This window comes from Kogia breviceps, chromosome 5, assembly GCF_026419965.1.
Source record: "Kogia breviceps isolate mKogBre1 chromosome 5, mKogBre1 haplotype 1, whole genome shotgun sequence".
NCBI classification, from domain to species: domain Eukaryota; kingdom Metazoa; phylum Chordata; class Mammalia; order Artiodactyla; family Physeteridae; genus Kogia; species Kogia breviceps.
The window spans coordinates 139,449,072-139,520,740 of record NC_081314.1 but is presented as its reverse complement, the minus strand read 5'-3'; the positions used below and the strand labels follow the sequence as shown (position 1 = coordinate 139,520,740).

The 71,669-nt window shown below is 47.2% G+C and overlaps 1 protein-coding gene across 3 annotated transcripts; it reads right to left on the bottom strand.

Annotated features, from left to right (window-relative positions):
• Positions 1-20,435: 20,435 nt before the first annotated feature.
• Positions 20,436-64,747, bottom strand: CLIC6 (chloride intracellular channel 6). Of its 3 annotated transcripts, none has more exons than XM_067035377.1 (6): positions 63,597-64,747; positions 29,732-29,841; positions 28,793-28,918; positions 28,083-28,189; positions 27,342-27,523; positions 20,436-22,597 (listed from the first exon to the last, which is right to left on the bottom strand). In XM_067035377.1, exons 1-6 carry the CDS (start codon positions 64,716-64,718, stop codon positions 22,436-22,438), a joined length of 1,809 nt encoding a protein of 602 aa, XP_066891478.1. In that variant the 5' UTR covers positions 64,719-64,747; the 3' UTR covers positions 20,436-22,435. The 3 variants fall into 3 exon arrangements, with proteins under 3 accessions (XP_066891478.1, XP_066891480.1, XP_066891479.1); XM_067035379.1 differs by lacking the exon at positions 63,597-64,747 and adding an exon at positions 38,328-38,361; XM_067035378.1 differs by lacking the exon at positions 63,597-64,747 and adding an exon at positions 30,215-30,412.
• Positions 64,748-71,669: the final 6,922 nt, after the last annotated feature.

The window sequence follows — 71,669 nt, the reverse complement described above, 5'->3', positions numbered from 1 at the left end:
ATGTACACTACCAAATGTAAAACAGAGAACTAGTGGGAAGCAGCCGCATAGCACAGGGAGGTCAGCTCGGTGCTTTGTGTCCACCTAGAGGGGTGGGATAGGGAGGGAGGGAGGGAGACGCAAGAGGGAGGAGATATGGGGATATATGTATATGTATAGCTGATTCAATTTGTTGTAAAGCAGAAACGAACACACCATTGTAAAACAATTATACTCCAATAAAGATGTTAAGAAAAATAATAAAGTGATTACAAAATAATGGCTATATTTCCCTGTCCTGTACAATTTATCATTGTTGCTTTTTTCTTTTACACATAGTAGTTTGTATCTCTTAATACCATACCCTTATCTTGCCCTTCCTCTCTTCCCTTTCCCCACTGGTAAGTGCTACTTTGTTCTCTATATCTGTGAATCTGCTTATGTTTTGTCATCTACATTCATTTCATTTTTTTAGATTCCACATATAAGGCATAACAGAGTATTTGTCTTTCCCTGTCTGACTTATTTCACTAAGCATAATACTAGGTCCATCCACTTTGTTGCAAATGGCAGAATTTCATTCTTTTTTATGGCTGAGTAATATTCCATTATATATATATACACACACATATGTACATATATATTCCATTGTGTATATATATATTGTTATATATATATGTATATATGTATGTGTATATATATATCACATCTTTTTTTATCCATTCATCTGTTGATGGATATTTGGGTTGCTTCTATATCTTGGCTCTTATAAATAGTGCTGCCACGAACATCGGGGTGCATGTATCTTTTCTAATTAGTGTTTCCACTTTCTTTGGATATATAGTCCGCAGTGGAATTGCTAGATTGTATGGTAGTTCTACTTTTAGTTTTTTGAGGAATAAAACCTATTTCTTATACATATGAATAGACACTCAAATGAAAATTTGACTGAGAATGAGAGCATATAGAGGTCCGGTGACATTCAGTGGTGGGGGCTGTGGAGCTCTCCTGTGGTGCCAGGGAGAGTGAAATGGCAGAACCTTGCAGAGGGCAGCTAGATGACGGTGAACGGAAGTCTAAGCGCACTTGCCCTTTCACCCAGCCTCACATCCTCTGAGAATGTGAGCTGCAGAGACACTTTAGAGAAGACATGTGTCCAAGACGATTCACTGCAGCTTCATGGGTGATGACGCGCGACCAGCAACAAATCCAGAAGAGCCACCAAGAAAGGAGTAGTTAAATGATTGTTGTCCTGGGACCTCAGGACAACAAACCCATGCCGCTATGAAAAGGAACAAGGAAGCTCTCTGTGGACTGATATGGACAAAGTTCCAGGACGTTTTGTTAAGTGACTAAAAAGCAAGGTACAGAATGTTGTGTATAGAATGTTACCTTTCGTGTGATAAAGCGTGGGGATAAAATAGTGGCTTGTATAGGGATACACATATTCTAGAAGAATAGATAAGAACCTACAAAGACGTAGAAGAGGGGCTGGGAGAGACGAGGGCTCCTGGGGGATGAGACACAAAAAAGGAAGATACTTTAGACTTTTATATTTTCAGTGCGAACGTATAGCACGTTAAGAATTTTTAATTAACAAACTCATCAGTCTTATATGAAAATATCCGAAATGGACAGATCCCTAGACATAGAAAGCAGGTTAGTGGTTTCCAGGCACTGGGGGAGGGAGAAATGGATATGTCTGTTTAATGGGAACTGCGTCTCCTTTTGGGGTGATGAAAATGTTCTGGAATAAATAGAGGTGATGGTTGCACAACATTATGCATGTATTTAATGCCGTGGTAAATTTTATGTGATGTCTATTTTACCACAATTAAAAAAAAAACAAACCCTATCTATCATAACGGCTACCTTTCCAATTTCACAGGCCTTCATTTGGAGATCATTTTTTTACTTCAAGAAATATTTCCAAAGTACCACTCATTCTAGAAAGCTGGAATGCTAATATTTGTTTCTGTTCCAGGCATAAAGCTTCTTCATGAGCGCTTGAGAGACACGAGCTCACAAGAACACGTGTTTCACTAATTCATCAAAAGCTAAAATCTAGCGAGTGAAGAGCAGCAATAGGTGAGAGGGAGGTCTGGGGTGGGGTGTGGGGAAGGTTCCTGAGGTACCGGGCAAGGGATAAAGTAGGGATGTAAAGGTCTATGTGTCACCGGGGGCCCCAAATCACCAGCCGCAGGGGCTGCTGGGTAAAGCAAAGGAAAATGTGACTTCCCCAGAGTGGAAGAGTGCCTAGGCAACCGAACACACAGACCCACAGACAAGACATCTTTATTTTTAGGGATGCCACCATCCATGCTATCCATCTGTCAGAGCACCGAGCAGGTCCAAGTCTGCGTCAGCATCCCTGGCTCGCCAAAAAGCTCCGTGTTCAACCGGTGGTTAGTTGACTCCTGAACAGGTCACCTGGCCAGACAGATGATTATGATGAACGAAACTGACTGACAGGTCAGGAACAGAATGAGCCCATTTGAGTTGAGATAAGGGAGTTGGATCAGGGCCCCCTAAGGCTGCATCTACATCCATGACCTACCAGAGAAACCTCATCTGTGGACATGGTTGGCAAGGGAAAGGGGGAGGTAGTTTATAGAGCAGAACTTTTCCACGCATTTTCTCATTTTTTCCTCTCAGCCAACCTGTGAGGAAGGCATTCTTTCTGTGTTATTGAATAGACAGCCAACACTCTTACCAGTTTACAAGTGGCTTCTCCAAGGTTCTCCGCCTGTCAAAACTCAATTACCAGACCTTAGCTTGAAATCCTTACTTCTTTCCAAAAGGCAATACCCTCTCCCACCAGGATTTGAATGGTGTGGGGCAGGGTTGTGTGTGATGCAGATTTCACAACTTGCTGCAGGATGCTAAAGATATCACACCCTCTCTGTGACTTACTTTGCCCGCTTGTAAGATGGAGACGGTAATGAGGCTTACTTCATAGGATAATTGTGTGTATGAGACAAAATAATGAATTTAAAGCAGCAGTCCAATGCCTGAGTCTGCTAAATTAATGTTAGCTAGCGTTATTTTCAAAAATATCAGTAGTTTTAACTGCAATAAATAAATTTGGTTGATAACGACGTTTTCTGATTAATAAATTCTGATAACTAGATTTATCATTTCGATGACAAATGGAAGATTATGTTTCAAAAATTAAAGCACAGGGAATTCCCTGGCGGTCCAGTGGTTTGGACTCTGCGCTTCCACTGCAGGGGGCACAGGTTCAATCCCTGGTTGGGGAACTAAGTTTCCACATGCTGCACGGTGCGGCCAAAACAAATTAAAAATTGAAGCACAATAAAATTCCCTGAAGCTGGATACGCAAGTAGATATTTTTCTTGGACAATCTAGCAGGTCTTTGGGAATCTAGTGGCACCTCATTATGAATACCAATTTTCTTTTCATGCAGATATGCAGATATACAGGTATATAGAGTGATCCAGGTAAGAGAAATCGCTCACAGAGAATTTACATGTACAATTTGAAAATGCAAATGATGGAAGAAGCCAATCCCACTTCCATCCCACTTCATGCTCAGAAGAAAAGACGGGCCTTGATGAAGCATGAACTCATGACTCACCCTTTTGTGTCCACTTGCTGTTTGCTGGACTCTTTTCCAAGTTCAGATTCAGCCAAAGGCTCTTTCTCTAAAAAATAAAAAAAAAGCAGCTCAGCCCAAGGAGGCTGCTCAAGAGACATGTGAGGCTACGCAGTTGTTTCCCAATCACCTGAGTGATGCCAAATTGCTTAAGGCTTGTACTGTAGTGAAGTCTGAAAATATTTCTTCTTATCCTCCCAGACAGAAGGTTGCAGAGTCTGTCACTGAGCCATGGACCTAAGGCCAGCCACCCACTGCCCTCTGTTGTGGAGGCCAGCATCTCTAGGGTCCTCAAAGGAATGGAGAAATTCAATCTTGAAACTTCCCAGAACAAGCAGTCTCCCCTAGCCTGACTGGTCACAGGTTACCCTTGCTGTTTCTAGAACTCTCCAGGCCCAGTTCCACCATCTGACTGCTAATTCTCTCTCCCCATTGACATTCCCAACCTTACCTCTGTAGCCCGAAGTGTTCCCAAACTTGTACTACCCTTGATGTCTGTATCATTCAAGGATTTAATCATATTCTGCCTTACATATCAATATAAAAGTTCCCTCTGTCTATGCCATGTTCCCAGCAGCTAACTGAAGAAAGAATCTTTGTACAATGTCTTTCCAATCCCCGCGGTGCTTAATATGAGAATGGGTGCTCACGAATGATTGTACAAATGAATAAAAGAAAGTGTGAGAGAAATCTCTGCTCATCACTCAACCTGTGTACAAGTAATGAAAAATATTGAATTGACCCCCAAAAGGTTTGACATGCATACCATAGAATAGTGCTTCTGCAACTTTAGCAGCAAGCATCAGAATCCCCTACAGGGCTTCTTCTTCTTCTTTTAAAATATTTATTTATTCGGCCGCGCCAGGTCTTAGCTGCGGCACACGGGATCTTCGTTGCTGCATGCAGGACCTTTAGTTGCGGCATACGGGATCTAGTTCCCTGACCAGGGATCGAACCCAGGCCGCCTGAATTGGGAGCATGGAATCTTAACCGCTGGGCCACCAGGGAAGTCACAGGGCTTCTTAGAATACGGACTCCAGAGCTTCTGGTTTAGTAGGTTCGGGGTAGGACCCAAGAGTGCGCGTTCCTGACAAGTTCACAGTGATGCTGCTCTTGTTGAGCTGAGGACCACACTTGAGAAGCATCTTCTTGGTTCATGGTCCTCAGCTATGAATCAAGAGATTTCGATACCAGCCCCAGCTCTACCATAGGTGGCTGAGGGACCTGGGGCAATAATTTAAGTTCTCTGGGATTCCTCAAAGGACATTTTCCCTGTATGATTGCTAATGTTACTTCTAGCTCTAATATTATCTGAGAACAAAAGGTATAAATTACCGTTCCTTGTGTCATCTACAATGCTATAATCTTCACAAAATTTTAGGCAATGAAGGCACTAGTCAAAACAACGATTGCTTATCAAAACTTGGACCCATGAGAGTTCAACCCCAAATGATGCTGCATTCCATTGAAAACCTAAAAGAGGTGGAAACTAAGACCAGGCATCATGGAGACTTATGAATTTGACAGGGGTGGAGAAAGCCCCAAAGAAGCCAGACCAGACTCTCTTAAGGAATTAGAGCCTGGTCTGAGTTTCGTTGGTCTCCATGGGCTCCAGCCCCCAAAGGATGCTGGCTTTTCTTAGGAAGCTGGTGTGGCAGGCTCCCCAGAGCCCAAAGTTGGCTCAATGGCCAGTGCCCTGAGAGAGGGTAACCAGCTGTCCTAGTCAGCTGGTTCTTCCCTGCTTTTAGGATGGATCAAAACTTTCCCAGATACGGGGTATCTATTTCAGTTTTTGGCATCACTAATTAGGGGGTCTCTCTCAGAAATGGGATTTCTACCCGTGACTGAGTATGTGAAGAGGTATCAGTCCTTGAGTGTCTTCAAAGGGAGAGGATTACCCAGACTGGTTTCATATCCTCAAAGGGAAGGGTAAGTATAAAACATTCACTTCATGAGAGAGTGACATGGACGTATATACACTACCAAATGCAAAATAGCTAGCTAGTGGGAAGCAGCCGCATAGCACAGGGAGATCAGCTCGGTGCTCTGTGACCACCTAGAGGGGTGGGATAGGGAGGGCGGGAGAGAGGGTGATGCAAGAGGGAAGAGATATGGGAACATATGTATATGTATAACTGATTCACTTTCACAGCAGAAACTAACACACCACTGTAAAGCAATTATACTCCAATAAAGATGTTAAAAAGAAAAAGATTCACTTCACTTTTGTGTTGAGTCAGAATTTCCAGCATTTCAGCCACTTCCTGCCTTCCGGCCCTGCCAGCCTCCGACACTGAATCTCTGCTGTTCTTGGGACATTGGCCATTGAGGAGCTGACTACTCTTGCTTCATAAGTAAAGTCAACATCCTTCAGGCCTGGAGCTCCTGATGCACGCTTTTTGAAAAGCACATCTTTGCAAAAAACCATCCCTGGGAGGTGACTGCTCTGAAACATCAGTGAGCAAGTTCAAAGTGGGGTGCTTGATGTTTGGTCTCCAGCGTTTTCTCTTAGACACCGTTCATCTCACCTCTGGCTCTTTTTTTTTTTTTTTTTTTTGTACTCAGTTTACCTTTATTTGAATTATTTGTTTGAACTATTTCAGAGAAACTTTTTCAAGTGCTATGCATTTATTTTAAACAGTATATAAGAAGGCAAATGTCTGGCCTCACAGTGGATGAAAAATGGAGACCTGTTGTGTTTGGTTTTTTTTTTTCACCTCTGACTCTTTAAAATGTTTCTCAGTTACAGTGATTTAAAAATCAGTGGCTAACCAGAAAACTATCAACGTAATGAACATTTGCGTTGTACCTTGCAGTTTTCAAATGCTTTTCTATCAGTTATCTCATGGAATCCTAGCTTCTCTGTGGTGATTGATTTCTCTAAAGATCTGGGGTCATGTTGAATGGTGGCTCACAATCTTGATGACAAAATGGGAGCGTCTAAGAGTGGGAAGGCAGAAATGTGACTGATACTTTGCAAGGCCTTTCACATGCCTCTCTGACTACAGGAAGTGACCAGACTTGATGTGGAGGCCCTGGGCTTGGTTATGGCTTCACAGGTGACCTGGACCCAGAGGGGACTTTCTTCCAGGATCCCAGGTCAAGAGGTCTTTTGGAGGAGTTTCTGCAGGGACAAAAGGCAGCTGGAACAGAGCTAAGCAGTTCACATTGAAAATGTTTTGGAGTGATATAGCTCCCCTTGACACTGTCTTTTAGACGAAATCAAAACGATTTCATTTCCACTTTTTCCCGTAACCTCGAGAGGACAAGTATGATCCTTGTTGGTCTTGGGGAGAACAAGTGGCTTGTTCAGGACCTCCCAACCAGCGGAGTGATGTGATACCCATCCCCGCTCCCTGCCTATGAGGCTGTCCTGCCTTGTGAGGCGCAGTCCATTTAACCAGGAAAAAAGCGTATTAACCTTTGCTTTTACCTAACCTTTCATGTGTTTGTGCCTTTTTCCTATACTTTCTCATAACAGTTCCAGGAGCTGGGTAGGAAAAGTCTTTCCCAGATGAGCAAACTGTGACTCAGCAAAATTAAATGACTTGCCTAAGGCCAGATAGCTCTCTGCCCAGTTATCTTAAGGCCAGTTAAAGAAGGTGGAGGGGCCAGCATAGAAAGACGCTGCAGACTGAGGGTATGCTGATGCGGGATGAAAAAGGCAGGTGTGAGACTGGTCTGCAAGAAACATCTGCCAGGGGTCGGGAGTCTCAGTACCCAAACTGGACACATTTATGCTCCTCACCCAAGTAAACTGAGTCCTTTCTGAAAGCATTTTTTTTTTCTTTTTTGTGGTATGCGGGCCTCTCACTGTTGTGGCCTCTCCCGTGGCGGAGCACAGGCTCCGGACGCGCAGGCTCAGCGGCCATGGCTCACGGGCTCAGCCGCTCCGCGGCACGTGGGATCCTCCCGGACCGGGGCACGAACCCGCGACCCCTGCATCGGCAGGCGGACTCTCAACCACTGCGCCACCAGGGAAGCCCTGAAAGCATTTTTAAAAGGGAGAACGCTATGTCCCTGCACAATCCTTCTATTATCTTAAAAGTTCATCAAATTCATTAAATACCGGGGCCTACTGCTTGTGAAAACCAGTGTCCAAATCAACCCGAAGCTTCTTGCATTCACTACTGGGGCAGCTTAAGACCATGCCAGAGGAGACCGACATTGACCATGACACCAAAATTCACCTCTGCAGGGTTAAAGCAGTCACCGAGACAAGGCTCCCCTGAAAGGGCCCCACTGATCGGTCTGTTTACTCAATCTCTGCTGGCTTCTGTTTTGCATTTGTATTTTCTGCCCAACAAAGGATATGTTGTTCTTTCCTAAAATACCTTGATTAAAAATCCAAGTGTTGGGTAATCTTGTGGCCCCCGCCCGTTCTAAACCCTCTCCTTGGTCCTTGATTCTCATCCACTCCAACGTCCCCCTCCATGCCCCTTATGAAGATGGGGGTCTGAGACCCACGTCCGCGTGACCTTGCCATGCGCACATGTATCTGCACCAACGGTAGCCCAGAAGTCCTCAGACGGAAGAGAGGGGAGGAGAATGCAGGGTAGTTAAGAGTTGCCTTTCTCCTGATATTTCTCGGTTCCACAAAAATGAGCTTCAGGGCTTCCCCGGTGGCGCAGTGGTTGAGAGTCTGCCTGCCGATACAGGGGACACGGGTTCGTGCCCCGGTCCGGGAGGATCCCACATGCCGCGGAGCAACTAAGTCCGTGAGCCACGGCATCTGAGCCTGAGCGTCCGGAGCCTGTGCTCCGCAACGGGAGAGGCCACAACAGTGAGAGGCCCACGTACCGCAAATTAAAAAAAAAAAAAAAAAAAAAAAAAAAAAGAGCTTTAGGCATTAACCCTTAACCAGGCTTTGGGTTCTAGATCCAAACTTCCTTTATTAGGAGGTTACACAGTGTGCAAGAAGGCCAGGACCAGCCAGCCTCCATGGAGCAAACTGGGAGGGTTTCCTGTGATCACGGTAGGTCAAGATTGAATTTCCTGGGGTGTCAAATCAATACAGTGCCACCCAGCTGCAAACCACCAGGCAAACACCACAGGGTTCTCGTGGCGGTCTCTCGGGTGCTAAAAACCCCTACACTGGTGTTATTAAGGTCGTGGTCCCTGCAAAGTAGCACTTCAAATTTTACCTGTAAGTGTCATCATACTTTAAAAACGGAAATGGATCTTCAGACTTCTCAGAAACACCAAGTAGAACCTCTTTTATAGAACAGTACCATCATTGACATTTGGGGTAACTTTGATAGGAGATCTAACCATTCTCTGCTGCCAGACAGGACCACCTAAGATGTCTCTCTGAGAGATGAGATGTTTCCTTTGTCAAGATCTCCTGGGGGAGGGGCTTCCCTGGTGGCGCAGCGGCTGCGACTCCGCCTACTAATGCAGGGGACACGGGTTCGAGCCCTGGTCTAGGAGGATCCCACATGCCGCGGAGCAACTAGGCCCATGAGCCACAACTACTGAGCCTGCGCGTCCGGAGCCCGTGCTCCGCAACAAGAGAGGCCGCGACAGTGAGAGGCCCGCGCACCACGATGAAGAGTGGCCCCCGCTTGCCACAACTAGAGAAAGCCCTCGCGCAGAAACGAAGACCCAACACAGCAAAAATAAATAAATAAATTGATAAACTCCTACCCCCGACATCTTAAAAAAAAAAAAAAAAAGATCTCCTGGGGGAGCTGTCATACCCCCTCCATCACAGCCACTTCCATTTCTAGAGATTATTACCCCCCGGAAGCACTTTACAGACTGAAGGCAAATCCCTCCTGTGCTTATGGAGAGCATTTCTGGGATCTGGTCCTGAGGACACGGCAGGAACACGCGTCTCCCTAAAGATCACATTCTCAGGGAAGCCCAGAGCCCTCAGACAATGCGCTTATTAATAGAGATAGAAATCATTTTGTCTGTGAAGATACATTGCGGTTGAAACTGTATATTCATTTCTTACCAGGGAAACTGCTTTTATCTCATTCAACCTGACTGAATCAGATAGCTGTTGAGAACAAAATCAGCATGCTTTGATTGTTTGTATTTAATCTTTCTCAAAAGAAAAAAAAAATCCCTTTGTTCCCAGAACATGAAAACGCAAGAATAAGAATAGTAAATATATATACATATTTTTTTTTAATTTATTTTTAAAAATTGTGACACTGTGTTATTCGACATCTCTCACGAGGAGGTGATCCCCCAGGGCAAACAAACAACTAACCCAAACTTGAGAGCTGTCGCCTTCCAGCTCTTCCCAGGGTGAGATAGACATGATTTATTTGGAGGTGGCTTCTTAGGAAAGTTGGACAGTCGTGTCATAGCTACACAGACTAAATGAAGATTGTGTGCTGTACACAATCAGAGCATTTTACTGCTAAAAGCACCTGGAGATGACGGAGGCCAAATTCCTCCCTAGGCAGTAAGCCTGAAGCCTGAGGACGGGGGTTCCAGGCACACGAGCTGTGGTCCGTGACCTTCCATCGGCCGGGGAGGTCTCCTTTGATTCTTGGGTGCCCTCCAGCACAAGGTTACACTTTTGCCTCCACTGCCCAACTCAGCGTTCCTATTTTGACAGAGATTTCACTTTCCCGTGGTTTAAAGCCCATGGGCCTATGCCTCCCTGGTGTCTTACGACACAAGTAAGAGAAAGCAAATCCATTTCCCAGACAACTCTTTTCACTGGAAAGCCTGCCTGTCTTGGAAGGGATAAACCAGGAGAATCCCTGAGACAAACAGACAATAAAACCTGCACCAAGACGTGAAACCATCCAGCAGGCAATGACAAATGACACAGAATGAAACTCAAAGAGAAGAGAGAAGAATTTGGGATCTTTTGTTTAGGTTTTTCAAACTCCGTGTAACTTCTCAGGCTCTTTACTTCTGTCTAAACTATAGCTTTTCCTACCACAGGAGAAACAGGGGCCTTTTTTCCCTCCTTATTTTTAATCTTCACAAGTGGTTTTTGGGCTGAATGCAGGGAAGGCCGGGGTGGAGCTGGGGAGGAGACCCATCTACCTGGTACGTGGGACACTTGGTCAGCCGTACACCATGGAACAAACTCATAACAAAGCCCCGCATTGACCAACTGCAAAAGAATCCTTCCTTCTGCTACACCCTGTCTCCCCACCCTTTGGCGAGAGCCTCAGTAAATAGGTACATTTGGTGCCAGGATTGAAGGTCAACAAGCTCCTGCTTTGTCAGAGGAAGCTGGGACTCAAGTCAGAGGACTTCACGGAAATGCCACCCCGCCTTGCTCCCCAGGTGTTGGAGCCTAACGATTAGAAGTAAAAGAGTCTCAGGGCAGCTTGCCAAGAACACAGGCAGCAGACGCTTAATGCTACGGTGTGGCAAACATACCAGGCATCTCAGCTGACCTCAACCCGTGGGTTTTGTACGGCGAGGCAGACTTCCTTTGGAACGGCCATTACAGACCCTCAAACTCATCTGGGACAGGAGAATCCAAAGACGGCCCCCAAGATCCCCAGACCTTGGTGTACACCCCGTTTATAACCCCCCTGCCCTCTAGGGCGGGGCAGAACCCATGCTGTGATGAAATATGCCCTCTGGGATTGGGTTACTTTAGAAGGCAGAGATGAAGGGATCTTACATATTTCATTAGAGCCCTTGGTCAGCTGACTTCAACTAGGGATTTTATCCTATGTGGGCCTGAGTTCATCAGTTGACTTTAATTCCAAAGGAGAGTATTCTGGGTGGGTCTGACCTAATCAGTTGAGCCACTTGAAAGAGGGACTGGAGGTCAGGGATGGGAGACAATGTCCGAGAAATCTGAAGCAGCAGAGACATTCTTCTGTTGGCCTTGAAGAAGCACATTGGCGCTTTAAGGAGAGGGCTGTGTGGCTGGAGGCCTCAGTCTTACAACTGGAAGGAACCAAGCTCTGCCATCAGCCAGTGAGCTTAGAGGTGGGCCCTGAGCCTTAGAGGAGAATCACAGCCCCAGCTGACACCTCGATTTCGGCCCGTGAGACCCTGAGCCAAGAACCCAGCTACGCCATGCCTGGACCCCTGACCTATGGAACCGACGAAATGATAAATGTATGTTGTGTTAAGCCCCTAAGATTGTGCAAATTTGTTAGGCAGCAGAGAAGAGGAATACAGCTGGCCCTCCATATCTGTGGGTTCAGTCCACGGTTGGCTGAATCCACAGATGCAGGACCTTCAGATACGGAGGAACAACTCTACAACGCCTTTTTCTATAAGGAACTTGAACATCCAGGATTTTGGTATCTGTGGACGTCCTGGAACCAATCCCTACCAAGGGATGGCTGTACATCATCCCAGGAACTACAGAGAGAACATGTGCCCACGTTCTCGCCATCATTTCTCCATATCCATGTTTCCCGTTCCCACTTTTTCCCGTCAAGGTGAATGTTCAAAGTCAGGGCTTATTTTATATGAGGGCAAAGCAGACTGCTGCATGACGGGGGCGGGGTGAAGACTGGTGCAGGCTTCTAAGATCTCTACGCCTGGCTGTTTGGGTTACTGAAGGCCTGGTTGACCATGTAGAACGTGTTCTGAGAAAAGGTAGCTTCTTACACCCATAGTGGGGGTTAATCTTTCCTTCATATTACAGGAGCCTATGACTAGATATTGCTAATTCAGTCAGACTGCATTGCTATCCTAAATTGGGGGAGTGGTTCCATCAGAAAGCAAAACATCCACCAGAAATCCCTAAAGCAAATAGCTAAACAGATCTGGACTTGAAGCGCAGACCTGGGTCAAGGGCTCTGGGGAGTATCATGCTGGTGTGTGCCAGGGGGCCTGTTCCCAATCATTAAGACTGGCACTTAATTGCCTCACTGGCTCCGTGTTTACAACTTAATAGCTGGGAAGGACGTGGAAGATTATATCCTCCAATCCCTGCATTTGACAGACAAGGAAACGGAGGCCCTGGGAGGTTAAATGTCTTTCCCAAAGCTCTCCATCCAGACACAGCTGGGGCAGGACCAAAACTCAGGGCTTTCAACCATCTCCCATCTTGTCACCCTTCCTCTAGTGAAAAATGAGCCCGGCGTTGCCTGCTGGTGAAATCGCCAACTCTCTCAAACAGACCCGGCTCAGCCTGGCCGGCATGACACCAGCTCCCCTGACGAGCCGACTTGCCTCTCTCCTTAGCTGTGCCATCAGCTTGAGTCACTTAGAGCCGAGCAATGACAAAGTGACTCAGCCATTCTGAGATCCAAACTTCCCCGGGTACATAAGTTTCCTGCGGCTGCAGTCACAGAGAGGATGGCTCAAAAGAACAGACAGAAAGTTACTCTCTTGCTGCTCTGGAGGCCAGAAGTCCAAAGTCAAGGGGTTGGCAGAACCAAGCTTCCTCTGAAGGTTCTAGGGGAGATCGCCCCTCGCCTCTTCTCGCTCCTGGTGTTGCCGGCAATCCTTGGCACCTCGTGGCTTGGTGCTGCAGTCTCTCCCTCCATCTGCACATGGCCTCTTCCCTCTGGGTGTGACTCTGCGTCCTCTCGTCTTATAAAAACATTAGTCACGTTGGATTGAGGGCCCTTCCTAATCCAATATGACCTCATCTTAATTTAACTAATTACATCTGCAAAGAACCTATTTCCAAGTAAGGTCAAATTCTGAGACCCCAAGTGGACTAGAGTTTCGGGGTGGGGGGCGGTCACTAGTCAACCACTGGTTGACTAGTACACTGGTTTTGTGTGGCTAGCTCAGCCAGCTGCCCTGCGAGCAGAGGTAATGTGTACGGGCAACCCCTCCATCACTCTTCTCCCTCTCCCACCCCCACCAGGACTGTGTAACCCAGGACCCAGAAATGAGAGAGTTAATGCTGGAAATAACGTCAGAGAGCGTCCAGCCAGTGGCTGTTAATCCCAGCGGCACAAGAGAATCTCCTGGGGAGATTTTAAAAACACCAATGTCCAAGCCCAAACCCAGAGACTGTGATTCAAGTTGACCTAAGGTGTGCTGCCGCCAGCCAGCCGCGGCGGGTCCTCAAAGTGCAGCAACAATCGACGAGAGGGGGTAGGGAACTGAACGCACCAAGGTATGGGATCAGAAGGGCACAGACAACTGATGGTTGCAAGGCAAGCTTAATAACAAAGCATAGCCGTATATATACCCCTAAAGCAGGGACTTTGCATAGTCAATGTAAAGTAGAAACTTTGCATAACCTTTGTTCTGTGGAACTAAGCAGGTTTACCATCTCTCTCTCTCGGCTTAATCGCCACCTTATCTGCATTACCTGCATCAGCAAATCTATGGAATCTATCGCTTGTTCCACAAAGGCACCAAGTTCCCCTCCAGGATTGCATTTCCTAGCTTTAGGGAACAACCAGGGACTCCCATTAACTGAGCAGGTCCCTGGGGCGATCTGGCCAAAGACCATCTCCTTTTTTACGTTCATACCATAAAGTCCAGGATGCAGACCAAGGAGAGTACAGTCGGGCCCTGAGGCTTATGAGGGTCTTAATGGCGCCTTCCTCAGAGGGCAAGGCTCGCCACAGTGTGCCTTGGGCATTGGTAGCTATTAAGGCTACTCAGATGATTCTGATACACAGTCAAGGTTGAAACCCACCAATCTAGCCCATCCCTTAGTTTTCAGATGAAAGACGAGACAAACAAACCTTTAGCCAATATTCCACCCACTCCTCCATTTATTCCCACCTCCAAGCCTGTAAGCTGCCGATTCTCTGACTGGAATGTCTCGCCCCCTCTAGATGGTACAAGGCCCCAGAGTTGACAGAACCCAGTAAGCCAGTAAGGCCGCTCCAGGACCAGGAGGCAAGATGGCGGCCACCTCGCTGCAGTCACAATGTCCTCCTCAACTTCCGACACACACCCATGACCTATGGAACCGCATACTTGTTACAGGCTCTGTAAAGTGCTACCCAAATGCGCTTGGTCACTCTGTTACATCATTTGGGGTAGCATCACCTCAGCTACAGGGTAAAAATGTGCACTTTGGCCACTCACCCATTTGGTTTCCATTATACCAAATGTTCTTGGGCATCTTTCTGGCTGCTGTTCTATTTTGTCATTATCACCACACAGTCTTTAAAAGCAAGACACATTTTTTTTTTTACTTCTTTTTAATTTTTGTGTATTCTAGTATCCTACTCAATACAACAAATTCTCCTTTACCTTGCCTGAGCTGGAAAAAAAAATGCCAAAATATGCACCAAGATGGCCTGCCCAACACCTGAACCACCACCAAATAACCCTAAGATTTTCTTTCAAACAATATTCTCTTTGGGGACCAGTGAGCTGCAAAAAAATAAAATAAAATAAAAGTTGAACAATTATGATGGAGGCAGGACACATCCTGCTTACTTGGTCTCCCTTAGAATTCCAGGTGCATCCCTAATCCATTTCTCCTTCCTCTTAGCTCCAATCTTGAGAGAACCCAAGATCATGAAGAAAGGGAACCCCGTGAATAAGCCTCTCAGCCTTGTTCCAGATTTGAAAACCAAGAGGCAAAGAACCTTGTTAGAATAACCTGTGTGTTTCTTATACTTTTTTGAGTGCAGTCCACACTGTTGGAAAATCATGTGCAAGTGTTTCAGACACTCCTACACACCTTTCAAGTACTTTGGCACATGATATGACCAGCAAGGGTCAGGTTGGATGACACTGCCCGGGGCTCATCGGGAGCTCCGGGCCTCTGGCCTCCCCCCAAGTCACAAACCTCAACACTGGGCAGCTGGTAGCTGCAGCTAAACTCAGTTTTTGTGTCAGTTTCATGGGCTTCCTGAAAGGCCCGAGGACACAAGAAAGTACTTACGTACCTGGGGTGTATGCTACAGCCCTCACCCGCCCCTTTTTCTCTTGAGTCTCTTTCCAGGAACATCCAAGATCTGTCTCCATCTTCTGCTTTTCGTGGGGTGTGAGCAGCCGCCTTCCGGTTTGATGAAAGGCGGCCAGGTTCCTTCACTAAGGAACACACTCAAGACATCGGCCCACTCGGATGCCAGAAAGAGCCAGCAAAGAGGTGGGCTTTGGTGACAAACGAAGCTGAGCTCCATGGCATAATAATACACTCACAAACGAGCCACAGGACATTCATTATTCTTTTCTTCTTCTCCGGCAGCAAAATAGCTGAGGCCCAATTTGGACAGCAGTCTCAGGACTGTGGACTGGGCGGAAAGGTCCGATGTCCAGACTGCCCGGCTGCTTTTTTTTTTTTTTTTTTTTTTTTTTGCGGTACGCGGGCCTCTCACTGTTGTGGCCTCTCCCGTTGCGGAGCGCAGGCTCCGGACGCGCAGGCGCAGCGGCCACGGCTCACGGGCCCAGCCGCTCCGCGGCACGTGGGATCCTCCCGGACCGGGGCACGAACCCGCGTCCCCTGCATCGGCAGGCGGACTCTCCACCACCGCGCCACCAGGGAAGCCCCCGGCTCGGCTGCTTTTTAGTACAGTCGTACAGGGAAATCAAATAGACGGATTTGTCCGTTGCTTGGCCATCGATTCAGGAACGATCGAGTAGGCTGTCGTCCAGCGGTAACCCCAGGGCTCCCACCGGCAGCAGGAACCTCATTCCCCGTCCTCTGATCCCACAGTGTGCTGCCCCTCCTCCCCTCGGGGGCCGGCGAGGGGGCCGGGAGGACGCCTGGGGATGCGGCCACAGGATGGGGGCAGGAGAGTGCATCCTCCTACCAACCACGCAACCACCCGTTCAGGTGTCCTCACACCTTCCTCCGGGCCCGGGGCCATGAGGCCAGGTCTGCTGGGCAGGTGTGCTGGCTCCCGGAGCCCAGGCTTGTGAGGTGAACCCTCCACCACTGCAGGCCTCACAGGATCCCGGGACTTGGCCCTTCCTTAAGATCCTCGTGCGTCTCTGAGCCATCGGAGCATTGGGCTCATGCGCTGGGGTGGGGGTGGGGGCCAAGGAGGGACCCCAGGGCTCTTTCAGCCCCTGAAGTCTACAAGGCAGGACACGCCCGCACCCGCATCTGTTTTCACCAACAGGAAATGGGTGAGGGGCCATTCAAGAGGGAGTTGTGCCTGAGGTAGGGTAACGGGGAGCTTCCGGCCCTTGAGGACATTCCAAGGCAAGGCAGAAAGCCACAGGACGGAGCGGGAGCCCCTCCACGACAGCCTTCGATACCTCAGAACACAGCCTGTCGTGGGTGTGGACCTCCTGCAAGCTGGCTGAGACCAGCAGGATCCTCCTATGCTTTGCTTCTGTGGTCCGGAAAGGCCACCCTTTGACCCGTGGGCCACCCCAGGCTGACACCGAGAAAGCTGGACCGGGTTTGGATGAAGGTCTGAGGCTGAATCAGCCTCAGGCCAGGGTGGGTAACCCAACAGGTTCCCGTCGGAAGCCCCATTCCGGGGAAAATGGGAGGAAGCGCCCCCTAGTGGTGAGAGGGGCATCCTGCCCAGGTGGGCTCTGGGCTCTGGCTTGCAGACGGCTCCCCTGGGTGTACCTGCCTTTCCACTTCTCAGGGCCTCGAGTAAATGCCACGCGGCTGAAAACTGTCTCCAAGCCAAATGGGAGGGGTCCCAGTAGAGCCAACCGTCCACTGTGGAGCCCACCCAGTTCACAGGGGCCTGAGAGAGGACTGGCCCAGCCCTGGACGGCCCACGGGGACTGACCAAAGGGGAGAGCGGGGCAGTCAGCCACCACCATCCCCCAGGCGGTGCTTTACTGTAGGGAACCAGGAGGTCAGGGTGTAACTGTTTTCCTCCTCTGTAAGAAAGTTTCAAGGTGCTGTAAACTTGTCATCTCGTGCTCTGTCCCTTTGGACACAACCCGTATAAGAGCAAATACCACTTGTATGCAGCCGGCTGCCTGGCAGTTTTCACAGAGAACTAAACACACCAATTTCTACGCGACTGTGAGATATTGTTCCCATTTTACAGTCGAGAAGAGCGAGGCTCAGAGAGATTCAATGATCATTCAGCTGTGTCAGAGGTACTGAGGGCCAGTTTAGGACCCTACGTGTCCTCTTGTTTGTTTTTTCTTTTTTCTTTTTTAACATCACCACTGCTTCAAAGTGCCTTATGGGGACGAGGCTAGAAACGTGTTTAACTTGTTAGCACTCAATGTCAGAGAAAAGCAAGCAAGCAAAAACCCTTCATGCTATTTCAACTCCCCCTTTCACCCGAGCAAGGATGGTTTCCCCTCCTTCTGGAGTGATTCTCCTGGAGCCTGAGGGGATCTGAAAGATTGATCGGCTTCTCCGGGTTCTAGTAGATGTTAGTTAAGTGTCTGGCTTTCAGGAAGGGGCCTGACTCAGATTCACAGCAGCCACCTGGAGAGATGGCTTTGCAGGGGAGAGAGCTTGCCAGGTCAGCTGAGCCGTGCGTAAACCCCTGGCCAGTCACGGATGGCCGCTGTCCTAGGAATCCACTCACCCAGGGGTACGTCAGGGAGCCCCTTACCGAAGGGAAATGAGGAAAAGATGGGAGTGGGTGTGTCGTCAGGAAAACTGGCCTTGCTTCAAGAGGGCTGTTTGGATCACTGCCAGGTGCAGGGGCCGCAGGAGAGAGGCAGGGGCTGGGCAACACGTGCAGAGGTCCCTGACAGGGCAGAGATGAACAGCAGATGCTCTGAGGTCCACTGGCGACCCAGTACCAGGCCTTACTCCCTAAATAGATATTTCCATCCCCAAATCGGTAACTCCCTGCATCTGAACACAGCTTCCCCTGGACTGTGGCCTGACACGAAAATGGCAGCTCAGGCCTTCTCCCTCCCTGACTAAGTGGCCTGTTCAAGGCAAGGGAGACATGGCTGGAACCCTCTGCAGTGGGAGGGTGGCTGTGCCCGAGCACAGTCCGTCTGGCCGGCGGCCGCCCCCTGGGTCCCTGAGCCCGCGGGCAGGGGGCAGGGACCCCCGGAAGGCCCACCACCTGCAGAGGCCCCGGCGAATCACGGGGAGACACCACACGCATCTGGTCTTCTGACCCCCCCAAAATGCCCTCCCGTGTTCAAGCTCAAATCAAACGTGTGAAGGGAAACTGGTCAGATGGAAAAATTCACAATGGTAACATAAACAAACATCCCTTAATGGATCCATTTTATGTATCCAGGGTTTTGTGAATCTTATGTTCTTAGAATGATACACATCTTGGTTCTCTAAACTGTAAAAGAAAGATTGGGTTTTCCTTATTTTAAAAAAGCTATTCTTTAATTTTTTTTCCAAAGCCTAACTATGAACCACTGGAAGTTGGGGTGGAGGCGTGGGCGGAATATTGCTAAGAGTGTGTTTCTGGTCAGTAATTGAAGGAGGGGTGGAAGGGAGCCCAGACCTCGCCTTGCAGGCTGTGTGTATGTGCGTGTGTGTGTGTACATATGTAGGTACCTGAGTGTATGCCAATGTGCAAGTGTGTGTTAGTGTACCGCATGAATGTGTATGATTGTGTGTGTGAATGTGGATGCGTTTGTGTATGTGTGTGTGAATGTATATCTACACGTTCGGACACGTGTGAAAGTGCTGTGACCGTGTGGTCAGTGTGTGTATATGTGAATGTGTCTCTGTGACTGTGAGTGTATGAGAGTATGTCTGTGTGTATGTATGTGAGTGTGCGTGTATGTAGTATGTGCATGTGTGTGTGTCTGTCCGTCTGGACAGGAGGGCTTGGGCAGACATTGAATTCCTGGGGATAGTCCCGTAGATCACAGGAGACCTACCGAGAACTCGGATCTCTGATAGTTCTTTCCTGAGCTAAATTCTATCGTTCCATCCCTACTTGCTGCACCGTGTCCAGAAAGTACAGCTTTGTGACACATATTCTTTTTCAGCCTACATTTGGAGAATCTATGTTCAGAAGTAGAGCTATTTTTTTCTGAACTGTCCAGTCTCTTGGGCAACTAAAAGCAAGAACGGAATCCGCTCAGCCTGAGAACCTTCCCACGATGAGCCTCAAAGGAGTGCTGCACTCACAGCTCGTATTTGCATTCTGCATGGTATGCTTGCAAGAACAAATACATGTCGTTTGAAAAACACCCACACCTAGTAAAGACTTGAAGCCAGCTGAACAGCCCTGGAACATTTCCCACCTTCCCACATATGAATAGCTTTTAGGGGCCTCTGAAGGGGGTGTGCGGGCGAGGGCCCCCGGGAGGGGAAGGCGGCCGGGAACCAGCCGATTTCCTACAAATACACTTAAACATGGAAGTCCGCAGGGCCTCTATTTCAGCCACCTGGACAAGGACAGGTCACACGTGTTTTTTCAGACCTCTTTAAGGCTCCATTAGAATGTCTTTGTGGGTCACAATTCAGACACAGATCATCTCGAATTCAACTACTGATAATCTCTGGTTCAAAGCTGCTCTTGCCATTTTTTTTTTTTTTTTTTTTTTTTTTCCCGATACGCGGGCCTCTCACTGCTGCGGCCTCTCCCGCTGCGGAGCACGGGCTCCGGACGCGCAGGCTCAGCGGCCACGGCTCACGGGCCCAGCCGCTCGGCGGCACGTGGGATCCTCCCGGACCGGGGCACGAACCCGTGTTCCCTGCACCGGCAGGCGGACTCTCAACCACTGCGCCCCCAGGGAAGCCCCTCTTGCCATTTTAAAGGAAGCTCATTCCCATTCATTTTGTTTCTTTAAATCTCAGCGGGGTCTCCCTTCTAAAGTTCCTGTAAGTATTAACTCCTATCCCATCCTACCTTTTGAAAAGAGAATTATAGTATAGGACTATCCCTAGGGTGATGTGGATCAGGGTCATTTTAGTGATGTGTCCTGGGGCAAATCATATCCCGCAACTTACTCCACACCTTTTCCCATCAAGCAAGGGATCAGGTGAAACGATAGACACACACACACACACACACACACACACACACACACACACACACACACACACGATTATCTCAGTGGAGAATGCAAAGTAAAAAAAAAGAAAAATCAAAGATATTGGTTCCATGTAAACATTTTTATAATCCATTTAATTTTTAAGGCATCACTGAGTTTATGTAGATTACTTTAACCTCTAAAAATACAAAGTTTGCACGAGTAACATCAGGTAGTCAATTTATTTACTAAGTTTAAATGTAACACGGTAAAACTCATCTTAAAAACCTGACTCCTAAACAGATGTGAAACAGGAATCACGGCGGCACATGCTAGACACAACCTCCAAAAATGGCTAACGAAGCAAGTGGAGGGCTGGGGTCAGCCGCCCCCGGTAAAACCGTAGCATCCAGCAAGAGGAGAGAGAAAGTGGCCACCGTCTCAAGGACTTTGTTTCTCTTACTAGACATCTTTCACTAAATCCCAGAATGGTTACTGTTAATGCATTTTCCTCTCTTCCAAATGAATCGCCCGGTGAGCAGGTGTATATATTTTTTTTCTAACGAGCGTTTAACATCAACCACGTGCTGTCACCAACTGGACAAGCAGGTCTTCTGGAAGGTGTGTACAAATGTCAAAGGGACACAGCCTGGCAGATAACACTCAAACCCAGTGAATCTTGATGAGTATGGAAACAGCCTCCCATTCTATCTTCCAAGGCTTGATTAGGAGCCCGGCCCCAGCCCACAGGGAGCTGCGCCTGAGGGGCTGGGTCACGGACGGGGCAGGGAAAGTCACAGATGAACCAGAAACTCTTCTGACTCAGGAGTTTCCACTTCCTCCCCAGCATGACTGTTTGCCAGAACTGCTCAAGAGGAGTCACCATGAATCTAATCTCTCTGGATTTTCCTTGCTTGACCTCGAAATGACACTAGAGAGAACAGAGAAGCAACAAGATCCGGGCTAGCCCTACACGGCATCGTGGCCGAAGAGGGACAGTGTTATGTCTTGGAGAGCACGGCCATCAGAAGGGATCAGGTGTGCTCGGTCCACATGTCAACACAGGGCAGGGAGATTCTGCCACACACAGCTGATGTCAAGAGTCCTCCTGAAAGCGTGCTCTCTGTGAGAGGCGGGGAGCAAGAGAAGGACCCCGAAAGAGAGCTGGGAAGGGAAACAGACAGACACCCTCCTCCATCCCCTCCCTGGAACCAGGGGCAGTGGCATCCTGGAGGCAGGAACAAGGCAGGTGGGGACCCTCCATGGCTTCCGGTCCCCGCTTGTCCCTGCAGGTCCCTGTGGGTCTGTGACCCTACAGTTCTCCATCCCTGTGAAGCTTGGCCACAAGCGCCCTCTTGAGCTCTGCATTGCTGAATCTGTTGTTTTAGATCCTCTATGGCTGGCCATCAAGGCATTACCAAGGGGTCCCCTCACCAGTCCTTGAAAATAAACTAACGCAATACCACGGAGGCATGAAATTATGTGCGGTGTGAATGTGTGTGTGAGAAAGAGAGAGTCTGAGGATTTGGAAGATGTTCACCGATAAGTTCTCAGTAGTTTTCTAAGTGTAGTGAAAGTTTAGGTGATTCTTTTCTTTCTTTATACCCTCTGACATTGTTTTAAAATATTAAAATAAGCGTGTAATTTGTAATGACAAAAACAGAATTTTCGTTCTGAAAAAAGATTAAACTACTATTTTAGAGCAGAAAAGAATAGGCTATGCATGATTAAAAACTATCAGAGACAGATACAATTTTTTAAATAAAGGCAGAATTGAACCGAACCTTATTTGCTTTGAAACTTAAACTGCAAAACACATGCCCTAAATATTGTGGATTACAGATATTTAGGGCATGTGTTGCAGGTCCCAGAATGTTACAGACATAAATGAATATAAACTGGATAATTGGTGTGTATAACAACAGATACTGGTATTATTCAGATACACGAGTTGACAAATTACAAGACTACGTATCATTTGGTGTCGAGTGGATCACGCTATGGCCTGTGCACTGTTAAAATATGGGCATTATTTTGCGAAGGATGGTTATTGGGAGGGAAACACAAAGGACACACTCTTTTCATAGTCTAGCTCATAACGACTGAGACGAGACAGAAAACACCCCGACTTCACTTCATTCTTTTTGCAACATCCGAATATGCGTGTTCTATCTCCTGGTCGGCTGGACACGTGTTTGTGAACTCATCCCTAGCATACGCATTGTTCAAGTATCTCCAGATGCCAGCCATTTCAGAAGGAAATTCAAAATCTCTGTATCTCTTGGCCACGATCTGAAAACGAAGAGGAAATAGTCAGAAAGGGACAACCCACTAACAAAGGCAGTTAGATCAGACAATCCATTCTTTTGAGGCGTGTAATATATTCTCCTCCTCAAGTTCCCATGTCGTCCTCTAGCCGTTCGGGCTGCTCTGAGGTGCATTTTGAGTTTGCACGGGGCATACCGAGTGTGGAACAACAGAAATGTATTCTCCCACAGTCCTGGAGGCCAGAAGTCCAAGATCAAGGTGTCAGGAGAGCCGGGTTCCCTCGGAAGGCTCTGGGGAAGGACCTGTTCCAGGTCCCTCCCCCAGCTTCTGGCTTGTGGGAGCACAGCTCCAGTCTTCACCTGGCGTTTTCCCTGTGCTGGTGTGTCTGTGTCCAAATTCCCTTTTATAAGGACACCAGTCATGTTGGCTTAGGGGGCCCGCCCTACTCATCCTAACTGATCACATCTGCAAAGACCCTATTTCCAAATGAGGTCACGTTCTGAGGTACTGGGAGTTAGGACTTGAACATATAAATTTGGGGGGGACACGATTCATCCCATAACAAGGACCCAGGGCTACAACGGCCCGTTCTGCTTTGTTCCTTTCCATTGTATTGGCTCCTGGGACGTTTGGATGGCGTGAGCGTGGAATGTATCACCAATTAGAAGATCTTCGGGACTTACTTCTCAGATTCTGGAGGCCAGGAGCTATTGATGCAGCAAAACAAGACCACAGAACTTTCAGAGAGCCTCCTAAATTAACCTCTTTTGCTTGAATTCAAACTTACTGACGTTAATGTCAAGAATTCTGCTTTCCTTCTGTTTGCATTTGCCTGGTTTAGCTTTGCCCCTCTTTTTATTTTAGCGTTTCTGAGTAAGTTTGTTATCTATATGCCTTTCATAGACATACGCTTGTATTTGTATTATATCTTATGAATGTAATACTTTGTTTTCCAACTTTCTGTGAATATTTTTGTGTTCACGTGTGTGTGTGTGTGTGTGTGTGTTTCCTTTGCTGGTGGTTTAGAAGGTTTACGGTCTGTTTTAACTCTTCCAGTGGTTTCTTATATAACTTTAAATATTAAGAATTCTTTATTTCTTGATTTATCAACTTCAGATGATCTCTACCTACTCCTGATAATGACAAATGAGGAAATTAGTATACCTACACTTCTTTTCTTTTCTGCTCCCTTATCCTCCTTCCTATGGTGTAAAACATCCAAGTTTACTATATTCTGTTTCTTTCCAGTAGCTAAAATTCCCACTGCTGTTTAGGCTTCGTTCTGGTTTCAGATTTAAATAGGTTCTAAGTTTATCACCAATCCTTCTACACCACACATCTTCTCTGTTCTTGGATTCTTATTTTATTATCATTTTTTCATTATTTCATCGTATAGCAATTTTATTTTTCAAAATGGCTCAGGACTGCTTATTTCATTGAGACTAGAAGTCTTGGTAAAAACAACAATTGACAAGGATATACAATTCTTACATCACACATCCTTTCTTTTAATCCTTTAACTATTAAACCACTGTTTTCTGGGTTTTAATGTGGTCCTAGAGACTTATGAGCTAGTCTGAATTCCCTCCTTGTGTAGGTGGCTTTATCTTTTATTACTATTATTACTATTTTTATTATTATTATTATTATCAGCACCATCTAGACACCCAAAGGGTTCTTTTTTATCCTCAAAGTTCAGTAATTTGCCAAATATGTGATAGTGTGTTGATTGTTCTGAGCAATATTTTTCTAATCATGACATGTTAAACTAAAGGTTCAGGTCATCCTTTAGTTCAAAACAATTTACCTTCGAGCCTTCTTTTTCTGTTTCCTGTTCTCTTTTTTCTGATTATGGGGTCTTGCTAATTACCCTTTACCTCGTGCTTCTTTCTTCTCCATTTGATTTGGGATAATTTTCTCAGGCCCATCCTCCGACGTCTGATGAATTTCTGCAATGTCTTTTTCCACTTTTTGCTACTTCTAACATCACTTTTGTTTCTGAAATTATTTTCTTTAAGGGTGTTTTTTTAGTTCTACCAGCTTAATTCTCATCTTCCTTGTGACGTTATATTTTTTGGTATCTTGTGACTTGTCTTTGAGCGTTTTCACCAAAGTTTCTCTTTCATTTTCTTGAGGCCACAGAGAAGTATCTGCCAGAAAAATTCTTCGGTTTTCTGGAGCAATCTTTATCAGACACGTGTTTCTCATCTACCTTTTCCTTTCCTTTGTTCTTTCTTTAACCTTTCCCCCCTCCTTTTGGAGCATCTCTATCCACATGGAAATCCCACTTGGATGCTTTCTGGTTATTAACCGTCTTTTAATGGGCGGATCTATTGGACCTACCATTTGTTTAAAAACAGTGTGGCTCGCAAGGGAGTGAGGCAGGGCAGCAGGTCGACCAAAATGGATTTTACCCTCAAACACCCACTCATCAAACACTGCTCTACACTCCGTCCCAGGGACACATTAGGGTTAGGGCTAGAGTCAGGGTCAAAGTCAAGGTTAGTACCTCCTCCACTCTTGAGGCTCACAGATTAGGAAGCGGTCACCATGGCTAAAAGTGGAGCTCAGATCATTGACAGTCTCTCTTTTGACTCGTTCAGAGCTTGTTTTTCTCCCCTCAGCAGTCACAGAGCAGAATGCCACTTGTCTTCTCTCCTCCCCTTCACCTCCCCTCCCTGTTCCTCTGCATTAGAGGACGGTGGTGAACGTACAGGTGGCGCCTCCAAACAGTTCCGCCTTCAACTCCGCCTCCACAGAGATCTCAGCTCTGTAGGGATGCTCGCTGCCTCTCTCGTGGCCCACTCCATGCCCTGTCCTCAAACAAAGAAGTCTCGGCTGGGCATTTCAGGGCTGTAATATTTACTTTTAGAGACATCTGAGCCTTGCTGAAGATCTAGAGAAGCATGCCTAGGCTTTGTGACCCCTCACACTGGCTGAAGTTTCTGAGTCTTTGAGTGGGTCCTTTTCTCGTTTTATAAAAGGTGGAGATAATGCTGTAGTCCTTCATAATGTTTTTGCTGGGTTTCAGGAAGGGAATAAATGATAAATTCCTCTATTCTCTCATCTTTTTACCATAAATTCCTTTCCACTGATTCTCATTTCCTTTCAGAAGTGCTCCATCCTGGAAGATTAGTAAGCTGCTTGGTATTATGAGTGCTAACTGGCTTGGAAGATTTTGCAGTTAGGTCTTATATTGGAGCCATGGACTGCTTTATTTTGCTCTGAAGTTTACCCCCTCTACCAACATTTTAACCTATCTTTTTTTATAGGGGCTAAATAAGTGGCAATTGATGTGTGTGTGTGTGTGTGTCTGTGTGTGGTATGTATGTATGTATTTCTCTTGCCTTCCCTCTTGCTTCTGTGATGTCACACTGGTCACAGCAATGATTAGAATACCTTCAGTAAAGGGACTCAACCAAACACAACTACATCAATCACTTGCTGGAAAATGGCTCCCAAATGTCCAATTTAGAATATCCCCAGTGTAGCAGGTTTGAGGGGTTGAGATGTTTTCGCTAATTTTAAGTGTCAGAGGCCTGGCAGAGCTACGGAAACGAACATTCACTTACAGCATCGACAGTGTCTTCAAGGCTGGAATTTCAAGTTGGTACCCTCTGAGCACAACAGAGAAGACAGAAGAAAAATGACGCCAGGACTGGGATGGAGTAGGGAAGGAAGAGAAAGGCAAGGAAGTGACTTGCAGTAACCAGAGGTGGCTAGCAGCCCCCAGGACATCAATGCCACAGACTGTGTGAACCTAATTTGTAAATTTCTAAGTGCTAATTAAATGTGTTACTAGCACGCAGGGTCCTGGGCTTGTATTTCCCTGTGTCTTCTCTCCCCTCTCCCCTATCCTTATACCAAGGACCTAGCTCTGGCGCTGCTAGGATCTAAATAACAAAGATGCCTGAGGACCAAGGACATAGCAACAGTGATCATGATAATAACAAGTAACACGTGTAAGTGACACACAGGCTGGGGCACTTCTGAGAGCAGCCATAACTAAGGAGTCCAAGCGTGGGCTTGTCACAAGTCCAAGTCAACCACCTGGGAAGACAGGATGCCAAACCTGGCAGAGGTCCAGCCAAGGAGTTGCCAGCTGCTCCCCAGCTGTAGGGGGTCGGTGATAGGACCCAACCCCCTCCTGTCCCTAGACAGGGCGCGGCTTACCCTGACCGCCACCAACAATTGACTGAATTCAAATTTTTTTTTTTTCCAGGTCGGCTCAGGTTTTTTTGTTTTGTTTTATTTGTTTGTTTTGTTTTGGCCACTCAGCTTGCAGGATCTTAGTTCCCCAACCAGGGACTGAACCTGGGCCCCCGCAGTGAAAGCACCAAGTCCTAACCACTGGACAGCCAGGGAAGCCCCCGAGGTCACATTTTAATACTCGCAGACTCCATACACCATCTCCAAGCCTGGGGCATGAAACAGCAGGTATAATCAATGTATTCCCTCAAGTTGCCTTCACAGAGCTTTTCTTTAGGCTCTGGGGGTGAGACTCGAAGAGAAAAGCAGTGAGAGGATGGGGGGACGGGAGCCAGGTTCTCGGATGCTCCTTGAGAAGCTGTGAGCAACAGCCGAGAATATATCATCCACAGATCTGAAACGTGGGGCTTGCCTGCCTCAAACAGAAACAAGCTAGATTTTAAAATTCAAGAGTCCGCATTTTAGATTGTTTCGATGTCTGGCAAAAACACAAGTCAAAACAAAAGGAAACAGAGCTCCATTCATGTATTCAGCACCTGAGGTAAGAGGAAGGACAAACCTTAATAATGTGGAGCTTGGGTAAGAGGTTACAGTCGGCTAGCGTGAGTTCGTCCCCGTCCAGAAACTTCCTTCCAGAAACAGTAACTTCCTCGGTGCTATAGGCATCTATTTCATCAGGCAGAGGACTATTTAGATAGTTATCCAGCTTCTTCAGGGCCTTTAAGAGGTTCCTTTCATAAACTAAAACAGAAGGGCAGAAAATGACCTAGATGAGCCATGGGAGTTCGGGTCACCTCTCTCTAGATACCGAAGAAGGAGTCTGTCCCTTCCTTCCCGAGACACGGCCAGTGAGCATTGGAGACTTGGGAAAGAGAGAGGTGGATTTACGAGATCCGAATAAAGGATTCACTTCTCCCTGGAAAGTAATTCTGCCATCTACACAACGCTGCTACTTCTAGAACTCATTCATTTATTCAAAAATCTTTATGGAAATCACATAATGAAGTAAGCAGCAGCAGAAGCTTCATTCATACTGAGTCCCATGGTGCGGCAAGGAATCCCTGGTGGTGATTATTTTCCCCTAAAAATGTGGATTCCTGGGCTCCCCCCTCTAGAAGAAGCACTCAATCTCTTGAAACCCACGTGTCAACGTCAGAGGTACTTTTCCCTCATTTCTACGTACAGGTCCCTCCCCACTGTGAAACGAGTCAGAATTCCCAAGATCTTAGAAGAAGCCACAGCCGAGGCGGAGCGGAGGTCCAGGTAGAAAGCAGAAAAGAGGAAGATGGGAGGGACTCACTCTCGTTTTCATCCTTCTTGGTGTTTTTTATGAACGCTGAGAACTTGGCAAACACATCGTTTCCAGCAGAGTTAGACTCAGCGTGTTGGGTCCCCAGCTTAGGGTACCTTGAAAAATTCAAAATGAGAGTATCACAGATCAGCCACGCTTGAGTTAGGAGAATACGACGTGAGGGAGGGGGAGGAAGTGACTTTCTCTGAGTGGATATAAACATGAAAACTGCCCCTTGAACGTTTGCCTAATCGTTCCATCTTCAAAGTTGAGAGCAACGCCGTCCAGGGGAAAAGCACTGGACAGACTGTTCTCCCCCTGGCATGCGGGGCCCCACCTGGCCTTACTGGTCTGGTTCCCTCCCTCCTGAACTAGAGGTAATGGACTAGAAGGTTCCCTTCCAGGTCCAGCCCGCCGTGATGCTGCGTGCTAACACCCGCTCTTCACCTTCCAGCAGAAACCACCCACCCACGTGACATCGGCCTACTTCCTCCCCACTTCCTGCCGTCAACCCCTAATTGCCAAACTGCAGGTGCGGAGCAAAGAAATCCGAGCCACCTAAGCTCGGCGTTTCTAATCTCGCCGTGTTTTCTGTGGCACGTCACAGGTACAACTCGGGAAGTTAAGCGCCACGGCCAGAGAGAACCAGCACACGGAATTGTCTGTGAACGGGGAGAAGTGACAAGCACGTTGTGAACACGGGTTCCGATGAGGCCCACCTTGGGGGCGCTAACTTCTCCTCTAGGAACTCCTCGATCTTATTCACGTCCGTCTTGACCTCACCATCAAAAGTCACGAAAGGCGGGTTGGTGCCGGGGGCCAGGTTCTGCAGGTCCGCGGGTTTCCTGGGTGGGAGGGAAGGGCCACGTGGGAAGCACCAGCGTCTGGATCATTTGCAAAAGGCCGAACTGCGTCCTCCCCCGTTTAAGAGAAACCACCCTTGAGAGTTTCAAAGGCGACCGTGGGCTTACAAACCGCCCTGCCGGCGAGGAAAGTGTGGCCCTTTGCCTGGAGACGGAGGTGAAACGTTAACTCTCCCCAGTGTTATGAGCCAGGAGGGGTGCTTGGACAGGCTTTTGAGAGGTTCACAGCTGGCCGGGAACTGGGGGGGCAGGCTCTTCATGGCACACCCTCCAGCCCCACTCCTTCTGGATCACGTCTGATCCCGTTCTGTAATTACCGTGTGGTCCACACTACTCCCGCCTCAATCCAGGGGCCTGACCCAGGCTGGACGTGCCCGTGATATCGCCCGTGGGTCCTAGAAGTGTGTGTGTGTGTGTGTGTGTGTGTGTGTGTCGGTGTCTGTGTGTGCCTGCGTGTGTGTCTGTCTGTATGCCTGTGTGTGTCTGTGTGTGTCTGTGTGTGTGTGTGTGTGCTGTGTACAGGGAATTAGGTACAGTTATTTCAATACTGCAGAAACCCTGTCTTGGGGCTTCCCTGGTGGCGCAGTGGTTGAGAGTCCGCCTGCCGATGCGGGGGACGCGGGTTCGTGCCCCGGTCTGGGAGGAGCCCACGTGCCGCGGAGCAGCTGGGCCCGTGAGCCGTGGCCGCTGAGCCTGCACGTCTGGAGCCTGCGGTCCGCAAGGGGAGAGGCCACGACAGTGAGAGGCCCGCATACAGAAAAAACAAAAACAAACAAACAAAAAACCCTGTCTTACCTTTTCAAGTCCACCGTTGTCACATTAAATATAACGCCCTTCAGCCAGAGAATCATAAAGAGACGCTGAGAAAATGGGCAATTTCCAATACTCTCACCATCACAACCAGCCTACAAATGGAAAAAGAAATCCTGATTAGAGCCAGTCTCACAGTTATAAATGCCAGGCTCCGCTATGCACACACACAAAATCACGGTGAATTTTCGTTACCGGTGATGCTACTGTACATAGCCTTCTGAGGCCCCCTCCACCAGCCTCCAAGTGGGAGCTGGGGAGGGGAAGGGAGGACACACACGCACTCGCCGAGCATTTTCTGTTCTGCTTCCCACCACCTCACCACTTCCTGCCACGCTGGGCCTCTGAATAGCAGTACACAGAGGGGAAAAAGTGGCAAGAGGGGACCCCCTTTCCTACTAAAGGCAAAAAAGAAAATCTTGCTCTTTCCCTCCCTCCATCTCTCGATCCTCTTTAGAAGAAACACACCTCTCTTTCCAGGATGATTGTGCGTAAACACAGACCAGCAGGTTCTCCCACGGAGACACCATCCCCAGTATTCTCTACTATTTTCATCTCTAGAACGAAGGCTGGATTATACGAGTTCTTAGACCCCCGGACACTGTAAAATTTTTAGGTCCCCTCATCCGCTGGGGAGCATTTGTACTTAGATGGTAGATTGTTGCACGGTTGACATTGAGGGTGGAAGGACAGGAAACAGTGCCTCCCCGATGACCCAAGCAGGTCACACCCACACACACATCCCCGAGACACAGGCACAGAAAGATACTGAACAGACATCCTCCTTCCTGTGGGCTCCTGGGAGAGGAGAAAGGCAGGCGCTGGAGAAGAGAGGGGAGCCGTGGGGCTTCGTCCTCTTGGGGTAGTTCCCACACTCTTCTTTCTCTTCCCATCTTTCTCCACCCCATGCGTCTCTGGCAAGGTTACAGTGATAACAAAATGCTGCCGGAAAGACCAGGAGACCCAGCCAGACTCCGATGACAGAAACACAGCCATCTTTAATCCAGGAAGTCCATTTCTGCCACATGCAGTTCAAGGAAAGTTGAGAGGAAAGCAGTGAATCTATAACCTGAATAACAGAAGGACACAAGGCAGAAAGTGAGCTGTGGTTTGGGAACTGAAGAAAGGAAAATGATGCCTTAAGAAAACTGGACAACTTAAAGAGAACTTCAGAGGGGGTTCTCTGGCATTAGCTTCCTGAGTCACCCGGAGAGGTTGTTAATAACAAGATGTCCCTATAAAAGGAGAGTATAAGAGACCCCAGGCCCACTGTGAAAAAGACTTGATCAACCTCTTCACAAAAGACAAAATCCAAATGGCCAATAAGCACGTGGAAACACTCTTAGCGTCACTAGCCAGTAGGGCAATGCACGTTACAACCACAAATAGATTCCACTACACACCTGCCAGAATGACTAAAGTGAAAAGATCGGACAATATCAAGTGCAGACAGGAACGCAGAGCAACTGAATTCCCATCCATTGCCGGTAAGGGTGCAAATTGGTACAACTTCTCTGGAAAACTGTTCAGCAATTATCTACCCAAGATAAACATGCATTTATGCTATGACACAGCTATTCCATTCCCAACAGAAATGAGTGCTTAGGAGCACAAAAAGCATTTATATGAATGTTCTTAGCAGCTTTAGTGTAATAACCAAAACCTGAAAACAAGTCAGACACCATGAAGAATAGAATGAATAAATAAATGACAGTACATTCATATGGTAGGACACGATACCACAGTGGAAAAAATTAGCTATTACTACAAGCCACAATGGGGATGAATCTCCCATACATGATGTGGAGGGAAAGAAACCAGACTCAAACAAGTCCTGCACAATTCAATGTAGGTGAAGTTCAAACACAGGCAAACTTCTCTATGTGATGGGAGTCAGAAAAGCAGGTGCCTTTGGAAGCTAGGTAGTGTCTGGAAAGGGTGAGAGGGAGTCTTCTGGGTGGTGGAAACATTCTCTAGCTTGAGCTGTGTGGTGGCTACATGGTGGATACACTGAACTGACTCAGTCTTAGTTAAGGTTTGTTTCCTTTACTGCATGTTTTATTTCAATACAAAAAAGAAGCAGAAATATTAATTTTAAAAATACAGAGTCCTATTCAGTGGGTCTTGCATGGGGTCCGGGGATCTGAATCTTTAACACGTGTCCCCCGAGGTGACGTGATGCTCGTGGTCAGAGGCCCCAGCCCCACCTTGGACAAGAGGGAAGGCTGGCCCCGTCTTGTGATCAATGCATAGGACAGAAAGGTTCAAATCCCCCAGTTGGATGATCTGTTGATAAGAAGACTTATCAAGACCTCCTAGTTGATAAATACAGCTGCATAAGTGTAAAGATAAAGGGTGACCCCAATACACCTGAAGAGGCACCAACAGATTCAGATAAGTGACTTCAGAGACCCCTACCTAAGCTCTGGGTACTTGCTTCACCCCCTCCAACCCCTCCAGCTCTCCCTTCCCCACTAGTAGAGGGAAGGGCTGAGAATTCCCCCAGCTGGAGTCTGAAGCTGCTGGAGCTTGAGGGGTGGGGGAGGTGCATAGCTTGGACCCAAGCACCCAAGCAGTCATAACAACTGCCCTGCAGACGACCCCCTGGCCGCCTGCTCCCACAGCCTTATGGCCATTTTGAAGGCTGCCCCGTCTCCTCCTGTCTCCGTCCTGGAAAAAGAAACAGCGCAGAGCTGAGTTACAGAAAACTCCCAGCGGCTTGCTGCTGGGGATCCCTCCTAGATCACGGTGCTTTCTTAACCACTGTAGGTTTGGGCAGAGTCACGCCAAAAAAGGAGGCGAAGGGGGGATGAAAGCGCTGGGACACAAAGGCACATATTTTGGCCAGTCCTGACTTGCTCTGCAGCTTTTAAACCTCTTATTTTTACAGTAGTTACACTAAGCTCAGCAAAGTCTGAGATAAGTTCTTCAGAGTGGGGCAATTGTTTTTCTCCTTCTCCCTTGCGTCTCTGCCCTTGGCAACCCTGTAATAACTCATTGCTTGAATGCAGCAAGATCCCCGCAGAGTCCAGGCGTTTCTTCACCGGGCTTCTTGGTGAAACTCACCTCGACCACGAACCCTGTGCCTGGGGCAGCAGCATCTGGAGAATAATTCCTCTGCACGGCTCTCTCTGCCTCACTCTGTCTCTTTCATTGTCTCAAACTCAAGCCAGTGTTTTCCCTTGAAATTGCTCTCACCTTTTCCTGAATCCTGGCAGCTATTTCTTTAGGAGAAATAAAAAGGGGGTAGGAGCAATTCATATTTTAAAATATACCAATGTGGCCTGTGTCATCCACTCCATCAAGACTTAGTCTTCTTAACAGGCTCCTTCCCAGAACTGCAACTGGCACTTAACATGGGTGCCAGGAAGGTGGGACAACGGTCTGCACGGCCATAGCCCCCACGGCCCAGAAGATCGTGATGAAAGCCGTGGTTGTACATTTCTCCCCGTGTGGCCTTCAAACAGAGTTGTTCCAAGCCAGCACAGCTGCTGGACTGAAGGCTGTTATGCAATTTAGAAGAATTAGCCAGCCGCCACGACTGCCCATAAAACAGGATTTACATATCCAGTGTTGCCTCATCTTAAATTGCTCTAAAATAAATTTTTTTTTTCTGTCTCAGTCTGTTGTACGTGTGGGGGTTACGGGAACATGGTGGGAGTGACTAGGACGCCTCGCTGCCTGATTTTATTACTTTAATGTGCTTCAGTGCTGGGATGTGCCAGCAAAAGTAAAGGCAAAGATACACCGTCTCCACTGCCCATTATTGGGCAACAATGCGAGAGTATGGCCCCGGTCAGAGTCACTACCAGACAAGCTGATGGGGGTAAACACATAGACATGATGTCCCGTTGCCATAATCGGGGACGTTTTATCGCATGCAGTTTCATCTTCTGATGCTGGCAATTCTCTCGGGTTAATTACACTCTGGGCTAAGACTTCTCGGCGGAGTTCTCAGCCTACAGGGAAATTTTGTATGTACACATTTCTGATTAAAATCAAATTAGGCAGTTTAAGAGATCAGAGTGTCTTTTGTTTCCGGTGAAGCCCCAGGCACTTGGATGACCCGGGTTTGGAGGTCTGCCTTTCAAATGCAACTTTGTTGAGCGCCTACGACAAGGACAACGGTCATTCTCAAAAGAAAAACATTGGCGCCTCTGACACGTTCTGGGAAAGTTCTGAGAAATTCCGTTCGCCACTGGGCCCAGCAGCAGCGTTCAAGAACGTTGGTAATTCTGCTGGGTCCCCCCCCCCAACCACAGCCTGAGGTGTAAAGGTCCAAATGTCACTACAAAGGTCAGCAGATCCTCTGCAGATCAGAGCCTCTCCCACCTACTCTTTGCGCGCTTACTCCATTTAGAATCTGTGGGGAGCATTTTTTAAAATTTCCTCTCAGTGCTTTTGGCTTCTGCCAAACGACCTTTCCAGGGCTGGTCTGGACTTACACGGAAGGGGACCACCCACCACACCTTCCGCTAAAATGACTCCCACTCACCACTCCCTTTGAGGGACCCGCCCACCCCCCCACCAGACCTGACCAAGGGGTGATGACTCCCTCAAGACATTCCTGGTGGCTCCCTAGCACCCCTCCCTGACCTTCCCACCAGAACAGGTCATGCACCCACCACCTGGTTCCCCACCTTCTGGTCCCCACCTTTTCTCTAGAAAATTCCATGAGGGCCTAAATGGTAAACACATTCTGAAAAGGAAGCATTTGTCCCTACTCTATGTAAATGTCATGGAAAAGTGACTTGGGGGGTGGAGGGAAGATAAAGGAAGAGGGAATAAATTGGAAATATTCTAATTGTCCCCTTTCTGAGAACTGGCTTTCAACCAAGGAGGTAGGATGTCCATCCTGTGTGCGGGGGAGTGTCTCTGTCCCTGCAGAAAAGCAGGAGGGATCTGGGGGCAAATAGCTAATTTGCTTGGCTCCATCCCAGGGACCCAGAGAAAACTGGTGAGTAATGATGGGCCATGTGTTTCCAACGTTCTGGAGGGACTTGAGGCTGAATAAAATCAGTAGCTGATCTGAGGAGGCCAGAAGCAGAAGACAGTTTGACGTGGGAGGCCACGGGCAGCCACCAGAATCAGTCCTCCCCCAGGAAAGAACAACGCGGTCCAAAGGGCCGGCCAGAACGCTCCTCTGTTGGCAGCTGGTCCAGCTGAAGGCCGGGCACAGCACAGCCAGAGAGAAACAGCTGCAGCCAACCAGGTGGGAGCCGACTCTGCCCTCCAAGCCCCACCTACAAATTTCCCTGAATTCCTCCCGGGTCCTCTGCCGAAAGCACGACAGCCTCGTGTGCTTTGGGGCCTGGCGATCGAGGCTGCCCAGCACGGCCAAGAACAAAGATCCGGCCTCCAAGGCGGGCAGTCAGCCCTCCCGGTCCACAGATGCTGTCCTTCCCATGCACACGCCTCCTTACAGATGACGTCAGGGTTGCATGATCACCTCTCGTGGAATGTGTGTGCTCTAAACTCAACCCCAGGAGGACGGGAGGGGGACCACCGTGAGCTCGGGGCACTGGAGTAGCTAGTGCTTGTAAAGAGAAATGTGGGTGCAGTGTCTGCACACGCACCCCCCAGCCTGCGCCCACCATGTCCGCCTGCCATTTGGCGCAGGTCAGGACCAGGGAAACTGTCCCAACCCAGCGACAAGGCCTGTGGGACAGGTGGGGGACACTCCTCCTGGGTCTTTTCTTTTTTTCTTTTTTTTTTAAAGAATAATTCTTTATTTATTTTATTTATTTTTGGCTGTGTGGGGTCTTCGTTTCTGTGTGAGGGCTTTCTCTAGCTGCGGCGAGCGGGGGCCTCTCTTCATCGCGGTGCGCGGGCCTCTCACTATCGCGGCCTCTCTTGTTGCAGAGCGCAGGCTCCAGACGCGCAGGCTCAGTAGTTGTGGCTCACGGGCCCAGATGCTCCGCGGCACGTGGGATCTTCCCAGACCGGGGCTCGAACCCGTGTCCTCTGCCCTGGCAGGCGGACTCTCAACCACTGCGCCACCAGGGAAGCCCCTGGGTCTTTTCCGGCTCCCATGTGGCAGCAGGCAGGAGAGCCAGGATGTCCCTAACCCTCGACACGGCTCTGGAGTCCAGGACCCATCTTCCTTCATCCGGGCGGCTCCTGCCGGCCCTGGCGGAGTTCCTGGCACACAGTAAACACTCCAGGCATGACTAAGGCCCTGAATCCCGTTGCTGGTTGCTGCCCTGCACCTGGAGCCTGGTCCACTTCAGAAAGTGCCTCCCTGGGCCTCTCTCCTCTTTCTTTGCCGGGCCACTGTCCATGAACTTTTCGCTTTTAGAAGCTCACAACTTCTCACTACTAAGAGATCACCCAAGGAGAGTGCCATGCAACTGGAGGGAAAAGAAGAGAAGGTGGGCAGGAGGGAGGGGGAGGGGAGGGGAGGGGGATGGTGAAGGAGAGGAGAAGAGAGAGGGAGGGGGGGATGGTTGAGAGAGCCCAGAGGGCCCGAGTCATGGGCAGCAAAGTCTCCCCCAAGCCTCTTGGCCTAGCGGTTTGACTTAAAATGCAGTATTTAAATCAATCAGAGACTTCCTGACTTCGGGTCATCTGTAAGTTGAAAAAAACGTATAATTCTTTCCATGTGCCAGGCACATTGAAGTTTCCATTTTGAGCAACAGGAGGTCTCTTGGAGACAGCATGGTCCAGGGGACTCGGTATGGGGCCAGGGAGAGCCAGTGGGATCTTGGGCCCCACTACTTACTAATCGAGTGGCCTCGGGCAATTCATTTGTTCTCCCTGACCCTCAGTTGCTCCATTTAAAAAATAGGGCTGGGCTTCCCTGGTGGCGCAGTGGTTGAGAGTCTGTCTGCCGATGCAGGGGACACGGGTTCGTGCCCCGGTCCGGGAAGATCCCACATGCCGTGGAGCGGCTGGGCCCGTGAGCCATGGCCACTGAGCCTGCGCGTCCGGAGCCTGTGCTCCGCAACGGGAGAGGCCACAACAGTGAGAGACCCTCATGCTGAAAAAAAAAAAAAAAAAAAAAGGCACAAAAAAAAAAAAAATAGGGCTAAAAATCCCTAGGCCTCGCAAGATCTCTGTGTGATACACTTGAGTCTCCTGGGCAGCCAATAAAGGCGGCTATTTCAACATCATCATTACTCTTCCAAATCTGAGAGCCCCAGAACAGACAATTATGGAACTTAGGGTACTTTTTAACAAGGCTCAATTAGTGTGATTTTCATGCCAAACCGCATAGGCCTTAAAGAAGCACTGATTTTTTTTTCCCCCCCAAACCTAACACCTCCTGTATCTATGCCAAGTGAAAATTAACAACTGAAGTCTTTTTCTTAATTGCAAAAGCAAACAGATCTTTAGCCAGGAGGCAAAATAGCAGGGCCCTGGCCTGGCATTCACGTCTGGGAGTTACACCAACCTCTTGGGGAGAAGTCCAGAGGAAAAAGCATCAGGAGAACTGGGTGCACCTGACCCATGGCAGGGCTGACAAGCCCAGGGAAACTGCTTACTTTTCAAGAAATGACACCAAAGCCCTCTGTCTTTTGTCCGTGAATCACCTGGGGGAGAGTGGGTTCCTTGTAATGAGAGAAGAAAGCAACCACTCTTCCATCAGGACTTGGCGTTCAACACGCTGGAACTGCAGATCCACGTGGAGAAAGTCTATGCTAACTAACTGGAGGAGAAACAAGCCATCCCACCTCTTCCTTGTCCAATAAGAATGTTTTTGAAGAAAACGTGCTCCCAGATCAGCAACTTTGAAGGTGATTTTTAAAAACTAACACCTCTTGAAGACCACTCCGATTTCAAGTATCCTTCCAAACTATTTACGGACGTGATCAGATTCAATCCTCTCAAACTCCTGTAAGATGTCCTATTTCAACCTCCATTTTATAGGTGAGGAAACTGAGGCACAGAGAGACTAATACATAACCTGCTCAAAAACCCAAACAGGATTGGGTGAACCAAGACCACTCGAGTTCTTGTAAACTGGATCCAGTGAATGGTCCCAGCTTCTTTCCAGGTCCTCCCGATGAAAACCAGATCTCTCACCCTTTTCCTGAACTTCACTCCGACCCCAGCACTGCCTTCCTCCTTTGAAATACTCCTTGCCAGGGTCTCTGAGCCTCCCACCCAGATTCCTGCAGCAGCCTCCTGCCGGGTCTCTCTGCCTGGGCCTTTCTAGCCCCTCCCATCTTTCCCGTATCCTGGATAAGGTTAACCCAGATGCCACTGTCCTTAGCACATTCCGACGGAATGCTGCTCAAGTGCAAATGCCAAACACACTGCTATCAAGCAGTGTGACCAGGGCAGAGCCCCTAACCTTCCAGCGCAGCTCTTTCGTTGCTCATTTACAGCATAAGGTTAATTTTACCTGCCCCTCCACGTTGGGTGAGAATGAATTAGACGTTAAGCAGAAAACACACAGGATGACGCCTAACGTGCAGAAACATTCTGTTACACTCTCCCTCATTCTCCCTCCCCCGACCTGCCTCCCCCTTCCCTTCCTTTCTGACTCCCTCCTGCCCTCCTCTGCCTTCCCCCCCTCCCCTCCTCTCCACCGTCTAATCTGTGCCGGCCAGTTACTGCCCTTAAATGCTGTCCTTACCTCTCCCACGTCACCTTCCTGAAGTCCCCCTTGTCTACCTGCCACCACCTTCCTCCTGCTCAGGCCAGGTCAGTGACTTTTTCCAGCTCTGTATCCTTTTCCATGAGGTCGGCATTTCTTCTTGCTTTTTCTGAAGTTCACGGACAATACGGTCCGCTCTGCCTGGTTTGATACCAAACTGTTTCCTAAATTATTTTCCATTGGTTCCATCCCTTCAGGGAGGACCGCATCCGCCTCTGTAGAGCCAGTGATTAACTTTTTTCCCTGGCAGTGCCCAGGACGCATTCAATTTCCTCCAGCTCCCCTGGCAGTGTCACGGAGCACAGCCAGGCCCACAGAAGTCACTCCAGGAAAACTCACCTTGTGGAGCCAGTGGTCACCGTCCTCAAAAGTTCTAAGAAGTTCCTTATCACGGGGAGTTCCTTTAAACACGGAGAAGCCATGCCTCACCCCTGAGGATGATATCAGCAAGTCCAGCCTCATCGGCCCCATGCCCTCCCCAGGGTCCTGGGGCTGCTTTCTTCACCCACCCAAAAGGACGATCGCTGGGTGACCCGGTTTGCCTGGGACTGTGGTTTTTAAAGTGGGAAATCCCTCATCCTCCCCAGTAAGTCTCAGGCAAGGCGGGAGAGCTGGTCACCCTACTGTCCACCCAGATGAGAGCTTTATTTTGGGGGAGGGTCAAAAACATTATTAACGACCTCCTAGTAACCTAGAAGTGGGGCTTTGTTCCTCCTTCATCAGAAGACCATCAGCACAGATGAACGTAACCGATTGATGAGATTGGGTAGTTGATCTCTTGAATGCTGAGGAGTTGGGACTATCGGCTCCCCAGGAGGGAGAACAGGTGAACAGAGGCTGAGGCCTTCTGGGGTCAGCAAAGGAGGCGGGAATTTAAGACGAGCCTGGCAAACTCCCCAACTTGCGCAGAGCCAGCTAATACAGGAACGGCATTTCGCCTCCCGGCTGTCAGGCCACCTTCGAGAAAGAGAAGCAGTTAAAATCGGTGGTACAGTTCAGGTAGCAGTAACTGTACCCCAGAATTGCCCGGCTCTGGGTGTGACAGACCCCAAAACACTAGCTCGAAAACATATCTGCACCCGCATGTTCACTGCAGCATTATCAATAATAGCCAAGATACGGAAACAACCAAGTGTCTACCGACGGGCGAATGGATAATGAAAATGTGGTGTATATACACACAATGGAATATAATTACGCTATTAAAAAAACTGAAATTCTGACATTAGTGACAAGACGGATAGACTCTGAGGGCGTTGGAGGACAGAAAAAGACAAATACCATATGACCTCATTTATATGTGGAATCTAAAACAAAACAAAGCTCAGAGTTACGGAGAACAGATTGGTGGCTGCCAGCGGGGCAGGGGGAGGTGAAATGGGTGAAGGGGGTCAAAAGCTACAAACTTCCATTTATAAAATAAATAAGTCCTGGGGATGTAAGATACAGCATGGTGACTATAGTTAATAAAAGTGTATTTTATCCTTGAAAGTTGCTAAGAGAGTAGAGCTTAAAAGTTCTCACCACAAGAAAGAAGAAAATGTCGTAACTATGTGTGGTGAGGGATGTTAGCTACACTTTCTTGGGGTGATCCCTTCAAAATATACACAAATATTGAATCTTTATGTTGTATACCTAAAGCTAATATAACGTATGTCAAGTATACCTCAATTTAACATTTTTAAAGTAAATAAAAACTAATTTAAATTAAATTAACAGATAAAGAAACTGTCCTCCCTTGTGGATAATCTGGATGCTGGATACCAGCCCATGTCAAACGATAGCCCCTGGAAGAATGGTTTAGTATTTCAGTCAAGATCTATCTATTCTACACTGTTAGGTTCAGCCTCTGAAGCTCTAGGTAAGAAAGAAAATAAGCAAACTGAAATGAAATCAGAACACATCCACTGTGTTCTGTGGCTGAGACTCACCTCTCCACACCTGCACATATCAGTATGTGTCAACTTCCTCTTTCCCTCTAGTGGCACTTGGTTCAGAAAACTGAGGGCGCCCTGAGAGACTGGACACCAGCAAAAGGAAAGACTGACTAAGTGCTTTCCCTTCCTCTTAAGTTAGAGGATGAAAACCTTGAATTCTTTTCGGTATTCTTGCTTGATTTGGGGTTTGTTTCTGTTTTTTTTTCCTTATCAAATTACCTACCTTATTTGAGTATCGTCAATAAAGAGCTGAGATTTTAAAAAACTGTAATGCGGATATACGTAAATTTGCATCGTGCTCTCTTAAGATTAACGATCATAACCGTGAGGTGCACCAAGAGGGAAAAGGGCAGAGTATCACTGAGATCTAAGAAATAAAATACTGAAAAACTTTTAAAAATTGGTGGTGCAGGGCTTCCCTGGTGGCGCAGTGGTTGAGAGTCCGCCTGCCGATGCAGGGGTCGCGGGTTCGTGCCCCGGTCCGGGAGGATCCCACGTGCCGCAGAGCGGCTGGGCCCGTGAGCCGTGGCCACTGACCCTGTGCGTCCGGAGCCTCTGCTCCGCAACGGGAGAGGCCACAGCAGTGAGAGGTCCGCGTACCACAAAAAAATAAAATTAAAAAAAAAAAATTGGTGGTGCAAGTCAGGTGGCAGACCCACCCCAGAATAGCCCGTGTCTGGGTGTGACAGACACTCCAGACCAAAGGGCACCGCACTAGTGGGCCGGAACCATGACCTGCTCATCCTTAAATCCTTAAATCGATCTCAACAAAGGCCACGATTTCTGTTTGATCCTCCATATTACCCTATGGGTCAAAAAGAACAGCAAGAACTTCTGTCCCAGTCAAATAGGAAAACCTTCCAGGTATCCCCTAGGTCATGGGCTGGGAGAAACCCTGGCAGACTTGCGTGTGCACCTCTGGGGAATTTAGGGCTGGAAAGATCAGTGTGATTAGTAAGTATCAGCTTGGAATTCAGCTCCCACCTCTCATGCTAAAAAAGAAGACACATAAGTAGATTCATCTTCTCAAAATAGTTCACCGAGGGCCTTAAGAAGTTCACAGATTCCAGATCTGTCACTTACACACGTCATTAGAAACAAAATGGCTCTTTTAATTTGGAGAGGTTCCGGCTCCAGCAGGGCCCCTCCTCAGCACAAAGGGCACTGGCTGGGTAGTCGGCTTGTTTGTTTTACACCCCCCTCCTTTCAGTAGGGTGACTTGGAGGCCACTTGCAGGAATCCATGATAATAAAACACACAGCAGAAGCAAGTGAAAAGTGCAAAGGACAGACAGTGCTTGGGACATTTCACAGTCCTGGGGGACAGCTTTGGTAGCCAAGTGGGCTGGGGGCGTGGAGGGAGCCTCTGGCTGGGTGCTACATATTCTGTTTCCTCCCTAGGAAACCTGTGCTAGAAGTCAAGATGACAGTGAGCTTGTCTGGCATCCCCTAGCCCCGCACTTGCAGGCAAACAGTCTTCCTGCCAGGTTAACAACAGAGCACCCCCTTCCCGGACACACACAGCCACGCAGGACCGGCATCCACCTGTGAGAACTGGGGAGTCCAGCAAAGCTACGCGGACAGCCCGCTCCTTCTTCCGGCAGTGCAGGCAGCGTCAAGGTACTCCTTGAAAGATCCTGTCAACACCTCTCTAATCCAGTCCATCACAGCCCACGTAGCCTGTTCCTTGTCATGTGGCCAGAAGAGTTGGGGTCTGGGATTTTTAAGGCAGGTAGAACCAACTGCCTGATCTTGGCCATAAGCAGCTCTCAATAGAAACACCAGGGTGCTGAGCACAGAGCAAGACCACTGCCTGCTGCAGAAAAAGGACTTTTTGGACTTGCCCTTCTCATTTCAGAGTCTGAGAAGGCATTGGTCAAGGACCAGTGGGCAATCTCAGAAGCAGCCAGGAAAATAACCACCAATTAATCTTCCGAGGAGGTCTATGCTTGACGGCCACTCATTCTAGCCATGGCCTGGGGTGACAATGACGGAATGTGAAAGAACAAGTTCAAAGTCTATGTGCCAGTGCAGTAGGCAGAATAATGGCCCCTCAGAGGCCCACATCCTCATACTCAGAGCCCGTGACTATGTTACCTTAATGGCAAAAAAGGACTTTGCAAATGTGACGGAGGTTTGAGATAGGGAGGCTACCCTGGGCTGTCAGCTGGGGCCAGTCTGGTCACAGGCATATCCTCAAAAGTGAGAACCTTCCCCAGCTGTGGTCAGAGAAGATCTGACTAGAGAACGATGGTCAGAGAGATGAACGTTGCTGGCTTTGAAGATGGAGAAAAGGGGGGCCCAGGCCAAGGAATGCAGGTGCCCTGTAGGAGCTGGAAAAGGCAATGACATGGATCTCCCCTAGAGCCTCCAGAAAGAAATGGAGGACCACTGGTGCCTTAGTTTCAGCCCAGTGAGACCTGTGTCAAACTTCTGACCAATGGAACTGTCAAATAATAAATCTGAGTTGGTTTAAGCCACCAAGTGTGTGGTAATTCGTTACAGCAGCAATAGAAAACTAATATAGCTCATGATTCCATATGGGAATCCTAAACCTTTTCCTAAGACGACTCAGTGGATTAGTCACACAGAAGGATGAACCCTGAAGTAGGCTGCACTTAGCCTATTTCTAGAAACTTCCTGCGTGAGCCTCTCCTCATTTGCCAGGGATTTGCAATGTTGTCATGTGAAGAAGCTCTGTACTGAGCCCACCAATAGCCAGGCCAAGACCACAGCTCCTCTGTGTGGACTTGTGAATTACAATAGCCTTTTTGATCTGAATTGTGGGAAGGCCTGCTCTTTCCTCCCCGTCACCTACGGGGCCACAGAGTCTGGCGGACAAGCCCCTAACACAGGGGGCTTGGCTACTTGACTCAGCAGGCTATATATTCCCCCCAGTTTTTTAATTTGGTAAAACCGATCTGAGGATACATCTGGCCAAAAATCTAACAAGGCACAGTTACAGATCATCCTCTCAAGATGAGGGATCCACCGTGACATTTTGCTCTTTTTAATCTCGGTTCCTTACTATGGTTTTTAGAGCCTGCCTTCTCAAAAGGACTCTGGCGTCAGGTGTGCAAGGTCTTCAAGAGGTTATGAGCGCCTCCTAGTGGTCTTGAGATGCACCTTCCGACTTATCACCTTCCCTTTAAACACACCCATTCCTCATCAGGGTCTGGTGGAAAATGTCACAAATAAGTTTTTAGGCCCGGCAGGAGGCTAAACCTTCCCAATTTGCCTGGGACTCAGGTTTCCTGCTACCCAGGATTTTCAGTTTTAAAACCAGGAAAGTCCTGGAAAGACTAGAGTGCCTTGGTCTCCATACCCATGACCCCCTTGAGACCCCATAGGAAAACTACCCAGAGAGGGCGTGGTCTTCCTGTCCCTGGAACCGCAGTAACCGGGTACCAAACACAATTGGGACCCAAACGGTAATGCCTTTACTAATGCAACTCTCTGTGAGATCAGCAGCTGACTTGAGCACACTTTGCTCATGATAGGAAAATAACAACTGAAGATTTGCAAATTACTTCTGGACTCTCATTGAGGAACCATGGGGAGAGGAGGGAGGAAGCGTGGTGGGTGGGAAAGTAGGGTCACCCCATATGCTGGGCAGCAGACCATGAAAAAGAAATTCTGATTTTCTCTACAAGTGTTCAGATTCAGTTTGTTCAGAATTCTCTAGCTCTTTTGCAAAATTCTTTAGAAACATGTAGGTTCCTGAAAAATAAACGAACTCCCTCTCTATTTTTCTTTGTAACGTTCATAAGTTTTAAGGAGGCCAAAGGTCTGAAACTATTTACAAAGATGAAAGTCTAGTGCCTTCAAGACAGTCATGTTGGTTTCGATGGCCAACTTACGAAAGTTGTATAGATCTGGGTCAGGGAAGGAGGAGACTGGGAATTTTATAATATTTTATGTTCAATCTGAAACTAGTCAGTTAATCAGAAATACCTTAAAGGTTATTGAGGGAATTCTTATTGTGGATTTTAGAATGCTTTCCTTTTAACATTGAAAGACGGCAGATATCAGAGGCTTTGTGATTAACTTTCCAGGTAGAAGGCAAGGATCACCTGTATGGTATGATATGTGAGTGTTGGGAGAATCCACCTGTCTAAAAATGCCCACATCGTCCTTCCACAAAAGCCTGAATCTCAGAGAATTGTCTAGAAAAAAAGCCACTGTCTGTTAAGAAATGGTGCTGGTTACTCTTGTCTTCCCCAGGGCCAACCCAGGGGAGGACACCAATCCCAGAAACCTCTAAGCTTCCCACAAGCTGACACTGTCCATTTCCTCATACACAGCATGAAAGGGTCCATTTTGCCAACACTTTCTACACCTTCCTACAGGTGTTTGATGAAGTGGCAAAGTCGTTAAAGTGCCTTCCGTAAAGGTATGCTCGTCAGATCTCATTCCAAAAAGTTCAAGGCAGTTTTAAGAAGCCATAGTAATCACTACAGCTGGTCACTATAGATATGGAAGGTATTCAAAATATAAAATTAAATCCCAAAGACCTTGAATAACCAAAGCAATCTTGAGAACGAAGGCCAAAGCTGGAAGCTCACGCTTCCTGATTTCAAACTACATTACAAATCTATAGTAATCAAAATAATATGGTATTGGCATAAAACCAGACACATAGATTAGTGGAAACAGAATTGAGAGCCCAGAAATAAACCCACGCAAGTATAGTCAATTAACTTACAACAGAGGAGGCAAGAATATATAATGGGGAAAGGATAGTCTCTTCAATCAATGGTGTTAAGAAAACTGGACAGCAACATACAAAAGAATGAAACTGGACCACTGTGTTACATCATACACAAAAATTCATTCAAAATGGATTAAAGACTTGAATGCAAGACCTGAAACCACAAAACTCCTGGAAGAAAACATACGCAGAAAGCTCCTTGACATCAGTCTTGGTGACAATTTTTTGGATTTGACACCAAAAGAAAAGGCAACAGAAGAAAAACTACACGAGTGGGACTCCATCAAACTAAAAAGCTTCTGCACAGCGAAGGAAACCATCACCAAAATAAAAAGGCGATTTACTCAATGGCAGAAAATATTTTCAAATCATATATCCAATAAGGGGCTAATATCCAAAATATATAAAGAACTTGTACAGCTCAACAGCAAAAAAACCTCAAACAATCCGATTTTAAAGTGAGCAGAGGACCTGAACAGACATTTTCCCGAAGACATGCAGACGGCCAACAGGCACATGGGAAGATGCTCAACATCACTCATCATCAGGGAAATGCAAATCAAAACCACAGTGAGATCTCACCTCACACCTGTTTTAGAACAGCTATTATCAAGAAGACAAAAAATAACAAGCGTTGCAGAGGGTGTGGAGAGAAGGAAACCCTCGTGCACTGCTGGTGGGAATGTAAATTGGTGCAGCCACCGTGGAAAACAGTATAGAAGTTCCTCAAAAAGTTAAAAATAGAACTACCATTTGATTTAGCAATTCCATTCCTGGGTATTTATCCAAAGAAAATGAAAACACTAACTCAAAAAAAGAAACATGCACCCCCGTGTTCATTGCAGCACTATTTACAATAGCCAAGATATGGAAACTAACTAAGTGTCCATCAACAGATGAATGGATAAAGAAAATGTGGTATATGTATATACACACACACACACACACACACACACACACGCACACAAAGGAATATTATTCAGCTATTAAAAAAGATTGAAATATTGCCGTTCGTGATAAGATGTATGGATTTTGAGGGCATTATGTTAAGTGAAATAAGTCAGAGAAAGACAAATACCATATGATCTCATTTATATGTGGAATCTTAAAAAAAAAAAAGCAAAACAAGCTTATACATACAGAGAATGGATTGATGGCTGCCAGAGGTGGGGATGGGGGTGAAATGGGTTAAGGGGGCCGAAAGGTATAAGTTTCCAATTATAAAAAAAATAAGTCATGAGGATGTAACGTACAGCATGGCAACTATAATTAATAATACCATATTGCAGTCTTGAAAGTTGGTAAGAAAGTAGATCTTAAAAGTTCTCATCACAAGAAAGAAAAAATTTTGTAGCTCTGTGTGATGATGGATGCTAACTACACTGACTGTGGTGATCATTTTGCAATAAATACAAATATCAAATCATTATGTACACCTGAAACTAATATAAGGGTGTATGTCAATTATACCTCAAAAAAATTAATTCATTAAATCAGGTACACTGAAAAGGAGCCACCTAGGGTACTGAATAGATTTGGTTTTCTAAATTAAAGTTCATAGTAGGTCTCATGGATGACATAGTCACTGAAAATGTTTGCTTCATTTTAAAGAACAAACAGAAATGTCTGATCAATCAGGTAATCGGTTTCTCCTGCCAGTGTCTTGCTTAATGGAATAATGGAATTATCCCTAAATGTTTTTTGCAACTTCAACCAGAAGAGCAAGCAAATGAACAGCTCGCAGCACAAACAAAACTTCTTGCAAAGGAGAGGGGCAATTACGTAATGCACAATGGGAGATGCCAGATCAAGGCACTTTTTAATTAATTTATTTATTTATTTATTTATTTTTTTGCGGTATGCGGGCCTCTCACTGTTGTGGCCTCTCCCGTTGCGGAGCACAGGCTCCGGACGCGCAGGCCTAGCGGCCATGGCTCACGGGCCCAGCTGCTCCGCAGCATGTGGGATCTTCCCGGACCGGGGCACGAACCCGCGTCCCCTGCATCGGCAGGCGGATTCTCAACCACTGCGCCACCAGGGAAGCCCACTTTTTAATTTAAATGCAACTTTATTCAATTCAGACCTACATCTTCACGTTTAAGAAACCTAAGCTACCTCAACTTGTTAATTTTCCCTGCTGCTCCCTTTTCTCCTGGCCACTGAGCTGAAGGGCAAGCCTGCATTACTAACCAGAAACCTCAGGTTTCACAAGTTTAGGTTCAAACCAGCCTGTCATCTTGTATCGGTGAAAAGAGACAAAAGAATCAATCAGGAGTACATAAAATCACATTGTGTATAAAATAGGAAAAGTTGGCTTTATGCTTCAAAAGCAGGAAAATCAGAGTCAGAATCCCCCCCAAAAACATAATGGAGTTTAGGAAAATCACAAAATTGTCCTGGAACTGTGCTCCACAGGGTAACTACTCCCATTTTAACAACTAGATTTCATTTTGTATTTCCTTGTCATCTGAGAATTCTTACAAGGTCAGGGGTTCCTAGGTCATGGATCATTAACTTGCTGAACTTGAAAGTTCTTTGTCAGTGAGCAGAGGAGCACAGTCCCACCTTGTAGTGGTGCTACAAGGTGCTAACCTTGATGTTAACCTTGATGTTAACCTTGATGTTAACCTTGACGTTAGCAATTTGAGCGGAGAGATTTTAGAAGACTTCAGACATTACAGAATTATCTGGAAGCTTTACCTTCCCCCATTTCCCACTGTTAGTTATACGACTATATTCTCTGACCTGGCTTGACCCACGCAACAGGGAAGGTCTGTGGCCTCAGACCAGAAGGGATCAGCCAAGTTCCAAATGAGGAGAAAGACCTAACGGGCTGACCAAGGGCAAGGCTAAAAATGCCCTGGCTTTATGATACAGAAGTCTTTTCTGTGCCACAAGCTTTTTTTGGTGAACTCTCTCCCCACCCTCACCCCTGAGGAAGAAAAAGGAGGGAGTGTTATCCTGTTTCAAGATTCTCTAACCCTGACCTATTAGGTCAAAAAAAAAAAAACCACCACGGCTTCGCAGTGGTTCACAAACCAGCCAATGAGCAAACCGTTCAAGGCCTCCTGTTTTCAAAAACGACATTTACGCTAAGTGGCTCGGAACCGGTGTCCCTAAATTTGTTGCAAATCTTACTGTGGCCCCAGCAATCCAGTTCCAGGGCAATGGATCCCTTTCATCTGCCTTGTGGAGAAGGACACACCGACACCACAGGAGGAGTGGCTGGGCATTTCTCAAGATGTTCATTTATTATCCTAAATCCAAGCTGGGCAAGGCCAGTTTCTTACGGAAGTGTCTTATTTCAGTTTGGTAAGGCTTGCAAAACGGATTCAGAGATGAAGCAACACAATATTACTTTTTATGTAGAATAACTTGAAAATATTGTACACTAGGGTGCCGGTAGGTAATGAACTAAATAGGAAAAGACACGTGCTCTGTATTTCAGGAAGAAAATAGAATGTGAAGATTTTGTGAGGGTTCTCGTTTATCTGTCACCAAAATAAAGGCATCCACACAGATATGAAAATGCGAGAGTCAAGAGGGTTTACAGGGCCCGGGAAAGGGCTCATTAGGTCTTAGGTATCACATGCCATACTTGTCCAGTCCACCCTCGGGCACCATGTAAACCAGACCTGCTCTGGTTCCCTGGACCCCATCTGTGTTCAAATCCACACCAACTGATAATGATTTGCAAGACCCTGGTCATAGACACCTTCCAACAACACCAGGAGAACAGGCAGCTGAGAGGGCTTGGTTTGGCACTATCTCGTTTGACACGAGGGTAAAAATGGCACAGAACACTGGGTGCCCCGAACCAGGAAACCAAACCTCGTTCTGAAAGACAAAATTGTGTGAAAATAATAAAAGAAAAGATTTTCTTCTATGGAATTTGGGATGTTTAAGAATGCTTGAGAATGTCTGCTGAATCGATGAAACCATGAGTCAATCAATCAATCGATGACCCCCTCAAAACACATGGATGGCCAGCGCTCCACCGCACTGTGAACAGAAATACTCAGTGTCTGACGTGTCAGCACATCCTCTAGGTGGACAGGACGGCGACAACGTGGCAGAAGGAGAGACCCCCCCCCCCCCCCCCCGAGAAGAGCCAGCTTCCAGAATTCCCGTGCTTTACTCCATTCCTGACCCGGTCTGGGGAACCCGTGGTGTTGAGAACATCCCGAAATCCCACCTACAGTGGATACAGTTTAGAGCCGTAAACTCACTTCACATCACTATTCTCTGTGAATCGGTTTAATAATTTCCGGGGAGATTTTTAACTCTTTCCGTTTTTATTCTGACGTTATTGGTGCAGGAAGTAAGAACTTAATAAACGATACTCGACAAACCTTGAAAACCCAATTCACCTAATTTGCCAGAATAAGGTATAGTTCTGAAAATCTGGACTGCAGATTAAAACATAATTCTGTTACTGAGATACCACCCGCTGCTACCTTTTAGCGGAAAGACGTGCATAATAAGCGGCCCTGGGAAAGACGATGGGAGTTGAACTGATATATTCACTGATTTTCCCACGGAAACAATGATACAACAGAAGATTATTTTCTTGGCCAAGAACTAAAAGGAACAACTTTTGTAGAAATGCCCACTCAACTGCAAAATTGGGGGAGGAGTGTCCAATGAAAGACCAAGTGTTCTAAAGGGTATAGAAACCCTTGAAGGGGGTGACAGAGATGACATGAGGAGAAACCAATAGAAAAGTGATAGAGTCCCTTAAAGTACTAAATTCTTAACTGATTTCACAATTTCTGTTAGGGGCAAGGAATGCAGGAAAGCTTCTTTCTCTGGGGAGATTCTGACATGGCAGTCATCGGAATTCGATATCCTAGCTCAAATTCTGGAATTCCTACGGGCGAGCCTCAGAGACTGAAGGACACCCACATTCATGAGACACACCACGTAACTGAGGTCCGAACACCTCTCTTCCGGCACCCTCTGCCCAAGGCTTTTCTCAGCTCAGCAGCATCACCTGCCTTCTTCCTCCATAGTCTGTGCCAGCAAAGTCCACGCTGGTCTTATCCCCACCTCTTGGTCAGGGCAGGAGGGAGCCACGTGGGGTGGTGCAAGAGAACAGAACACCGTACAGTTAGGAGGTATGAGGGTCCGTGGCCAGAAAGCTGGACCGCACAGCTGGCCGCCCATATCGCCACCCATTTTCCTGCCACGGTCAACAGGAGGGGCTGCAAGAGGCTGCTTGCAGGTAAAAGGCCGGCAGTCCCAGCTGTACCACCGCCATGACTCCTGTGTAGCGCAGACCGTCTGAAGGTCTCCTCGGTTTCTTTCACTTTTCTGCAAGGCGGAGGGAACGCTAACTGGAGAGGAAACTGCCCAGTCGGCCCCCTGGACTTGCGCCCTCTCTGGTTCCTCTTCTGCCCTCTGGTGGAGCAACAAAACAGCCAGCGAGGACAGCAACAAGCGACAAAACCCAGCACCAGAAACAAGGCTCCTTGCAGGTAAGAACCGTGGCCCTCATTTTCACGTCTTTGTTGGTATCGTTTATTTTATTATATCAGCTCATCCCATGACACAAACATTACGCATCACACTTCTCGTAAGCCTATAAAGGAGAAATGTATCGTACGTGCAGAGGGTATTGAGTGTTTTTTTCTTAAAGAAATAAATGACTGCACCGTTGATATCATTTTCTAGACTGACTCTGCACTCCCAAGGAGGGGAAAGCTTTGCTGCACTTTATCAGTAAAATGTGTTTATTAGAGGCCTCGGTCCAGGCCACAAAGGGGATTATGCTCTGTCTTGAAACATGCTTCTCACTCCTCCATAACCTTAGAACTTAGGGACGATTTCATTCCTCATTACGCCTAGATCCTAAGGAATATATTTTAGATCTTAAAACTCTGAAACAGATCTGAGCTTTTCCAAAAGACTATGAAACCTAAATTCATTCCCAAGAATGTATAGTACTTATTCTTTTCGACTGTCGTAACAACATCTTATTAGGTGGATTAGCTGGGTGGCCACCCTTGACCCACAAACTTAATCACTGAAGCCAGTTGCTCTTAGCTTGAAATTCCAGCCAAAGGCTTAGGTATGTCGGTGTCCACTGTCACAGTGGGTGGAATCAACTCCTGAGAAGTTACACGGACCAACAAAATGAAACTTGCTATTTATCCTCCTGGATGAATTATGCTTTAAAAACTCTGGGGCTATTTTTAATCCTTCTTTAATAATATGGCCTGATACCAACTGAAGCTTTTACACAGAGATCAAAAGCTTATTTCCTTGTAAAATTCTCACAAGGAATTATGACAACAAAGGAACACCTTGTTCTGGAAGCCCAGCTTAACAACGCAGTCTGTTTCTCTATACCCTGGTGGTTTATGTTCTCGAATGCCTGACTGTATTCCATTTCTTAGAGTGACTGCAAAGGGGAAAACGCATGCACCAAACAGAAGAACTGGCCACATGGAGCCCTCCTTTTATCTGCACTGCCCCCCCACCGCCCTTGGAACGGCTTTGACCCGCTCTGCACCTCTCACCTTGGCCGCCCACTCAGACTTCCCCAGCTTAGAAGTGTCACAAGTCACATGTCCCGGTTCCCTTTTGCCCAGTAACAAATCACTCCACATCTAGCAGCCTAAGCTGTCTGCTTTATTATATAGCATGATTTGCGAGTAAGGAATCTGGGCAACGTTAAGACTTGCCTCCATGATAATTCTGTTCCACGTGACACTGGCAAGGTCACTTAGCGGTGCTCAGCTGGTGAGCGGGCTGGTCCCAGGGGTTCAAGACGGCTTCACACACTTGTCTGGGGTCCTGGCAGGTTGGCTGGAAGGCTGTGCAGCTGGGATGGTGAACTAGAGCACCTACAGGCAGTCCCTCCAGCATGCTGGCCTCAGGGGGCTCACTGAACAAGGCAGAAGCCGCACGGCCTTTTGTAACGAAAGCCACACGGCATCACTCCCACCATATTCTACTGATTACCAGGCAGTCACAGAGGCCCGGCCACATTCAGAGGGAGGAGGATCAGACCCCACTTCCCAACGGCAGGAGGGTCAAAGGATCTGTAGCCTTCTTTAATCCACCACACCATCTGACTTCAAGGTGTGCTGAAATGCTCAAATCATTTCTTTATAGATCCAGGTCTTGACTAACTTGAACTGGTTTAAACATTTTTTAGCAGTGCCTAAAAGCAATGGTGTTTTTTGTATTACCCAGCGATGAGCAGAGCACTGTATGTGCAGTGCTTACCAGAGCGTATCTCACTGTCCGGAGAGTGACCGAGTAATCTTACTTTATTGCTGTTGTGCATGATGCGAATAATCATGATACGTTGGTTAAAATGGCATTAACAAAAAAAGTCTCCCTCCATATCTGATGTGTCAATACCTCTGAATTTTCTTTTTTTTTGGTGGTACACCGGCCTCTCACCGCTGTGGCCTCTCCCGTTGCGGGGCACAGGCTCCAGACGCGCAGGCTCAGCGGCCACGGCTCACGGGCCCAGCCGCTCCACGACACGTGGGATCTTCCCGGACCGGGGCACGAACCCGTGTCCCCTGCATCGGCAGGCGGATTCTCAACCACCGCGCCACCAGGGAAGCCCCCTCTGAGTTTTCTTAAGCATGGACTTCTCTGTTCAGAGAGTTAAATGACACCAAAAGCCATCGAGTGCAACCCAAACTTCATCTCGTCTGACCATTGATGGGGACAGAGTTGAAGGCATTCCGCCTGGATGGAGTTCAAACAAAAGGAACAAAGTTGGGGAGAGAATACATCTTTTCCAAGATTCTTTGAACTCACCGTGTCCAAGGCCCTGACACCAAAGGCACCAACAAAAAAGTGTTAATCATCGTCATTTAGGAAGAAAGCCTTGTCTCTGGATCTCCAGTAACACCTTTATGCTGGGTGACCTTCACGGCACATGACAGCTGAGACGTGCTGCATGTCTTGGTCACGCTGTGGCCACTGTCCTAAGGGCCCCATCAGAACCCCTCGTGGGCCCCCAGCCAGGGAAGAGAACAGGTGCCTGATTCCTCAGCCCCACAGCCCACTGTGGCTGGAGGCGGGCCAGCGGCACCGCAGGGGGTGGGTAGGGGTGCATAATGAGGGTCTTCCTACTGGCCACCCTCGCCAGCAAAGAGTCTCACTGGCCGGAAGGCAGGTTTAAAAGGGAACCCAATCTCGCCCTTCTCCGGAACAGCTCTACGCTTGCGCACTCGAAGCAAAAAGGGGGCACTGAGACCAGTAGCTGCTTAACCAGCACATGCGGCTTCTCCTTTATATCAATAAGCGGCTGTCTCTTAGATATGACAAAGAAATGACTGTCAAAAGCGCATATGGAGTGGCCCAGATTGGGGCTCGAGACCCTCTGTGCTTGTGCATTATAGTTATGGAATTGAGATTTGTTGTGGAAAGTACTACAGCTACATTGCTCTGCTCAGCCCTGAATATAAAAAAATAATAATAACTCCAAGTGCTTTACGCACTGCTAAAATTTTCTTAAACCAGTTCAAGTTAGCGAAGACCTGGATCTAAATAAATGATGTGAGCAGTTCGGCATACCCTGAAATCAGGTAATGTGATGGGTTAAAGAAGGCTACAGGGCTTCCCTGGTGGCGCAGTGGTTGAGAGCCCGCTTGCCGATTCAAGGGACACGGGTTCGTGCCCTGGTCCAGGAAGATCCCACATGCCGCGGAGCGGCTGGGCCCGTGAGCCGGGGCCGCTGAGCCTGCGCGTCCAGAGCCTGTGCTCCGCAATGGGAGAGGCCACAGCAGTGAGAGGCCCACGTACCGCAAAAAAAAAAAAAAGGCTACAAATCCTTTGACTCTCCTCGCATTGGGAAGTGGTCTGATTCTACTCCCTCTGACTGTGTGTGTGTGTGTGTGTGTGTATTACAGAATCACCTTGCTGTACACCAGAAACTAACACAACATTGTAAATCAAAACCAAAATAAAAACCACAGCTGGCCACCCAATTCAGTCCACCTGATATAGCAGCCACGTTTGTTCACCGCCATCATTCATTCATCCACGCGCTGTGCACAGCACAACCTTCCAGAGAGAGGGGAGTACAGCAGAAGGGCAGAGCCCTTGCTGTCAGAGATCTAGAGGCCAAATCTCTCCTTTCTGTCCGTCAGCACCCAGGCTGCCATCCTGCGCTGCCCACCTGTCCCACCAACCCCTCCCCCACGCCACGTTCTCCTCCCTCACATGGCATCGTAATTATTTCCTTCCGGATCACTCTCTAAGGCTGAGGCTCCAGAAAAGCAGGAGCTGTGTTCATCACTGTTTGTCACTGTAGTACCCCCAGCCCCCTGCAGAGTGTCTGTTACGCGGTGGGTACTCGATCAACATTCACTTTCAATAGCCTACTTGGGTCCAAAACACCACTTGGTAGTTTGAAAGACTGAAAAGCAGCTTTTCTTTGCCCCATATCAAGACTCAGCTTTCAGACAGATGACCAAGTAAAGAAGGAAAGAGAAAGAGTAAGTTGGGGTAGAGTCCATAAAACTAGTAAAAATGGAGAATTTTTTTAATCTGATGATCTTGCATGCATATATCAAATCAGACTTTCCCTCACAGACTGAATAAGTATATATCAACACGGTCTGTGTTTCTCCATAAAACTACCCTTCCAGAAGCTTCCAAATTATCTTTCCAAACAATCTTTGATATTTGTATATTTCCATCCTCCCTCTCATCAAACATAAGCTATGGGTAGGCTTCCACAATTCACTGGTCCTCTACAGATAGGATTTGTGATCAATCTGCATACATTTTGGTCAATTCTTTCAACGGATGGAATCCAAAAAAGAACATCTGGCTAGGAGACACAACCTTGGAAACAATATTGATATCGCTTCGTTGCAGATGATTACTGATCACGAATCCATTTCGGAAGATGGCAAGCCAAGATCAAAGTGACACACCTTACATTTTCAGATGGAGCAGGTTGGGGTATGAAATGACGCTGCTATCTATACATTTTAAGCTTTGTTTTGAACAGGAATTCATACAATGTAAGAAAGAGTTTGATCCTGAAAGGGTGTGTGCGCTTGATAAAATGTAACCTGCTAATTAAAAACAAAGGTAGGGAGGCAAGATTTAAAATACCTAATCCCTCAGGATTTAAGAAGTTATAGGATAAAAAGTAAAAGAGAGCATTTAAAGATTCTAGGAAATGAAGTTGAAGTTTCTAAGAGTGCTATCACAGCCTATGCTGTTTTCCCAAGTATCAATTACACGAAATGACTAAGAATAAAAGGATAAATGACTCCAGTACAAATAGTCAAAACGGTCCCATAAAAACATATGCAACATATGACAGACAGACATCTAATTTCCTTAATATAAAAATCGGGAAGACCAAGGCCAAAAGGCAATCTGAAAATGAGCAAAGGACATAAGTGGCCAGATCATAGGAAAATAGATACTAATGGTTTTTAAATACATAAAATTAAACTCAATCTCACATATACTAAAAGAGATGTGAGTTAGATGGCAATGGACATCATTTTTCACCTCTCCGATTCAAAAAAGTTGGGGAATACACTGAGTGGGGAAGCAAACACAGCACTCGTATGGTGTTAGGGGGGCATTATTTGGTATAACCTCTTTGAAGAGGAAATTTGATAAAAGTTATCAAAATCTTAAATATGCATAGCCTTCCTCCTAGCAATACCATTGCTAAGAATTTAGTTTCCAAACAGATGAATGGATAAAGAAGGTGTGGCACATATATACAATGGACTATTACTCAGCCATAAAAAGAAATGAAATTGAGTTATTTGTAATGAGGTGGATAGACCTGGAGTCTATCATACAGAGTGAAGTAAGTCAGAAGGATAAAAACAAACACCGTATGCTAACACATATATAGGGAATCTAAGAAAAAAAAATGTCATGAAGAGATTAGTGGTAGGACGGGAATAAAACAGACCTACTAGAGCATGGACTTGAGGATATGGGGAGGGGGAAGGGTAAGCTGTGACGATGTGAGAGAGTGGCAGGGACATATACACACTACCAAATGTAAATTAGATAGCTGGTGGGAAGCTGCCGCATAGCACAGGGAGATCACCTCTGTGCTTTGTGACCGCCTAGAGGGGTGGGATAGGGAGGGTGGGAGGGAGGGTGACGCAAGAGGGAAGAGATATGGGGACATGTGTATATGTATAACTGATTCACTTTGTTGTAAAGGAGAAACTAACACACTATTGTAAAACAGTTATACTCAAATAAAGATGTTAAAAAAAAAAAGAATTTAGGTTCCATATACGATTGTACATCTGTGGAGGGATTTTTCACTATAGCATTGCTTAATGTATCAAAAAGAGGTAACTACCTAAACATCCATCAGTGGGAAACTGATTATAGAATACACCCATTACTAGAAAAATGCAAAAATTTTAACAAGAATGTGAGAGAGCTACAGGCACTGATAGGGAATGATTTCTTTTTTTTTTTTAATTTTTTATTTATTTATTTATTTAGTTTTGGCTGTGTTGGGTCTTCGTTTCTGTGCAAGGGCTTTCTCTAGTTGCGGCAAGCGGGGGCCATTCTTCATCGCGGTGCGTGGGCCTCTCACTATCGCGGCCTCTCTTGTTGCGGAGCACAGGCTCCAGACGCACAGGCTCAGTAGTTGTGGCTCACGGGCCTAATTGCTCCGTGGCATGTGGGATCCTCCCAGACCAGGGCTCGAACCCGTGTCCCCTGCGTCGGCAGGCAGATTCTCAACCACTGCGCCACCAGGGAAGCCCCTGGGAATGATTTCTAAGATATGATGTTAAGTAAAGAATGTAAGATATAACCAAATGTATTTCCAATGTACTACTTTTATGAAAAAAAAAAGTAGGTGTGGTATTTTTAAAAATATGTCGACAAATTCTTTGACTTTCTCTTTAAAAGGTGGAATGGACTTCCAATCTCCCTGAAGGCTGGACTTAGTTAAGATAATAAGACAGAAATGACTGTGTGACTTCTGAGACAAGGTCATAAAAGGCATTCTTCTCTCTTTGATCCCCATGCTCTGGGGAAAGCCAGATGTCATGCTTGAGGACACGAAAGCAGCCCTATGGGGAGGATCCAAGTGATGAGCAATTGAACCTCTTGCCAACAGCCATGTCAGTCAACCACTGTGGAAGTGGATCCAACCACAATCAATCCTTCAGATGAGACCACAGCCCTGCAAACATCTTGGCTACAACTTCAGAAGCCAGAACTACCCAACTAAGCTGCTCCCAAATTCCTGATGCAGAGAAACTGTGAATAATAAACGTTTGTTGTTTTAAGATGCTAAGTCTCAGAGTAATTTGTTACACAGCAATAAGTAACTAAAACAGTGAGGATACTTACATATATGTTTGAATATGCACAGAATATCTCTAGGGAGAAAACTGAGAGGCTGGGCCTCAGGCATGGAAGAAGATTTCTTTTTCATTGCATTGTATTGTTTTATAAGTTTTTCTTATCCTAATATATTGGTTTTTCTTTTAAAAAAGTACATTTTACAAAAGAATCTCATGGATTACATTAGTGACCAAACTGTGCATAAATATCTTTAACCTCTATTTTATTTCAACTTTTAAAAAATTTAATTTACTCAACTTTTGAAATAAAGTAGAAGTAAATAGTAAAATAAAAGTTGAAATATTTTAGAAGATATCTCCCTCAACTTTGCCCAGATACAGAGCCCAGTTTACAAATCATCACTCTGTCAGAAAAAGAGCAGAGAAAATCAATGATGGAAAAGGAGAAGCTTAGGAGATTTAAGCATCCACCTCCCCAGCTCTCAGAGAAAACTTTTCTTTGCTGAATATCAAAGGAGCTCAGAGAATGGCTAGAGCAAAGCCAGCCTATTTTAGAAAATCTTGAAGAATTTGTGCTAGGGATTATCAAAGGGTCCCATTCTCTGAGTCTCCCCAAATACAACTGAATCAATAACTCTCTAGCGACCACCACTGTATGTGCAGGTCAGCCTATATATCCTCTCACAGCCTCCTACTCATCCTTGACCCCATCTCCTCTTCCTACCAGCATTACCAGGGTGCCCATTATGGACCGGACCAGACCCCGTGCCAGACTACGACATCTTCAGGGAGAAGAGTGTCTCTGGCCCTTCCACAAGGGACACTAGACTGGGGCAGTGGGGAACGGGGCTTGAGCCCAGCTTCTCATTAGCCAAGTCACCTTGAACCAATCATCCATCCATCTGGTTATTTACCTACCATTACCCAAAATCACTGACTGAGGACCTCCCACGAGCCCACCGCCATGCCAGGCAGTAAGGACACCCTGTGGATCTCACTCATGTCATGCACGGTGTGCACACGTGTGCATAAGAAGTTAGCAAAGCATGATGTTCCACCTTGGTTTCCACGCCAACTAACCTTGTATGATTTCATAGATGTAATTTGTAAGTAAGTGGCGTTGACACTGGGAAAACAAATGACAAAAAAATGTCACTTGGGGGGAAAAATGAAAGTCCCAGAAGTGCATTTTCGCTCATTTCCCTTCCAAACACATAATTCATACTTAGTTATGAAAATTACATCTCCCTTTCGAGCTCTTCGGAGACCGAACCCCACAGAGCAGGTCCCAGGCAGCTCACACCTGGCTAAAGATGCACAGAGAGCTGCAGCCTGCTGACCCACCAGGAGTCCGTCAGATGTTGGTCCCAAAAGAACCCCGCCCACTGCCATCCCCCCATGTGATACGACAGTGCTTGGGAGGCTTGATTTATTTACTTATTTACTTGGGGAGGGGAGGTATCTCCAGGTGACAATGCTCATTCAAAGGCTTGTCTTTTTTTTAACTTTTTCTTTTATATTGGAGTATAGCCGATTAACAACGCTGTGATAGTTTCAGGTGCACAGCAAAGCGACGCAGCCATACATATACCTGTATCCATTCTCCCCCAGACGCCCCTCCCATCCAGGCTGCCACATAACATTGAGCGGAGTTCCCTGTGCTGTACAGTAGGTCCTTGTTGGTTATCCTCAAAGGCCATGTCTCTCCCAAGTTCTACTTTGTTCTGTCCTCAGTTTCACCTCCCTGGAGAACCCAAATGTGATGGCGAATTCAAGTTTTCAAGCTCAGCGTTAGCTGTGTATTAGTGGTTATATGAATGATCTCCGAAACGTAATTTAAGAAATTCTTAGACTCTGGCCTGTAGGGCCTTAACTATACTTACACCCCTACTTCCCTATCGATACTTTTGAGCTTTAAGCTTTTTCGGCTGGCAATAAGATACTGGAATGTCCCCCCTGGACAGAAACCGTTCCGAGCAAACAAGTATGGCGGGGGATGAAACCTCGAGCAAACCAGTATGGCGGGTGATAAGAATGATTAAGCCAGAGTTTAAAGGTCGCCCTAGCCAACCATAACTCATGTGACTCAACCCCCCACCACAAAAACACGAAAATGTAAAGTAGGCATCCGACAGCTAACCAATCAAGGAACTAGAGCCAAGACCCCACTCCGGTAAATGTAAAGTAGGCATCCGACAGCCAACCAATCAAGGAACTAGAGCCAAGTCCCCACTCCGGTCCAGGAACAAACAAACCAATGAGAAAAAAAACCTTGATATATCCACACTTTGCATAATGAAAAATGAAAGCTATAAAATGTATGTGATTCCGCTTGGGGGGGGTTCCTCTTCGGCCTCCTGCGTGAGGACCAAGGAACCCCGGTGCACCGGCTCCTAATAAACCTCTTGCGTGTTGCAGCGACTCTCGACTCTTGGCGGTTCTTGGGCGAGCTGGGATCTCTCGGAGACCGTTCAGGTCTAACAGGCCCAGGATTATTCACTGGTCACATTAAGGTTTTTTAAGTCATGTGAATTTGCCAGAAAAATCCGTATCTCAGACTATCCCATCCCTAGACCCTGCCTCAAAGTATTAGACGAACCGAACCTGTAAGTGAGACTTCCTTAGCGACTAAACCGCCACTGTCGCTGAAGTCCTAACCTTACGCTATGGTGTTAGTATCTTGCTTGTCGTTACTATGTTGGTGTGTTATTATGTTGTCATCCTTCCTTTTCACGAGCAAAGAAGAAAAGAATCTTTCTTACTAAATATATTGCAGGGTTGCCCTATAATTTGATGGTAAATAAGACTTCTTTGAGAAAACAGAACTAAAAATTAGCATAATCAGCAATTCATTTACCATACAATAATTCAAGGAGGCTTTCCTGTGGCCTGTTCTATACATTCCTGGCTCTTTTACATCTAAGAATACATTCTTGCATGCGTATAGAATAAAACAAAATGACAAATTAATAAAATGACAATTCTCACAAAGGTGGGGCACATAAACCACCACGTGGCTAAAATTAGAAGCAGATTTTATTATTACATTTTACTGGGTCGTATGTCATTACTTTCCGGTAACCAATACATTTATCTGTAACCAATACATGTATTTTTTTAAACAGGAAGAAATGTAAAAGTTAAAAGTTCCCAAATAGAAAGAGGGCTAATTAATTTTTAAAATTGTGTTTAGTAGGCTGTCATATGAAGGCTAGGAGAATGTCTGGAGAAACACTGTAGTTCTCTCCTTAAAGAACAGTTCTGTGAATTTTACACATCAATCATGGAATCAAAAACCCACCAAGACACACTTGCCCTGACATGTTTACAAAACCCAGGAGGTCAGACATCCATTATGGAATACAGCGTCCAGATAAAGTGGAGCCTAAAGAAGGAACCTAGAGAAGGTTAAATCTGGCAAAGAAATCCCATTCTGAACTAATTTAAGGATTTTAAATCGAGTATTACAAACTCAAGAGCTAAAATAGTCTAAAGGGTTTTTGCTTGATTTGTGCTTCGGGATCTTTTGTTTTTCAAGAGAATGATTAGAAGGATAAGAAAAAAGTGAGGGCTTCCCTGCAGGTCCAGTGGTTAAGACCCCATGCTTCCAATGCAGGGGCACGGGTTCGATTCCTGGTCGGGGAACTAAGATCCCGCATGCAGTGTGGCAAGGTCAAAGAAAAAAAAAGAAGAAGAAGAAAGTGAGATATGCCTTAACAAGCCTACAGGGCACATCCTAGGTGACCCTCAGAAGCTGTGTCAAGCAGTAGTTGCTTGAAAACCAATTTCACTGTTTGGAGATCCATTTGTTTCCTTAAAGAAAACAAAATAACAACTGAGCACCAAACCAATCATCAGAGGCAAACATTCTGGTTAAGCAGTCCATGACACCCCCGCCCCCCCGCCCCCCCCCCGCCCCGCCTCCGCCTTCACAAACTACTGAGCAGAGTCTGAGAAAACAACCTGTTTTTACCTTTCATAATATTCTTTTCCCCAGAAAATGGAGCTAATTAGGAAACTAGAGATATTTGCCAGAAATAAATAAATAAATAAATAAAATGGCAGGGATGGAATGGGAAAGGGATTATTCCTGTGCAAAATCAATGAAAGTTTATCAGAGCTGAGCAGGTGTAACAATAAGAAGTCACATTTATAGCAGGCTTATTTCAAGTCAGGTACTGTTCTGAGTGTTTTATACAATCCTAATTTTGAATGCCCCACAAACTCATGGAGTAGGAACTATTATTGTTCCTGTTTTATCCATAAACAACAAAGGCACAGAAAGATCAAGTAACTTGCCCAAGGTCACACAGCAAGAAACGAGCAGAGCCAGGATTTGGCCCCAGACCCACTGGCTCTAAACTCTGTGCTACCGATCACTACAGTCTACTATCTCATACAGGCAGCCACCCGTTCACACACACCTTCACGTTCCAGACCTGTGCTCCACGTTGGAGACAGCACGCAGAGGGTAGTGCCATGTGTGAGTGGAGCTTCGACAGAGGGATACCCAACCCAAACTGGGGTTGAAAAAGTCTCCCCAGAGGAGATGATGGCCATGCTGAATCTTGCCAGGCAGGGGAGACCGAGAGGGGTGAAGGGAAGGAAACTCGATTCAGGTACAGCACATGCAAAATTTCAAGGCAGAAAAGAATGTGGTTCTCTCTAGGACCAGTAAGTAGTTGAACAAGGCTGGCATAGCGGTACCATGGGTAGCAAAGCTGGGTGGAAGGGATACTCAGGCAGTGCCAAGGAGACAGGAATCACATCACGGATAGCCTTGTGACCTGGCTAAGGAGTGTGGATTTATCTGAAAGTCTGTAATAAACAACTGAAGATTATACTAGGAAACAAAATGATCAGATCTTTTCTTTCTTAGCTCACTGGCTATGACAAAGGGACTAGATTGGAGAGAGCCGAGGATGGAAACAGAAAGACTAGTTAGGAAGCTGCATTTCCAAGCTGTAACAAGAGGCTGGAATTATGTAGTCAGGCGACCAGACGAGGGGAAATTTCTTAAACCAAGGAGCAGGTTTGGGGCACACACAGCAGCACCGTGCTCAGATTTCCCTTCCCCTAACTTCCCAGAAGTCTTCTGGCTCCCAGTGGCCCTCCTAGGGATTGTACCCTCAGGTTATGTCCCAATACATAATCTTAAAATGTCTCAGCATCTTAAAAAATTGCTCAGAACAGCACAGTGAAGAAATGCAAGCCTGTTCTTCCCAAACTCTCTTGCCACCCAAAGAACTCCTGAGATTCTGATCTTAATCACTTTGGGAACTGTTTTTTTGTTTGTTTGTTTTGAGGTGGGTTTTTTTTTTTTTTTTTGGCTTATTAAAATTTGCTTATATTTCTCCCAAAGAGGTTTAGGTCATAACCGGCCTCTATAAGCCTTAAAGTATTTTGGAAGGATTATGATTCAACATACAATGCACATTCTTGACCTTATTATCTGCTGTTTTCCCCATCTGGCCAAAGGTCTTTGGGAAGGGCTTTTTCAACAAAGATCCTCCAGCGGGCTGCCCCCGGGACCTAGTTCCTCATTTGCGATGATATCTTGTAGGAATGCCTATTTAAACTCAAAACTTCCTCACTTGTGTCTCTACAGAATCTTTGTCCTCTTTGAATCTTTGAAGTAAGGCTGAAAATAGGACATAAAGGCAGACGATGTTCAAGTCGTCAGCATCTTGCATTCTTCCAAAGTAAATGTTAAATGTTCAATAAATATTACAGTATTTAAATAAACTTCCACTTTCCTCCCAAACATACCTTATGGATTCTACAGAAATGGAAGACCTTTTCGGAGCTGAAAATTTGGGCCAGCTCTGGGTCGCTGAGGTTTGAGTCCGGAGATACTTCTCACATTACAACCTACCTGTTTGCATTTTTTTCACTTTAAGTATTAGCGTTTCCTTTGGCAGAAATTGCTTTGAACATCAGCAGGGCTTGGTGGGGGTTTGTTTTTGTTTTTTTAAGTGAATTCTTTAATAACCTCCTGACTAGAAGGGCCAGTTAGGATTTTCAGTACAAAGGACACAGGGGGACGCTGAACCCGCATCCCCATCTCCCACCACCCTCACCCCAACCTTTTTGCTTCCAAACCCTCAGTTCTTCTTCGTAACGCTCCTTTACCTCTTCTCCCCGAAACCCAAGCTGTCCTGCCTCGGCCCCGCCCCCGCGGATAGACGTGCTCAGTGACCGTCAGAGCGCCCAGAGCTTGATCCCCGCGCGTCTCTCTGGGATTAGATCTCAACAGACCAAGACTAAGGATGGGAGGGGGCGTCCTGGCAGTTGCAAGAAGCCAGATTTACCTTCACGAAGAGGGTGATGTCGTGCTCCTGTCCCGGGGCCTCTTCCTCGGACGCCTCGCCGTCCTCCTGGCCGCCGTTCACCGGCGCGGTCTCGTCGCCGCGCTCGGTGCTGACCACCTCCGCCAGGTGGTTGCTCAGCTCGGCCTCGGGCTCCCGGGCCTCCGTCGGCGGGGCCGCCTCCCCATCCGCGCTGCCGACGAGGGGCTCCTCCTCGCCTGGCCCCTCCGGACCCCGCTCTCGCCTCTCCTCCTCTGCCTCCTCTCTCTGCCCCAGGGGCCCACCCTGGTCCGCGTCCTCGCCAGCATCTACCCTCGCGCCCCCGGGGGCCGCTTCCTGCGACTCCTCTCCCCCCCGGTCCCCCGTCTCTTCCGCGGCCCCCGCCGCTGCACCCCGAGGCTCCCCCGCAAGCTCCCCGGGGCTGCACTCCGCGTTCTCCGCCGATGCGGCCTCAGTCGCCTCGGCCTGGGGCTGGGGGCTGCCGTCCCCTCCGTCCCAGGGCTCACCCTGGGCCCTGTGCGCCCCTTCCGCCGGCCCCCCGACATCCGTGCCGTTCCCCGCCGGCCCCTCGGCGACCGTGCTGTCCCCCGTCAGCCCGTCGGCGTCCATGCGGGCCCCCGCCTCCCCAGGCGCGCTGCCTCCCGGCTCCTCCGGCCCGCTCTCCGCCTCTTCCTTCGCCCCGGGGGCCGCGGGATCCCCAGGCTCCACCTGCGCCTCCCCCGGGGCCTCGCCCTGCGCGCCGCACCCGGGGCTCGCCTCCTCCGCTAGCTCCGCGCCGCTCGCCCGCTCCTCTCCCTGCCGGGCGCCCTCCTCCGCCTCGGCCTCGCCCCGCTCTCCGCTCGCGCCCCGCGTCTCGGCCCCCGGGCCACCGCCTGCGTCCGGCGCCAGCTCGCCCGCGCGCCCTCCGTCCGGCCCCGGCCCTTCTCCTTCCGTCACCTCGGCCGTCGCGGCTGCGCCCGGGCCCCCGCCCCTCGGCGCCTCCGCGGCGCCCTCTCGCGCCTCCTCCCTCTGTGCCTCAGGGCCGGAAGCCCCCGGCTCGCCCCGTCTCTCCGCCTGAAGCGCCGAGCCTTCGGGCTGGCTCTGGGGACCCGGGGCGCCCCCCTCCGGCTCCGCGACCTCGGCCATGGCCGCAGATCCCTGTCTTTGACCAGAGACCCTTCCTGGACGCTGCTGAGGAGCCAGGTGGCGCTGGGCGAAGGGCGCGGTGCCAGGGGCCGCTGCACCAGCTCCGAGAGGACGCCCTGCCCGGGACTCTGCTGCAGGCGCCTGGGCCGTACGCTGGGCGCGCGGGGCGAAATCCTCCCGCCCCAAAACGCTGCGCCCCTTCTCCCGGGCTTAAGCTCTCTGGGCTATTCCTCCACCGCTCGTGCTTCTCGCTGGTTGCGCGCCTGATTCCCACCTGGACCCTAATTCCGACCTTGGTTCCCTGGAAACGCGCTCTCGGAGGTGCAGTGCGCTGCTGGGGAGGGCGCTTAGCTGCTGCACCCTTTGAAATGCCTGGCCCTCTGTCCAGGAGTTGACCAGAAGTCCCCGGTGCCAACTCCATTCCCCCCTGAGGCTTGGGCGGGGTTTGCATCCCCTCTTCTCCGCCTATTTGGGTGGCCTGAGAGCCTGGCCAATGACAGTCTTTCTTGTGACCCTTGTGGATTTCAGTGAAAAGATCCTGATTATACTGACCGCTTTGGTGTTTTCTGGAACAGCTTCAAGTTCCAGAGCCATTAAAATCACCCCAAACACACACGACACCCAAACACCTAATTCTCACCTTCCCAGGGGTCAAGCGTTAAGCTCAGCAGCTGCGCAAGTGCAGATGCCCCTGTAGTGCCTCAGTGTCCTAGAGCAAGAGGGGTAAATCCTGAAAGAAAGAAAGAAAGGGAGGACACACCGCCTCCTTCCAATTTCTGCAGGGCCCTGCTGAGAAGTTCCAGAGGCCCCGAAGTAGAAGCAAGTGGAGCCGGCTGATCTTCTTGGACCACAGATGGGTCCTGTACTCTCTCCATGACAAGTACTGGGGGATCTGCCCTCCGGGGTTATATTCTGCATCTCCCTGGTCCCTGAAGATGCCAAGAACCTGTTTATCTTTCTGATTCTCCTAGATTTTCTAAACCCATGTTCAAGGCTTTCGCCTTAAAGTTGTGTGTTAAGGGCTCGGGGAGCTGAAGGTGGGAAGATGAAAATGGAAGATTTGAAGAAAGGGAGCTATGGAAATCACTGGATTAGAAATCTCCCAGGATCACAGACCTTTCCTCTTAGAAGAAGAAGAAGAAGGGGATGGGGAGGGGAGTGGGGAGGACTGGGGGTGAGGGGGAGAAGGAGAACGAGAAGAAGAAGAAGTTATGATGAAAATGATGTAGTCAGTTTGCTATGTGTCAGGCTGGATCATGGGGGTGACATTGAGGGGCTGGTCGCCCAGGATGGCACAGCCTAAATGTGAGCGAGCAGGGTTCCCAAATCAAGACTGATTGAACTTGTCAGGCTCTTAAAAGCTTTAATACTGCCCTGAGACTCATTTGTCTATCACGTCCACAGAGGGTTCTATTATCACTAAAAACTCAGGGAGCATCTGTGATATGGCCAATCACAGTGTGTGAGTCACACATTTGACCAATCACCAGGATGTCTCAAGACATGGAAACAACCTGAATGTTCTTCCATGGAGGAGTGGATGAAACAAACATAGTAGGTATTGGGTTGGCCAAAAAGTTCGATCGGGTTTTTCCATAACATCTTACGAAAAACCCAAACGATCTTTTTGGCCAACCCAGTACTTACAATGGAATATTATTTAGCCTTAAAAAAGAGGGGGGGGCCTTCCCTGGTAGTCCAGTGGTTAAGAATCTGCCTTCCAGGGACTTCCCTGGCCGTCCAGTGGATAAGACTCTGCACTTCTACTGCAAGGGGCATGGCTTCCATCCCAGGTCAGGGAACTAAGCTCCCACATGCCGCTCAGCACAGCCAAAAAAAAGGAGAAAAAAAAAAAGAATCTGCCTTCCAATGTGAGGGACGCATGTGAATAAAGCTGCATTGAACATGGATAGCACTCTATGTTAAAACACAGCTTCTATTCTCAGTCACGGTTTTCTGCCTTATTTTTCTCCATAGCAGGTATCTCCATCTGACTTGTAATAGATTCTACGAACTCATTATCTATCTCCCTCATCCCACTCCACTGGGATGGCAGTTCTGTGAAGCCAGGAGTTTCTGTGTGTTACTGCCTAGAACAGGACCAGGCAAATGGTCGGCACTCAATCAATATATGCTGAATGAATGAACGCATGCGTGCTTTCATAGATGTATATATCAACCTGAACCAGTTTTCAAAAAGACTTTTCTCAGTTGCTTTTATACTTTGGGGGACAAGCTAATGTCATAAGACAGGCTGTTCCCAGAAATTCTTATCTACTGACGGTGGTGAATACTTCAGCAAATACTTTTAATAATTAGCAAAGGCCAGTCAATTGCTATAAAGGAACACAAAGGAAATACCAAATAAATCGAGTTGCGAAGGTCACTGTGAAGTCACTTGGAGATTTGCACAGTGTTGACTCGGCAGCCGGCACCATCAGATTAGCTATTTAAATACCAAGGAGGGTTAAACAGAGGTGACAAATTCAGGGATGGGAGTCAAAACTGCTGATAATTAAGTCAATTTTAGAGTTTTCCTACCATATTTTACAAGGAAGCATGAAGCAGGGTAACTCAGGGATAACAAAGAAAATCTCTCAAAGGCTTATACATAAATGTTTTAAAGGTTTGTTGTTTTTGCTGTTTTCCCTGAACAAACAGACTCATTTCCACAGAGATCCCCTCTTTCTCTAGCAGATCTCTGCTCCTCTCAGAAGAGCCCTTGGGATGATGTGTGTCTAGAACATTCGGATCACTGGCTGCACTTATGGCCAAACAGAAGTCCCCCTTGCACTGATTTCTCTTCAAGCTCTTCCTCCCCACCTAAGAATGGCCCCAACCCTGGCTTTGCTCTGTTACCTGTAAAGGTATAGTTCAGTTCAGAGACGGATATCGGCACAGAATAGTCCTCAACTAGGAGGCAGGGGCTGAGCTTGGATAGAGCATCCTGCAAGCCGATAAGAACATCACACAAACCAACACAAATAATGCCATGTGAAACGGGTAGGTTCTCTGGTCACATTGCCTTACTTCAGTCCCACTTTACCATGGAATAGCTGTGTGATCTTGAGTTAGTTTTTCATCTGGAACAGTGAGTGCTATAATAGGGTCATTGTAATTGTGAGTTTTAAACCGGAGAATGTACGTGTCACACTCAGCACAGCGCCGCCTCTTGTTAACATTGCAGCCTCACTGTTGTATCTGTCCCGGAGGACAGAGCGGTCACATATCGACAGAACGGTGTATTACAGGGCTGCAAGAGCCATGGAGAACTAGGGTGACCCTTTGTCCCACTTAGCACGGGATGGTCCAGCTTATGCCTTCTGTCTCGGCAGCACAATCCTAAGAGCATCCTCTGCCACACTCGAAAGTGTCCTAGTTTGGACAGTGAATTATATGCTCACTCCACCACGAACTCATCTAGCTAGTGAGAGTTTCCTCTGTTTTCTTTCCATGTGATTTTGCACTGTTCTCAAAACAAACTAGATTTTGAACAAATGCTTTTTGGATGATAGAAGAGATTTTAAAAAGCAAGCAAAAGAGGAGGAGGGAGGGGTGAAGGAGGAGGAGGAGGGGTAGAGGGTGGAGTCGCCAAATTTTTATTACAAACCACCTGCTGAAAGCCTTCCTGGAAAGGTAGCCCATAATCTGGAAGGAGTGTTGATAGAACACGTTCAGCCCAGGGAGAAGGGAAGGGGAGGAAGGGTATGGAACCCTCCTGCCAAGCTGGTTTCTGGGTCCCGGAGACTGTAGTCTGAGCTTCTTACTCTGTTCCCTTTCCTTCTGACACCAGGAGCATCAGTACCAATCCTGGTGGAGATGGAAACAATACCAGAAACTAAGACTGAAAGTCAATTTTAAACCTTTCACCTCTATCTGTAAAGTTTTTTCTTAGCATGTTGGTGTTTTTCTAAAAATGTCCAATCTCCTGTATTTGCTCCCTACAAGTTTTAGAAACTTGAGTTTCTTTTAAGTCTTTTAAACCCCGAGTTTGTGATCTCCTCCCTCCAGTCCTCCAGAACCCTGTAATCTATGGTGATGGATGCTGACCTGATGGAACAGAGCTTTATCTTGAACACTGGGTTTCGGCTAGGGGCTATTTTGTCGTGGGATATTTGATAATGTCTGGGACACATTTCCGGTTGTCATGATGGGAGGGTGCTACTGGCGTCTAGTGGGTAGAGGTGAGGGTTGCTACTAAACCTCCTCCAACACGCAGGACAGTTGCCACAACAAAGAATTAACCAGCCCATAATGTCAATTGTTGTGTTAGAGGAAATCCAGCCTCCCTCCAGCCCCCTAAGTACAAGATCTGCCATAGAAAATGCCATAACCCGGGCTTCCCTGGTGGTGCAGTGGTTGGGATTCCGCCTGCCGATGCAGGGGTCACGGGTTCGTGCCCCGGTCCGGGAGGATCCCACATGCCGCGGAGCGGCTGGGCCCATGAGCCATGGCCGCTGAGCCTGCGCATCAGGAGCCTGTGCTCCGCAACGGGAGAGGCCACAACAGTGAGAGGCCTGCATACCGCAAAAAAAAAAAAAAAAAAAAAAAAAAGAAAATGCCATAACCCAATATGCTGACTCCACCAGGAACTTGGAGCAGTGGAGGAGGGGGGTCTATGTTGTGTTGGGGTGGGCTGCCACCCCTTAAAGCATCTCCTACATTTTACTAATGAGTCCTGATGAGAAACTTTTTGAAATGATGGAGAGGTTATAAGATTTGTGTCTAGAAATCTAGTTTCAAATCATAATTCTGCTGCTTACTGGCTATTGGTGATACACTTACTGCACTGGATTCTTCTGAGCATTGAAAGAGATAGTATGTGAAGTGTTTTGTAAGCCATGAAATTTCTGCACAATAGTCAACTAAAATTATTAATTTGCCTTCAGGTAATGACTGGTCCTATTGTTTTGTACTGCCCAGATATTGGAATCCACCTCACTCTTCCGTAACATAGGACATTTTTCTAAAATATTAATCCCTTGGCACTTGACAGGAAGCCAGCTTTCATGGCTCTGGGCATCCATTTGATACATTGACTGAATTTAGGAAATTCAATTTCCTAAACTTCTATTCCTTACCAGAAACCCTGGAAAAAATTTATCAGAACAAAAAAGGTACTCAGAAATACAAAAGAAGGAAATAATGCCATTTACAGCAACATGGATGGACCTAGAGATGATCATACTAAGTGACGTAAGTCAGAAAGAGAAAGACAAATATCATATGATATCACTTATATGTGGAATCTAAAATATGGTACAAATGAACTTATTTACAAAGCAGAAACAGACTCACAGACATAGAAAACAAACTTACGGTTACCAAGGGGGAAAGTGGGGAAAGGATAAATTAAGAGTTTGGGATTAGCAGATGCAAACTACTGTATATAAAATAGATATAGAAGAACAACAATGTCCTACAGTATAGCACAGGGAACTATATTCAATATTCCGTAACAAATCATAATGGAAAAGAATATATATGTATGTATGTATGTGTGTATATATATATATATATATATATATATATAACTGAATCAACTCTGCTGTACACCAGAAACTGATACAACATTGCGAATCAGGGCTTCCCTGGTGGCGCAGTGGTTGAGAATCCGCCTGCCGATGCAGGAGACACGGGTTCGTGCCCCGGTCTGGGAGGATCCCACGTGCCGCGGAGCGGCTGGGCCCATGAGCCATGGCCGCTGAGCCTGCGCGTCCGGAGCCTGTGCTCCGCAACGGGAGAGGCCACAACAGTGAGAGGCCCACGTATCGAAAAAAAAAAAAAAAAAAAACATTGCGAATCAGCTATACTTCAATTTTTTAAAAATGAAAGTGATAGATGAAGCTAAAGAGAAAGGATGCACTGGAGTATGTCTTGTTCCTAAATACCCAGAAAATACCTGTCACTTGCCAGGAGCTAGGTAAGTTCTAAGCAGCCAGGAGAAGCACAAGCTGGCCATTGTTAGACTTTCCAATCCTTTGTTTTCTTCCTTCTACCTGTAACTACAAGTCCACAAAGAAAGCATGTACCACATCTCAAAATTAGGTTATCATCTCTATGTGATGTAGTCATGGAAACTGTCATCTAGAAAAGCTATCTCCATTTTACTCACAGAACTGAGAAAATCTACCCATCCGTCCTTCTATGCATCACCAAATCTATCCATCCATCATCCTTCTATCCACCCACCCATCATTTATCCATTCATCCACCACCACACAAACTTTTTCTGAGGACATTTCTTGTGACATAGCCTCAGCTAGTGTTGTAAAAATAAACGTAAACAAAACAAGGTTCCTTCCCTGCTGTGTAATTCTGCAGAGTGGAAAAAGCTTACTTAACTATAGAGTTTGATTTTTTTTTTTAATTTCTTTTTCTTGTGTTGGGTCTTTGTTTCTGCGCGAGGACTTTCTCTAATTGTGGCAAGTGGGGGCCACTCTTCATCGCGGTGCGTGGCCCTCTCACGATTGCGGCCTCTCGTAGCGGAGCAGAGGCTTCAGACGCGCAGGCTCAGTAGTTGTGGCTCACGGGCCTAGTTGCTCCGCGGCATGTGGGATCTTCCTAGACCAGGGTTCGAACCCGTGTCCCCTGCATTAGCATGCAGATTCTCAACCACTGTGCCACGAGGGAAGCCCTAAACTATAGAGTGTTTCATATTCACGCTGGTTTATGCTGCTGTACCACACCATGTTTTATCAATAACTTTGATTATACATTTGTTTACTCTGAAGATCCTTAGCTACACCCTCTAAGCCCAAATATGCCAAGGCCATGCTTTGTAAAAATATCTTTGCTGCTCATATATTGAAATACATTTCTTAAAAACTTGGAGTCAAATGTTTGAAATTTGTTTATTTAACACAGTTTAAAATATCATCTAGCTCATGATTTTTATACTCCAAAATACTACTAATATCTGGATTTTCCTTTTTCATTTGGTTGTGTTTA

What these genes read in the sequence shown, in the direction of transcription:
- CLIC6 (XM_067035377.1), bottom strand. Translation starts at nt 64,718, where the DNA reads ATGGCCGAGGTCGCGGAGCCGGAGGGGGGCGCCCCGGGTCCCCAGAGC. An exon ending in ACAACGGTGGACTTGAAAAG is followed by an intron (nt 28,919 to 29,731) that starts GTAAGACAGGGT and finishes CCTCCCACCCAG; the next exon opens with GAAACCCGCGGACCTGCAGA. An exon ending in CCAAGCTCCACATTATTAAG is followed by an intron (nt 22,598 to 27,341) that starts GTTTGTCCTTCC and finishes CTTCGTTTTCAG; the next exon opens with ATCGTGGCCAAGAGATACAG.